The sequence below is a fragment of the Adiantum capillus-veneris genome, chromosome 6, assembly GCF_014529385.1.
Source record: "Adiantum capillus-veneris isolate H3 chromosome 6, ASM1452938v2, whole genome shotgun sequence".
Taxonomy (NCBI): Eukaryota; Viridiplantae; Streptophyta; class Polypodiopsida; order Polypodiales; family Pteridaceae; genus Adiantum; species Adiantum capillus-veneris.
Genome location: NC_140936.1, coordinates 64040770 through 64112858, shown reverse-complemented (window position 1 = coordinate 64112858; position 72089 = coordinate 64040770). Strand labels below are relative to the sequence as shown.

Genomic DNA, 72089 nt, shown 5'->3' with positions numbered 1-72089 from the left:
AGAACGACGCCTACCTCGTCTTGAAAATGAACCACCCATTGGTGTAGGGGGCACGCTCGACTGAGGTGTGGGGCGGATCGGTGTAGGAGGCACATTAGTCCTAGGCGTAAGGGAGGCCGTAGTAGGTCTAGAGGAAACAGCTACCCAAAGGTTCCATGCGTAACTAATCTGCTCTGGTGTGAACTGTGTCAAAAAGGAGCTCATCTTCTCGGGTGACATGCCGACCAGAGTGACAGAAAAACTAAAACTAGGAGAGTATGTATCATCGTCATCATCCATGGCTACAGATACACAAATAAAACAGATAAAATGTGTTTGTTTATGAGAGAAACGCTTAAGCAATACAAATAACAAAAATAATGAAGCTACAACACAACTCAATGAATCTATCCAGTATTGTAGACTAATAAAAAGAGTTTTACAAAAGAGTTCCTAGCAAAAATCAATAGTTAATCTCTCATCTTCTATGAGATCTGATGCACCAAAGATGTCTATCTCAATCTGTACTTCTGCATCTTCGTCATCAAACTCCACCTCTTTGTCGCTCTCCGCATCAACTTCAGTATTTGAAAGCTCATCTCTAGGTTCAAGCATATGCTCACCACTGACCTCCAGCTCAAAATCCAAACTTATATCATCCGTCGTCCCTACACTTTGTTCATGAATTAGCCCTTTGACCTCAACTTCCAATCCTTCACACACTTGCTTGCTCCATGGAGCAACTTGAACAACATAGAGCCAACGCGGTTTAGACAGATATTTGTCATCATTTTCTCTCCATAGTGGATCTAGTGAGAGCACAAATTGTTCACAATGGTGCGGAAGTACGAATGTATCCCGCGCATATGTCCGCACCCGCTTAGAGTTCACTTGAATCAATCCACTCTTGTCTTTGCATACAGTTGCATTAGGGCCACTGGTGATAACGTTGAACCACTTGACATATCAAACTTTCTAAAGCTAATCTTCAAGATGTCTTGGATGTAGCCAAAGTATTCACGCTGGCTAGTCTCTGTGTTCTCATCCATGGCTGCTCCTACTTTCTTGGACGAAGCTTTTCCTAGCACCACTGTCGAAGGTGACCCTTTGTTCGTTTATCCATTGCACTCTAAAGTGTTTCCCATGCGACCACAAAGCTCCATATTTGTGATACTACAACCACAAAATTGAAAAAAAGTTAAAGTTATCAAAGTAATGTTATCATGTGGAGCTTGAAAAGGAAGTTGTGAAAATTTTCATGCCAATCTCAACCCCTTGACATCTCCTCTTCCTCTTCAGTAATCAACACTCCATTCCTCTTTGCCTCTGAGATTGTCGCATCTAACCACCGCCCAGTTGGAAAGTCACGCAATTTTTGAACATGATCTGGAAAAGGAAGATTTCTAGTGGCACGATTGCGCTTGAATTGCAGGCAATTTGTCAAGCGTTGTTGCTTTTTCCCTTCTTACCTCTCTAGCCACTTTTGCATGATGTGTGAGTTGAGAAGGAAAAATCTCATAACCTTTTCTCGCATTGTGATGTCCATCTTCCTAATGATGCCTTGTCCCTGCGGCTCATCCCCTGTCACCTTGACGTTAACCTCAGTAGTCAACATTCGGGGCATCTTTGGATCAATTGAGCCCAAAAATTAACTGATGAGGACAAGAGACTCTTGTACAAGCCATCCTTCGGCCTTGCTACCCTCAAGGCGAGCCCTTTGACGAACGAACTCCTTTAAAGTCTTCATAAATCTCTCCAACAAGAACATCCACTTGCTATGAACTACCCCAGCAACTGCAACTTCATCGACCACATACATAAGTACATGCATTTAGATGGTAAGAATGTTTGTTGGAAAGTACTTCTCCACCATACACACTACTTCAATAGCATTTAAGCGTGCTGCATTGATGTTGTCTTCTTTTATCTCTTTTGAACTGATCCAACGTACCAACTCACTGATTTTGTAGATTGTTCTTCTAATGTCATGTATTAAACAATCCTTTATGGCAATTGGTAAGATAAACTGTAAAAATTTGTGCCAATCGTGTGACTTAAGACCACTAAGATTTTCATCTCTTGTAAAAGCCGTTTTCAAACATTGCATGTACCCAGTGGGAGTCTTGAATGAAGATATAGTCTTCTTCACTTGTTGCTCTTTTGCACGACTCAAAACCCATGGAACTTTTTGGTATAGCAAACTTTCCATTGGGTTTAAGTCAAGGCCACATATCTGGCATTCAACCCACAAATTGCAGGTCATATCTTTGGGCCTTGCTCTCCCTTTTTCCAGTGATGGTTTTCCATATGATCTCCCCCATATTCTTGAAGATGTGAATTGGGTCAAGCAGATGATTAATCAACAGGTCACTCCAATACGGGAGTTCATGGAAGTCTTTTCATTCCAGGTGGCATGAAATCTCCCCTCTCTAGACACACGTTTTTCCAATCGCTTGCTTTCAGTGGATGCATATCATGTTTGCATATGTTTGGTCCATGTAGCTCATGTCCTTTAGGCAAAAATCTACCATGCTCCTCGTAAATTGTCTTACTCAAATGATCAGAGCGACGGAAGCCAAGTCGAGGACCACATTTCGGACATGCATGATGCCCGAGTAACTCAAGCCTGAAAAATCAAAAAATTAAAATATAAAAGCGTTGGCATAGCCAGGAATAACATGTATGTGAGGGTTTCAAAGGCATTTACATGAACACTCACCGAAGCCTGACCAATCGTACGTGGTCCACATGAGAACGCCTTGCACATGTACATTTCATCATCCGATTGGTTGGGACATATCAACCACATCGATCCCTGTCCACAAGATTTGGAGATCTTCTATAAGTGGTGCCAAATAGATGTCCATGTTCTTTGCTTTGTACTTTCCTAGGACGATCAGTGACAAAACAGATAGCCCTTCTTGATAGCTAGCCATGGTAGAAGATTATAAGTAACCAAGCAAATAGGCCACGTGCTCCATGACAAACTTCATAATCCAATTGGGTTTACTCCGTCCATTGCCAGACCAAAGTGGATACATCGAGGCTCATTCTTAAATGTAGCTAACTTTCCTCTATGTGCTTCCATGCACAAGAGTCAGCAGGTATCCACATCACATCATCTGTCGATCTAGTATTTTAGTGCCATGTCATCAAAGAGGCTATAGACTTGCACTTGCTCTTTATTCTTGGATTGATAGGTAAGTGTCAAAGGACCTTTGCAGGGATAAATATTCCTTGTGTGTCCTCTCTATACCTGTTTGATCCACAATTGGGACACTATTCAAAATTTGCATACTCATTGCAAAAAAGTATACAATCACTAGGACATGCATGTATTTTGTGATAATTCAAGCCCAAATTAGTAAGAATCTTTTTAGCGGCTAGACGAGTAGGGGGCATGTGATTTCCTTCCGGCAAGATTTGCTCGTTGAGCAACCTGTCATTACATAAACAACTCAACCCCTTTATCACATTATTGAACTATAATTTGTACTTTGGCATGCTTAAGATACAATGTATTTACCTGAAAAACTCAGTGACGGAGGTGTCAGACCACCCGTAGACAGACCACAAATTAATCATCACCAAAGCGGTACGAAGAACTGAGATTTTTGCACCATTGTAAAGTGGCATACGTGCAAGAGTTTGCATCATCTCGCCCTCTTTATTATTGCTATCATGCCGTCGATATGGACGGGATGACTAAGGTTGGTTGGTAGTATTGCCTTGAATGTTGTCATCTTCTGATGGGATCCATGTCAAAGAACACGTCTAACATCTACTCCATCTCTACTTCTTGAAATGCCATATCAGGTATTAATTGGGTGGACTCAGTCAATGGCTGTTCGTTTGAAAATCGTCTTCTCTGGGATGAAGTTGGAGAAATATCTACTTGCGAAGGTTGATCTACTGTCTCCAGACCATGAAATCGATAACGCAGGTCTTGTAGTTGCTCTATGGGAAAGAGACCGTTATTGCGTATGTGCTGATCGCAGATTTTTTGTTTTTGAAAGATCTGATGCTTGCAATGCGCACAATGACATGCCATCCTATCATCCATACTTTATCTACCAATGATGCAACAAATAATTAAATCACTCTTGTTATAACTACGCACTACTAAATACATGATAATACATAACAACCTCACATTCTCTAGCCATGCTTGATCCCTGCACACCTCGGTCTAGAGGTGCACGAAGATTAGGACCATAGGGTAATAATCTCGTCTTTATTGGTCAATGACTATATATTAGGGTTTTTGAAGTCTGTGTGCACTTTTGAAGTCCAATTGCATTGTTTTACTTTGTTTATCAAAGTTCGTTTGCATTTTTTCTACTATTTACCGCTAGCTCTAACAACCTCACATTCTCTAGCCATGTCCGATCCTCGCACACCTCAGTCTAGAGGTGCACAAGATTAGGACCACAGGGTAATAATCTTGTCTTTATTGGTCAAGGACTATATATTAGGGTTTTTGAAGTTCGATTGCGTTATTTTACTTCATCTATCAAAGTCCGTTTGGGTTTTTGAAGTACACAAGTCATTTATGAAGCCCATTTGCATTTTTTCTACTATTTTCCGCCAGCTCTAGCAACCTCACATTCTCTAGCCATGGTCGATCCCCGCACACCTCGGTCTAGAGGTGCACGAAGATTAGGACCACATGGTAATAATCTCGTCTTTATTGTTTAATGACTATATATTAGGGTTTTTGAAGTTTGTGTGCGTTATTGAAGTCCAAATGCGTTATTTTACTTTGTTTATCAAAGTTCGTTCGCGTTTTTGAAGTACACAAGTCATTTTCGAAGTCTATTTGTGTTTTTTCTACTATTTTCCGCTAGCTCTAACAACCTCACATTCTCTAGCCCTACCCGATCCCCGCACACTTCGGTCGTGAGGCAAAGATTAGGACCACAGGGTAATAATCTCGTCTCTATATTCATGGATGCAACACACACACACACACACACACACACACACACACACACTACACACACACACACACATACACACACGTCTACATAACAATGCATGTAGAGGGTTTCAAGAGCCACCTAAACCTAAGCTGCTAACCCTAAGAATGCATATGGATTGCACACGGCTTGCCATATTTTCTTGTTACTTTGAGTATGGCCTGCCCATTTGCCTATTGATGGTTTGGGCAATCCATATGCGTTCGTGTTAGCAGAAACAATAAACGAACGAGCCATTTTTGAAGTCCGTTTGCACTTTTCTATAAAAAAATGCATACGAACTTCAAGAATGGCTTTCTATCTTTCTATTTGTGCTAACAAGGCGTTTCTGAAGTTCGTTTGCATTTTTCTCTAAAAAAGGCAACCGAACTTCAAAAATGGCTTGTACACTTGCCATTTTTATTACCACTTTGCACACTACTTGCCCTTGCACCAGATGGATGGTTAAGACAAGTGCACATGCCATTTTTGAAGCCCGTTTGCATTTTAATAAGAATGCAAATGGACTTCAGAAAAGACTTGTGCACCTATAATTTTTGCTTCGTTGTTCTGTACACGGCTTTCCATATTTGCTTGCTACTTTGCATATGGATTTTTCATTTTCCTATTGATGGTTTGGGCAAGCCATATGCGTTCTTGTTAGCACAAACGACAAGAGAGCAATTCGTTTTTAAAGTCCATTTGCATTTTTCCTTAAAAACGTCTTTCTATCTTTTCGTTTGCATATAGACTTCAAGAACGTCTTTCTATCTTTTCGTTTTTGCTAACAAGAACACATACGGCTTGCCCAAACCAAAAACAAGCAAATGGGCAAGCCATATGCAAAGTAGCAAGAAAATATGGCAAGTGTGCAAGGCATTTATGAAGTCCGCTTGTGCTTTTTCTCTAAAAAACGTAGCCGAAATTCAAAAATGGCTTGCACACTTGCCATTTCTTCTAGCCACTTTGCCTATTGCTTGCCCCAAGTGCACAAGCGGTTTTTGAAGTTTGTTTGTGTTCTTTTTGAAGTTTGAAATAGCCGAACAATTAACCCTAAGTGGGTTGAAATAGCCCAACTGCTTATCCTAAGGGAGTTGAAATAGCTCAATCGCTTACCCTACAACCAAATTGCAAACAATTAAAACCTAAGTTTCAAACCGTAACCGGACTAAAATAGCAAACGTCGCTTTACATAAGTAGCTAACCCTAAGCGGATTACTGAAACTAATACAACAATAAGCGGATTTAAAGTGCCCAAATCAAAAACCGCTAACCTATAACCTATAACCTAAACCTAAACCACTAAACCGCTAAACTTAAAACGGCCAAACATATGAAAATAATCAAATGTAATAAAAAATAATCAACACTAAAACCATCTTTATAACTTCAACATTTTTATGTACATTAACATTCATAACACCTACAATACGCCACAATTTTAAGTACAACATAAGTTTAAAATAAAATTGCATAAAAATTTAGAGCACTCACATGCGGCTTATTTGAGCAAGAAAGAGTCTTAAAAACGTCCTCAAACTTGCAAAAATGCACACACACACACACACACACACACACACACACGCTATGTTACACACACATACACTAAATTGCACAAACATACAAGGAAACTTGAAAAGAATCTCACCTTGATGATGGGGAGTAGTCCACGAGTGAGAATCTCACCTCCAGCAAGTCGTAAGGCAGCAGATCTGCAGCAAGTGAGGAGGAGGAGGACAAAAGAAGAAGCAAAGAAAAAAGGAAAATACGCAGGAAAGATCTATTGTTTTGTTTTTTGCAGGGTCCACCGATACAGGTACTGGTATACGTATCGGTATGAGCACTGCTATACGCACCAATACAAACATCTATATAGGCACCGGTATGGCCGTCGGTATGAGTGCCGAAAATTCAAATTTTGAATTTTTTTAAAACTTGGTCTCCCTCTAGACTTACCTACACATATACCAACGCTCGCCATTGACGCCGGTAATTTGACGTCAAAATTCATATGTGAAATCAATGCAACATAATAGTAACATATAATGACCTTACAAAAACCAAAATTCCAAAGAACAATTCTCTTGCGTTTACCATTCCGCACCCCATAAAGCTTTCCTTTCTTCATATAGCATATATAGATGGAATGGATATAATGTCACCCTACACATCACTTGCATAAAGTTAAAACATAAGTCTAGAAAAAACATTCAAGAATAAAAAACATAGGTTCCCATACTTACAATTTTGATATTACAAACACGTTGTTGCTTTGACTCGAAAGTAGCAAGCATGAAAAGAAGGGGTTCTCCTTTTGCAAATCAACTACTTCAACTTCCCATAGGTCAAATGATGGTGTTGAGAAAACTTTTAGATAGGTTCCAATGCCAAAAAGTGTGAAGTCTTCATATAGATTAGGACTTTCAACCATATTGGAATCTCATTCTACAACTTGTGAAAGAACTTCATGGATGCTTCCATACAACTCCACATGTGATGGATAATGTCTTTGTCGATTTGCATCTAAAGATATGTTACCCTTCATGAACGCACCATGAAAAGAAGACCTTTCAACATGCAAATGGGAATTATATTTTGGATTCCTTTGTGCATGGCGCCATTCCAAGACCTTTTCATAAACATCTTTTGCCTCCCATGCCAAATCTCCATATTCCCCAAATTTCAAGGGAAGTAATAATTTCACATTTTTTTTCGATTTGTTCAAGCAAAGCTTTTGCATCTTTGAGACTTTTACAAAGATTGATTTGGGCAAATTAACCCTCTTAAGCTCTCCAAACCCATCTTCAAACCATTTCCTAATCTCATGCAGGCTATCATTACATGATTTGTATTGCTCCTCCCAAAAGATCTTTAACACTAGAATGGTAACCTAACAGGACATAAAAGTGTCCTTTCAGGGTTTTGGGAAAAAATTTCAAAACCATAGTAGATCCACTCATTTTGAAAAATCCTTTCATGAGCTTATAGTTCAATAACTACTACATATGGAAAAAATGAGAAACTTGTAATTTTTCTCATCCCTTGGTCACTACAAGCCTCCAAAGTTGATGGACCAGTGCATTTTGCCCAAAACAGCAATTTCTTACGGTTGATTGCATATAAATAAGAGTGGAGATTTTTGTAAAACATGAGATAAACTTCCCCGTTAACTTCAATGGGTTGGTGACCAAAACATATGGTTGCTTTTACCTCACTTTTTTTTTTTGGGGCAAAAAAAATAGGTACAAAAACGTTGCATTTTTGCCATTCTGCGGACCTATCATCAAAGTTTCTATAGTCACGCTCAATACAGATACTATATACATGTTTTCTTAGTTCCCTTTGGGCCTCTGGATTCAAAAGGAGCCATGGAGCATCAAAAGGATAATGGATCTCTTACAATTGGAACCTTGGGGGCAATGATAAAGTGCTAAATACAGCAAACGTGAAAAAATTGGGTTTAGCATTATGACCTCTAGAAACCCATAGAAACTACTCAATATCTAGCCAAGTTTGTAGTCATGATTAGATATGGTCACTACCTACAAAATACACACAATTGGCCTAAGAAACTAGCAATATTGAGAAAGTTATACTTGCTACTCTAAAATGTATCGTATTCTTCAGCAATCAAAAAACTCAACCATCATCATATACTATGCTATATAGCATATTAGGTCCCCCAAAACTCAAGGAAGATTAGCTTTATGTTATACATTACACTTACACAATCAAAATTGAATTTGGATATCAAGAAAGCCACCAAAAAATTTATAAAAGTGCTAATTTTGGCCAAAAAAACAAGATAATGCAATTCTTGTAAATTGGTCATAACTTTCAATTTTAACACTTAGCTCTCTCTAGAAGCATCAAAACATGTTGAGAACTATGAAGGCCTAACCTCTAGCCATCTAAACCTCACAAACATGAAGTTTAGAGTGGTATAGTTGCCAAAAATTGAAAAAAAAACCAAAAACAGGACCCGTTTTTTCACACAGTTTAGGTTCAAAAATATTGTGCAAGAGTAAGGTTATTGGTGAGATCGATACTCAAAAAAAAATGCTAAGTTTTTTTCAGCTCATGATAAGGCAACTTTGTGGATATATAGCACCTAGAAATTCATTTTCATACTCTTCAAATAATTCAAGCAAAATGGTCACTTAACAGGACACAAAAGTGTCCAAGGACTTAAAAGTGTCCTGTTACCATTCTAGTGTTAAGAAATCTTTTCCTCTAATTGAAAATAAATGCTTTACACTTGATGGATGAAAAATGGGTTCATAGGTTACCGGAATGGGATCTGGATGTACTTGTTTGGAATATGCCTTGTTGCTTGTTGAATGTGCATTGCTTTTTTTATGTCCTCTTCTCACCATTGGTCCAATTATTGGTTGTGAAGGAGTCTTTTCAAGTTTCAAATGTATTTTCTCCACCCCAAAAGGATATTTTGATATGAGAAAGACATTATGCCAAGCTCTTTCCAACCTTCAAAAGAAGCCATATACAAAAGTGCTTTTACCATTGATGCCACTAGAAGAAATCATTTTAGAGTAACGGTTCATGTGCAAAACTCCTCTACAAATTGCACTACTTTTGAGTTTTCCCATACCATGATTGCATGGCATCCTCAACATTTTCCAACTTGCAAACATAGGAACAATAAAAATAATTTAATTGTCCCCCCCCCCCCCCTCTCTCCCTCTCTCTCTCTCTCTTTTGCATTAACCTGTTTAATTTTTAATGAGCTCATGCAATGGTTGATTTACTATAATCACCTCTCTGCCATAACAATCTCTAGTGAAGTCACCTAGGGACTGTGTGTGGCTGGAAGATGAATCCAATTCTCCAGGAGCTTCATTAAGGGTGGTCCACCACAACTATGGAGAATGGATAGCCGAGAATAAGTTATTGTGTGCCACCCTCATTTTGTTGGAAAAGGTGATCATGATCGATCAACACAATTGAAGGAGGTTGGCATTTAATACTCAAAGGGTCAGTGCCATTCAGTTGCTACGCTTGGGACATAGCACGACAACCTGTCTGAGCTAGGCGCTTGGTGGGCAGGGCCTGTATTGCAGCAATTGGTGGCGGTGGACAATGGTGCATGCAGGGGGCTGTGGACTAGTAGAGGTGACTCCACATGCACATGACCTGACCATTGAGAAGCTAACAACATCGTGCAACACGGCCAATAATTAATCCCACAATGGATGATCAACACCTGGCTTGATAACTAGTTAGTCACCCAAACTTTGTGTGCAGTGGCACGCGCAGGAGAACCAGGGAGATGATGGTCAAAAAAATATATATATATATATAGAGAGAGAGAGAGAGAGGCCAGTGGTGATAGGCACCACATGCACGTGGATTTGTGGCGATATTGTGGGAAAAGATAGGGGAGAGAAGATCGGTGCATCATGGACGAGAGTAATCTTTAATTTCAACATCATCTTCAATGAAAGTCTTGTAAGAGTTGTTTTGTACCCACCCATAGCCCAATGTTTGAAAAAGGTATGCCTCAGCTTAGCCCCGTGCTGGTTGAACCCGAGACAAGCTTGTTGTTGCAAACCATGGAAAACCGATAAAATATTGAACCAATACAAACACAACAGCAATGACAAAGAGCCTTCCAAGACTTTCTTTGGGAATGAGAGGACCAACAAGGCGTGAGATGTAGTGGTGGTGATGGTACTAGATGACAGGTGATGTGAGGCTCAACATTGACGTTAGCCGAATTTACAGATGTAAATCTAGTGAGAGCTCCACTAAGTACTTTTATATTTCTTTGGGAGGAGTGACCTCTAGTAGAGGACTTGTTACCATGAGTGCTAGAAGTTGAGTGATCCACGTGTCACCAGGGGTTACATAGTTAATAATAGAGAGATTTGGTGCGTTACTGCAATGCAACCCTAGTGCTTTTCAGTGCAAGCGTAACTCAGGGATAGCGTTCCGAGAGAGGAGCACCACACATTTTACTATTTGTAATTAATAACGTTGGAATTCTACTAAAAAGGATCATAGAGCGGAAGAAGAATCACTCAAACAAGAGAGAAGCTAGAGAATTTCCTTGGTTGACATGTATACCAAGTTGTGGAGTGCCTTATGTAGTCTTGTGGAAGCAATATACAATCAATGAGCATGAGAAGGTGTTAAATAAGCAGTGACAATCAATGAGTTTGAACAATTATTAAGTTGAAAAGCATCGACACTCAAAAAGTGACTCGATGTACACAAGATGAAGCATCTACTGCTAACGGTTGAGAAGAAAAGTTGCCATTGGATTTGATAAGAAAATGCTAAAGAAGATTGCGGAGAAACTAAGATCCACTAAGCAAGGATTCCTTTATGAGGCTTGATAATTGTAGAGAAGAAGTGTGGACTTCATGTAAGCATTCAAGTGTTATGGGAACTTAAGGTTGGGTGGGTTGCCGACAAAGAGACTCTAGGCTATTTTTATCGGATGTGCAATGACGACCTCTCTCAAGTGTCTTCGCCTATGCTTGCATCTTGAAATCTTTGAGGAAGTTTTCATCTCGGTTGTTGTATCTTGAACTTGATTGCATGATATGCCATGTTGGGTAGGGCCATGAGGATTGAGGTGATATGCCAGGTTGGGTAGGGACAAAAGGATTTAAGGTAGTCATATGCATTTGGCCATTGAGAAAGATCTCAAAAAATATGATTCGCTTAGGGATGGAACACAATCAAGGTGTGATGGTCATATGCATGCCAAGTGTAGTGATCTTGGATTAGCTTAATTGTAGAATATGCTGGGTTGATGACATTTTTAAATGGGATTGATAATTGTTTGGAGATAAAGTTGAAGTGTCTTCTTAAACATAAATTAAAGGTTGTACTTTGTAATATTTCCTAATTAGATAAAGGAAAATACTTTCAAATGACTACAACTCTAGCTTTTGAAATTTGTAATCAAAAATTGCAGACTACATATTGTTTTTCTTGGCTAAGAATTTTATAAAAGAAATCTCGATAAGTTTAAAAATAGGTTATTTGTTTGACAACAACCATGTTGAGCATATTTTAGCTCGAGGGATGCACTTAGTTCAAAGGAAGGGTATTTTTACTCCCTTTGCTTAAGTTTTCCAAAGACAGAAGGGGTGTATGTATACCTAAGTTGTGACTTATGGGTATATTTATTCAAAATTCTCAAAAACACACATCGTTATCTAGTTATTGCAATCCCATTATGGAGCTTAACCTAGTGGATTCACTTCACATATCCTTCCTTGTACCTTGTTTGTAGTCCTACTCTTAGGGGAAAGAATAGTATGAATATTGCTGGTGAGTTAATTTGTGACAAAGTAGTCAAAAGTTAGGAAGCTCAATGCCATTCCACGTGGTTAGTAGCTTTTAAAATGGTAGGATTTGTTTAATATAGCTCACATGCACTTTGTACTCAAAGCACTCATGATGGTGCTAAGCAGCTCTCTCTCTCTCTCTCTCTCTCTCTCTCTCTCTCTCTCTCTCTCTCTCTCTCTCTCTCTCTCTCTCTCTCTCTTCGTGTACAACTTATATTGTATACAATATACGGAGCGCACATAGTTCTTGGTCTCCATTTCCATGGCTTGCTGAATATCTTGTAAGCAACACCTATTTTATATCCACAAATCAAGGATAGGAAATCTATTGGCAAATCCAGGAAAGATGCAATATTTGGTACACAAGTCAAGCATAGGCATGAAGGGTATGATGAGGAGTCAAAGCAAGGAGTTTTTCTTTTCTATCTGGACTAAAAGCATGTGATGAGAAGAAGGATTTGTACCAGGTCAGAGCTCCACAATAGTTGGATGGAATACAATGGCTGGATACCTTTTGTTGGATTCAATATGAGGGCACCTCCCCAACTGCAATCATGATACTACCAACATGGGAGTGGCAAGGAAGCTCTGGGCTATTTTAACAAGATGCAAAGGGAAGGCCTTCTTCCAAATGCATTTATCCATGCTTGCACCTTGAAAGTTGGTTTCCTTATGCAACACGATGGGTTTGAGAATTCATGATGAAATTGCTAGTCATGGGATGTTGGAAGGGAATGCCATGCTTAACGATGTTTTGACTAGATGAAGTCTCTTAGAGTGCTTTTATATGTAGATATGCCAAGCAAGGGCATGCTAGGAAGCTCTAAAAATGTTTTTCTTAGATGCAATACGACTTGGGCATGTTCCTGATGACCATTTTTCTCAAACTGTTGCATGTCAGATGCATTGAATGGGAATAACATGTCTTGGAATGCATTGGTCGTGAAATACGCACCACAGGAGCAAGGCCAGAAAGCTCTAGGCCATGTTTAGCTTCCTATCCGGGGTGTGGACTCTTGGAATGCACCGTTTGCAAGATTTTCCGCATAGGGGCAAGCCAGAAAGCTCTAGTATGTTTTCAGTAGATGTGAAGCGAGGGCCTCTCTCCAGATGCAATCACCTACGCATGTATCTTGAAGGCATGTGACTCTACACAAGATGCCATATGGGCACAAAAATTCACAAAGATGCTAATGTTGAAAAAAGATGTCGGTCTTCGCATTGTCTTGGTCAATATGTATGCCAAATATGGTGCACTTGAGAAAGCACAAAAAGTTATTGAGGAGCTTCCTCTTTGGAATATGTTTCTTCTTGGAATGCGTTAATTGCGTGATGTGCGCGACAAGAGTAGGTCAAGAAAGCTCTAGGCCGTCTTCATGGCTGTTCGTTAGGGGCTGTTGAAACAAAACATCGTGCTTGATATTGCCTTGGTTGACATGTATGCCAAATGTGGTATACAAAGCACAAAAAGTTCTTTAGGAGCTACCTGTCCAGAATGTTATCCCTTGGATTGCACCGAATGTGGGATATGTCGAACACGCCCGGAGCCAAGAAGTTATGGGCTGTTTTCAGCCTCGGGGGGTGCACTATGTAATCATGTTAATGTATAACGTGAGTTCGAAAGAGGGGTTTTAAAATGCAAAATATTTACACAATTTAACAGAGATACATTAAAATAAGGAGTTTTTATATTCAATTTTGGAAAAAAATCCAAAAATAAGGGGTCATTTTGTTCATTCAGACATATTAAGAGAGGGGCTTTTTTAACTCACAACGAACGCACATTGTATAGGGGGGTGTTGAACGATGAACCCCGTGAGTTTTCAGCTGATGCAAAGTGAGTGCATATCTCCAAATGTGCAATCACCTATGCTTTCATCTTGAAGGCACATGGCAATTTGGAAGATGCTAGGATGGACAAAAGAACTCGCTCGTTAGTCAGGGGCTGTTGAAAAAAAATGTTAATATTGGCATTGTCTTGGTCGACATGTATGACAAATGTGGTAGGGCCAAGAAGCCTTTAGCAGATGCGAAGCGAAGACACATGGAACCTTTATGCTACAAAACCTTCAAATTTAGGGCACTTTTGCACGAGCAGGGGTTGACTCCAGCCTAGCGGGGGTGAGTGGGATTCGCACGCGGCGTAGTTAATAGGCATCGTTGAACAAAGAAGTGGCAATCTCAATTCTGCCGAAAACGGCAGAGTTGGCCATCCTCAGCATAGTTAACTAGCGGCGCATTCATTTGAGCACGTGGGCGTCAACAGGGACAACTCAAATTTGGCTTAGGTGCCGATTCTCATCTCTCTCTCTCTCTCTCTCTCTCTCTCTCTCTCTCTCTCACACACACACACACACACACACACACACACACACACATACACACGGCATGAGCCTATCCATAAAAAGAATAGACGGAACAAACAGCTCCCATCTCTCTCTCTCACTCTACAGCAGTATCCTAATTCGCCATGTCCCTCTGTAGTTCAACCTATTGAGCTCTCCATCAGATCAACTCTCTCTTAAGGACCTCTCTCCATCACTCCCGCAGGCCTCGACCTTCTTTGCAGAGATTCTCTCTCTCGCACCTCCTCCTAATGGCTCAAGGATTTGACCTTAACTCACTAGCCTTCGATTCCCAGGAAGATGATTTTGATGGAATGAGTTGGAACAGCATGTCACAAATGTTGTCAACCCAGTTTCCAATTAGTGGTTCCTATGCAGTGGCCGCGAGCCCCATCCGTGTGCCGTCCATGCCATCCGGTAATGCGGCTCCGTTCGTCATGTCCTCTATATCCGCCTTAGGTGGATAGCAGCCTCCAATGCCATGTCTCGCAAGAGCTCCGCCTACTTTGGTCGGCGTGGCTCCAGCGGGATACCTTCCAGTGCAAGTCCCAAGCTCTACACCCGCTACCAATAGAGCTTCCATCGAGCCTCTTGAACCGGCTCAAAAGCGCCAACGAAAGCAAGCTTCGGAGAGAGCACGTCGGGCGAAAATGGCAGCACAAGAACCTTCTACAATGCGGGACAATTGGTCCTTAGAGGAGTTTCGAACTCTCACTGAGTCAAAGCGTCGTTTGGACGAGGAGATGGCCGTGGCAAAGGGTAGGAATAAAATCCGAAGTTTGGATGAGAGGTGGCGTCGTGTTTCGACTTGGGTGCGAGAGAAGGGGGTGATCTGTACCGCCCTGCAATGTCGAGACAAGTGGGAAAATCACTTCCCCAAGTACAAGAAGGTGGCTGATTGGGATAGAGAACCACCAAGTGGGGTGACTCCTACTGGCAAATGGATTTGCAAGAGCGGAAAACACATAGCTTGCCACCATCATTTGACAAGACTATGTTCGACATTCTCGAAGCCAACTTTGGACGTGACATTCTAGTCAATCCAGGCGATGTCTTGTGCGATAGCTCGGCACAAGAAGCAGGTTGTTGTTAATCCTACTCGTCTCACTATCCTTTTGCCGGTTTTCATTTAGTGAACACTGATTACCTTTGTCTACAGGCAACTCCATTGCTCGCAAAGGAGGCAATGAAGCTAGCGGAACTCAAGGAGAAGGAGACGGACCCATAGAGCAAGACGGTAGCTCCACTGGCAAGAAACGTCGAGGCAAAGAAGCTCGTCAGTCAGCTCTTAGGTGAGATTTTACTGACATCAGTCGCAATTTAATGGACCAAATGAGCAAAACTGCAATGGAGCGAACCAAAGCACATGCGGAACAAGTTCGGGCTATGCTAATGATTCAAGAGAGGCAGATGAAAGCGGCCGAAGAGCAAGTGTAGGGCTTGCAGACGTCGATGAATAGGTTTGACGACCTCTTCGCAGCCTACTTGGCTCGCCAAGGATGAGATCTCATCTCTCATAGTAGTTGATTCTCTGTGTTTGCCTTATGCATGTTCATTTCATTAAGGCTCATTTGGTCTGCCTATGTCATTCTACTATGCTTGTAGTTGAAGATACAAAATTATTAAAAATTGGGTCCCCCCCCCCCCCCCCCCCCCGCCCCCCCACCCACTCAATACTCAGTTAGTTAACTGGTGGCTCTATTGTCAATTGCCTTTTTGGATTTCCAATTTGCAATACTACAATTGTTAGCTCATTGATGTAACATCACATTTCTTCAAGATGCTAAAGGCAGACAGTCCTGGAAAGTGAGCAATTCTAAATATTTCAAAACAAATAACATGTTTCCAATTACATAAATCTAAGAACCATGAGAATCTAAGATAGATGGAGAATTCAATAGATTTAAGAGAGTACAGTGCCATGGAGTTCATCCAAGCACATAGCCACACTTTCCATATTAATATCATTTGCTTCCGCAACACCATCTTCATTGTCGACATGATAAGCTTGTAGTGCCTTGTCCACAACATCAACTGCCAGTAGCCCATGTTCCATAGCCATGTTGTGAAAAATGCAGCACGCGGAGATAATCCTAGGTACTTTATTGATGTCAGGTTGTCGAATTGTGCCATGCAAGATTCTCCATGTGGTCTTCATGCGCCCAAATGCACGTTCCACCACAGAGCGAGTAGGTGCGTGTCAAGTATTGTACCTTGCTTGGGAGGGAGATAGTGGGGCTTGGAAGGGTATAAGTAACCAAGGAAGTTGGTAGTACCCTCCATCTCCTATAATATACTCCCTAATGCTGTATCCCAATCCCTTCATTGTTTGCATATCAAGTGGAGTGGATGGCCACCGCACGAACTCATGCAGTCGTCGATATAATGAATCCACAAATGCATCCACAATTTCTGAAACTGTTGACACACCGCATCCAAATTGCTCTGAAACAATACGCAATGAGGCCCCCGTAGCTAGCCACATGAGTGCTATCGCAACCTTCCTCTCCACCGAGAAGTACCGACCTTTAACCATGAGTAGCGACGGCGGGATTTCTCCTTGCACTAGGTCATCGTGCAAAAGCTCAGCTAGCTGGTTAAAGAGTGTTTGCGGAAAACGAATATATGACTGAAAACGCTCGTTGTCGAGCAGACACCACCGATTGTAATTAGAAAACCAGTGCAAAGACCGCGGTTTCACATACCACATGCAAGGGGAAATATCACCCCATGGAAGACGGGTTGCTTGCAAGAATAGGTTGCCGGCCACTCCAAGGAAAGTTGTGATGACTGCAACATGCATGTCTTCGTCTTCCCCTTCATCCAAATGTAACAGTAGTGAATGCAATAGTTGGGTGGATTGTTGCGAGCTTTGCAGATGAGCCTGCAACTGAATACGGCAGTGTTGAATGCTTGCCAACATGGCTGCAAGAGCTACTACTATTTCATCATGAGTGGCCATGGCCTGTAAACGAAAGAGAGAGAGAGAGAGAGAGAGAAAGAGAGAGAAAGAGGGTGAATAGTTGACTGTTTGGGGCTGCTGTGTGTTTGTGTGAGAGAGTGAGAGAGCGAGAGAGATGAATTGCAGGTTTGAGGGGCTGCTGTGAACTTATGGCCATCTAATTTTATGGACGCGGGATGGCGGGGCAGTTCAAAATCAAATTTGATTTTTCTGTTGTGGAGCGCCACTGGCTGGACCCGGTCAGCCGAGCGTCAACAGCGTCCACGTGGCGGTTTGCTAACGAGCGTGCGAACGCTGTGCAAAAGTCAGGCAGCGGGGGTGATGGGGGTTGGACTGGAGTTGAGCCGGTGGGGGTTCTACCCCAGCGTGCGGACGCGCTCTTAAATGTACTTTTGAGGAGGACCGTGGTGTTATAAAATGACTGGCAGTCTGCAATTCCTGCAGTCAGCGAGATGATTTCCGCTTGGTGTGGTGGTGAGTTGCAACGTTGATCTTGGCGTACGCAAGTTGTAGCCTCTGCGTGGCCATAAAGGAGACTCCTACGATTTTGATGGAATAGGCTAAAATGTCACTTATTATTATTAATTCTTAAGAGGCGCTTCACCATGCATAATTTGAGTAGATAAGTGACTTGGGGGTCATCGCTTAAGGAAGGAGAAGCAGAAAAGAAGTCAGGACCACAACACCAAGTACCAAAGAATCCGCAAGACTCAGCATTTTGTAGCCTCTCCCTCCATGGTTTTTCAGCCTAGATCACAAGCTTTTCTTAGCCTCATCGCCAGCGTTTTTCAGCCCTAAGCACCATCAATTTCAGCCTTCAGCATCACAGATCAGCATTTACAAATTTTAGCCCCATTATCGCCGTCAGTAGAGCAGATCACCAACACAGGATTGTTAGTGTTTTCAGTACTCAGCCTTAGCCTTGCAGTATCAGGCATCCCTAGCAAGTACCCACCAACATTCTAGCAGTACCAAGCACCTGCATCAAGTTCCCATCAGCATTGTGCAAGTACTTGCTTTTGGAAATTGAGCAAGGGGGCCCTTGAGGGTGGTGGGGACCCGACATGCTCTCTCTCTCTCTCTCTCTCTCTCTCTCTCTCTCTCTCTCTCTCTCTCTCTCTCTCTCTCTCTCTCTCTCTCTCTCTCTCACACACACACACACACACACACACACACATTGTGTTTAGTTCAGTTTCTCTTTCAAGTGAAGTGAAGTAACCTTGTGTTTGTGCAGAGTACTAGATCCGATCTAAATCCTTAAAACTCTTCCGTTGCACCCGACAACGGCACTTGCCCCAAAGACTGGCGCCCCTTTTGGTATTTCTTTATTATTGATTCGCAATGTTACAAAGCTTTGGTCTCTCCTATGCTTCTCCACGCAGTAGAATGCTAGAGAGAGACTTCTACTTACATATTTAAAGGCCCTTAGCCAAAATCAAAAGCTAAATATGAAAAGCACTTAAGCCTAAAAGCATCTGCTTTATTTATGTTTTAGGCACCTCGGTAAAGGTTCTGTAAGTTGGTTGGGGGTTAGGATTATCAATCCTATCCACTCGGTAAGACTTCATAAGTTGGGAATTCTTGTGTTTCTTCTTCTTCTTGGCTTTAGGCCATCGGCAAGGTTCTATTCCCTTGGTCGGAACTTGATGGTGCCACGCCAGTGACTTGTCTCAACTACGGTGGCTGCTTAAGGTTTATAGAGCTCTACTTGGCTTCTTTCACTGGATGTCTTCTGTCTTGGTTAAAGACCTTTATCCCGCAACGCATGCTCATGTTTGCTGTCAAACATGAGCATTAGGTTGCGTCGTAGGCCTCCCCCCTCCTCCCCGGTCCTGCTTTAGCTAAGCTTGCAGCGAACTTTGCAAGTGCAAGACCCTACATCGAGTGGTATCCGTGGAGAAATGGAAGTTTCTTGCCATATGGCAAAAGCTACAAGGCTTGTCTGGTTTCTTTGTTTGCCTTTTGTTTTGTTTTGCTGTTTAGTTTTCTTTGAGCTTGGAATTCTTGCTTTGCTATATGTGTGTGCGCGAATAGTCTTGTCATGAAACATTGCGGGTGAAGATGAAAGGTGAGGTGCTTGGAGGTATTTCCAATGGTTCCTTGTCGACAGAAGTAGATGCATGCTACATGCGAATGCGAATGCGAATGCTGAAGAGGGTTAGGGGTATCCTTTCTCCAACTCCTTCCATATCTGCATAGGAGGCAAGTAGATCTTGGTACTCAAAATCTGGATTTTCGTGGATCGATGTCGATCCTCGTTCAAAGACATAGCGATGAAGACAGGAGCGCGCTCGATGCGCGATCGACCAAGGGAGGGCTAATAAGTTCGGGGTAGGGATACAAAGATTCTTTGGGCAGAAAAAAGCTGAGAGGTTCTTGGATTCTTGGTTCTGTTGAAGTTCTTGATGGTTCTTTCCTTGAGTTCGCGAAGACGAAGCACACACAGAGCTCTGATACCAATATACCGCAGGTGCAGTAGAAGAGTTTAAGGATTTAGCTCGGATCTAGTATTATGCACAAACACAAGGTTACATCACGTCACTTGAAAGAGAAACTGAACTGAACACAATGAACGAGAGAGGCGCACAGAGAGAGAAAAGAGAGACGACACGGCATGTCGGGTCCCAACCAACCTGAAGGACCTCCTTACTCTGTTGCCAGAGCAAGTACTTTCTTTTATTACTTGCACAATGTTGATACAATGGCTAAATGTTGGAATGCTGACGGGAACTTGATGCAGGTGCTTGGTACTGCTAGGATGCTAGTGGGTACTTGCTAGGGATGCTTGATATTGCAAGGCTGAGGCTGAGTACTGAAAATGGTAATAATCTTGTGTTGGTGATCTGCTACTAATAGCGATAATGGGGCTGAAATCTGTAGATGCTGAAGGCTGAGATTGATGGTGCTCAGGGCTGAAAAACGTTGGTGATGAGACTGAGGGCGATCTAGGCTGAAGAACGCTGGAGGGAGAGGCTACAAAACGCTGAGTCCTACGGGTCCTTTGGTACTTGGTGCTGCGGTCCTGACTTCTGCTTCTCCTTCCTTAAGCGATGACCCCAGGTCACTTATGTGTTCAAATAATGCTAGGTCGAGCAGCCACTAAGGAGACTCCACGATTTTGATAGAATAGGCTGAAATGGTACTTATTTTTATTAATGGTTAAGAGACAGTTCACATGCTCACATGCCTATATGTCGAAATGACTGTACTGTGCAAGAGAGGGTATGCAACTATGACCTGCCTAGGCATGCACGTCCTGTTAGAGACTCACAAAGTGCCAGGCTAGGTCCTAAGCTAGTCTACGATTGATGCTAGACTGTAGCAGTAGCTTGTCCACCTGGCACAGGTGTAGTGCACATGTGGCAGCCGTCTAGAGATGGAACTCTGTCTCTCTCTCTCTCTCTCTCTCTCTCTCTCTCTCTCTCTCTCTCTCTCTCTCTCTCTCTCTCTCTCTCTCTCTCACACACACACACACACACACACACACACACACAAAAATAAAAAATAAAAAAATTATTCAAGTTGTTTCGAAGTGATAAAGTGCTACAAAGTTTTGCAAATTGTAGTTATCTTTTTGTTTCCATCCGATCACTCGCCAGAAGTGATTGCAGTAGTATCAGAGCTCAACTTGCTTGCTTGGCCTTTTGCAAATCAAAGCACGATCCTAACAATATGGATTGGGAACATGGAGATTGTACATAATTTTCTTTTTTAAAGGAGAGAAACCGGTTCTTTAGCAACCTACAGATGAAAGCTATAGAGCTGGATGAAGAAGAAACAATAATAGGAGGAGGAGAAGAAACATAAGTTCGTTTTTGCCCTAAAAAGCTCTTAAAAAATGTCTCTTCAGGTTTTTCAGTGTTGCAAAGGCCTCTAAAACTCTCTTCAATGGTTAAAAATTTGAATATGCAATAGAAGTAAAAGTTGATCCTCTCTATGAGCCCTACACATTGACACAAACGGATTTTGATTCCGATAACTTTGAAAAATTAGGGTTTTCAGCAGTAAATATGGGCTTCTGTAGAAAATTTTAACATGTGTCAAATTACTATGTTTGGAAGCTCTTGTTATTTGTGTACAGATAAATGGTAATAGGAGCGAGGAACATGCATGTGAAAGCAATTGGGAGCGACGACGGCCTAGCAATGAACCCGATAATGTTTTGATTGATGATAAGAACCATGAATTGTGTTTTGTTTTCTGAAATTTGATCGAATGTATGATGATGAGGAATGATGAATGATAAAATGAGATTCTAGTGCGGCAAGATTCCTATCTGGATGAGATCACCGGATAATGTTGTGAGCGCATCAAAAGTTCCTGAAGGATGAGATGGCTACACAGGGATCTAGGTGCATCAAGAGTTCTCGATGGATGAGATGACTAGATTGAATGATTGAAACACAATGAGTGTATGAGTTGTGAACTGCATGTTCTCTGAATGTACTATCTCTAGTACATGGGTACATAGAGTCAGTGTCTATTGAAGAATTTTTTTGTCCTTTAGCTGTTTTGCAGATGTAATAGAGAACAATTATTTTTCTCTAAGAGAGATTACGAGGTTTCTACATCAGGTTTTCAAAGCTGTTGTCCTCGAGCCTCCTTCACTGTCTTCCTTAAGTTCCCTTTAGCTCTCACTTTCAGGAGCCACCTTCAATGAGTGGGCTGGTTTCTACCTTGGGTGATAGCTCTTTGTTGGCTCCAGTGCAGTGATTTGTTACACATGCTCCAATGCAGTGCTTTGTTGCACATTTTGTGGCATCCTCTTGCAGTTTCTTGGTGATGTCGGATATCTCCTCTCATCTTCATCACCGACAACTCTCTTGCCATTGCAGATGTTCCTTGTCCTTTTCACTGCTGCTACCTTTTGATGGTTCCGATTTTTGATTTGCATTGGAGGAATTTGCATGGAAGTGCCTATCTTTTAGAGGCTGCTGTCATCCTCACTCCATTGAGCTTGCGGGGACACTTTTTACTCTTTTTAGGAGAGGTTTTTACCTTGGTTTTCGGTTTTTACAGTTGCCATGTGGCTAGTTATTTCCAGTATTTACAATTTCTAGATTATTGCCTTTGGGACTGCTTTGTAATCAATGTACTTTCTCTCGGAATCGGCACCATTTGAGGGAGAGAGAGAGAGAGAGAGAGAGAGGAGCTTGAAAAATCTAGTATTTATATCTCCATATTGTTTTGGGTTATGAATGTGAATTTTTTATTTTTTGTAGCCAATGGAGAGTGCAACGCCCAATGAGATTGCCGGCTTTTGTGTGGGTGCTGTCATCGTTCCGGCAGCTCCTGCGGCTCCACGGGTGGACCTATATATTGCTCAAAGTCAACGGAGGTAAGTTTCGACCTGTGTATCCCTCCACTTCCCTCCCTCCAAGCTTCCCCCTTTCTCTTTTTTTTGACATTTCAAAACACAACACATGTTGATGTGCTCACATCCTCGTACACACACACACACACACACACACACATGAGAGAGAGAGAGAGAGAGAGAGAGAGAGAGAGAGAGAGGGGTTATATTAATGTCCTTTAGAGGCCAAAGGGGGCCTGCTGGAGAGATCAAGTACATTTGGGTTTACATTCCACTCTGGGTATGCCTTGGAAGGCATAAAAACAAGGGAGGAAAAAACGTACAACTAGCTTCTCACAACTCTTATGACTCATAAGAGGAATGTGGTTACAACAAAATGGCTATATCTTTAAGAAAGGCTATATATTTAAGAAAAAAGGAAGGAAGGAGAGAGAGAGAGAGAGAGAGAGAGAGAGAGAGAGAGAGTCACGTGCACATCGAACCCTATGTGCATGTGGACAAACTATACCTCCTATTTCTAGGGTTTAGGACAATGTAGGAAGTGTTTTAACTTTTGGCACCCTTGTAAGCCTGTACGCAGGATGTGCATGTCGAGGCACTTTAGAGTAACTGCAGATCCTCTGATTGCACATTCCATATAGCACCACTAGTACCAAGCCTAGGCAAGAACCGCATATGAAGCACCTCTTATTAATAGTTCACCAACTTATTAATAAGTGACATTTTTGCATCATTTTTAGAATTGTGGGATTTTTAAGTTGGATTGCCTGACCAGCTTTTACCCCAAATATAGGGTCACTTCTCAAGCATAAGTCAGTACCCTCAGTACCAGCACCAAGTACCCGCAATACCTCAGCCTCTCTAGCGTTTTTGCACCATATCAGCCCATCAGCATCAGCGTTTTCAGTTTTCAGCCATATCCTTGTCGCATCGTCGCAGATCCATCCATTAACATTAGCGTTTTCAGATTTCCGCATCAGATCAGCCAGCATTTTCAGATTTAGCCCTTAGATCAGCCAGTGTTTTTTAGTTTTGAGCCCATGCCGCCATTGGCGATGGCAGATCAGCCCATAGCCTCATCGCCATTGCAGATCCCAGTCAGAAACCCTAGCGTTTTTGCATTCCGATCTTTAGCCTCGCAGATGCAAGCATCTTTCCACTAGCATCTTAGCATCTAGTACCATTGTATCAACATTTGTGCAATCTAAAGCAAATACCTCTCTAGTGATAGAGAGGGAGGCCCTTGGAGGGGGGTTTGGGACCTCATCTGGTGTCAGTCTTCTCTCTCTCTCTCTCCCTCTATCACTTACAACACCTTCTCTCACAGTATCATTCTCTTTTTCTTTCTAGTCTATTGCACAACTCAAAGGAAGTCTTTCAATCATTAAAAGGAACCTTCAGTACGTATTGAGTACTCATCTTGAGCACACACCATATATCACTTCCACTGCACATAACATTGGTATCAGAGCTCGTTGGCAGTGTTCGGTATCATCACTCAAGAAAAGAAGCTAAAGAGTCTCTCTCATATTTTATCTCAAAGAATCTTCGTGTCCCGACCTCGGACTTATTAGCCACTCCCACCCTTAGTTCATCGCACATTGGGCGCTCTCCCGCCTTCATCGCTCTATCTTAAGGGACCTAGGTGTCGCCAAGGGGCCCACATAGAAGGGGTTAGGTTTTTTTTTTTAAAAACCTAACCCAATCAACTTGAAGAGCACCGCCTGAGAGGCCTAAAACCCTGTAAACAGACAAAAGCGTGAGGGCTGACTCTGTTGTCCCAGATTTTTGTAAATTGCGCTGATGTGTTGATGTGGCATGTTCTACGGATTTTTGCATTTTATGTTGGGTTGATTGCATAGTTACCGGGGAACGCATTCTTGGAGACATGGAATGCTGGAACGGCGTTCCGAACATGCAAGGTGACGTGGAACGGTTTGGAACGGCTGGGCGTTCCGGATGCAATGTTGGTACCGGAACGGTTGGGGAACGGGCAGAATTAGCAATTTTTATCAAGTTCAAAGTTTGAAATATGGGAGCCTTAGAGGGGAGCAAAGCTTATAAAATGCACCCCTCCTCACTCCTTTCCTTCACTCAAGTCTCATGCTCTTACGCTCAACCAAAGCTCTAGCCTTTCAAGTTTCAAGCTCTCTCTCTCCATTGCTCTATGGTCTACCCTCAAGGCTCAAGCTCTCAAGCTCTCTCTCCCTTGCTCTCAAGGAGTGAAGCTTCTCTCTCAAGCTCTCAAGGAGTCAAGACTCTATTGTGAAGCCTCTCTCTCAAGCTCTCTATCTCGATTCTCAAGCTCTCAAGGAGTCAAGACTCTATTGCGTATGTACTAAGACCGCAGTGCCGCGCATCACCACACGACGCGATCAAATCATAATAAGGTCGAATGGTCTTCAAATCGTGTTTTTTGTGAGTATTAGAGTCAAAGGACTCTTAACACTACTTGTAATTAAACACACAACGCTAAAAATTCATTATTTGGGTGTTTTTATGCCTCCCGTTCCACGCCGTTCTCATTCCGTTCCCATTCCGTGTTCCGGGTAACTATGGTTGATTGTTGCTAGCTTTGACGCATGCTTTATGAAGCAGATTCTTTTGGAACTATCTGCTTCTAGAATTGAAGCTTTTGGAAGATAGCTCTTAGGGCTCTACTTTTGGGCATCCCTTGTAATGCTTATAAGTGCTTGCCCAGAGGGCCAGTCTTTAGAGAGCTTCTGGACGGAGAGTCTTTGAGAGAGTTAGACCCTCGAGGTGTTGTACCTTTGTGAAGCAATAATAAAGAAATACCGGAAGGGGCGCTAGTCTTTGGGGCTAGTGCATCTGGGGACGGAACTTTGTCGTATATATATATATATATATATATATATATATATATATATATATATATATATATATATATATATATATATATATATATATATATATATATATATATATATATATATATATATATATATAGTTCAATTATTTGTTTGTGTGCTGCTATTGATTTCTTACTTGGAGTGTCCAAGCCTACGAGAGTGGTATTAAAGCTCAAACGCTTCTTCTTCTATGAAGAATCCGATCCTTTGTGCAGCACACATGGGTTCTCGCAAAGAATCCAACAAAGACGACACCCCTCGGATTGTTGGTCTACGGGGAGATGAAGAAAAGAAAAATTTCAATAGGGGAACAGTGGAAACCAACGAAGATTTTGGCAAATTTTTCGAGGAGTCAGTAGAGTTTGATAAATTTCCGACGGGGAATCTTGATAGAGCGGAGTACAAGTCAACTGTAGGTTGACACTTGCATGAAAAGATTGATCAAGTCCTCCAAGGACCTAGATTATGTGGATCCACCTCAAGAATTACAAGCTTGACAAGATTCCCTTTAGATGGCGAGAGGCTGTCGATTCTCCTTAAGTCGGTAATGAAGCGAGTGCAGATAAGCAAAAACTGTACTCACAAAAAGAGTTTGACAAAGCTCTTGAAAAGAAGACAAACCAATTGATGAAAAGCTTAAAGCACTCTCAAAAGAAGAGAAAATCAGGTAATGTCCCCGGTTATTTGGGCCGGAAATCGACTTTTGAGGTGGTAAGTATATCCAAGAAGCGAAGAGTGGGAATTGGCTCGTCGCTACTGTGCGTTCCCCCCTTGCTTCGCCCCTACCCTGCAGCGTGCACCTCGCACTTGTCGCCTCCCCCTCCATCCCGCTGCCTCTGCTTGCCCCTGCGCACCAGCCCGCTCCCCCCCCTCCATCCCGCTGCCCTTGTCCTCTGCCCTTGCTGCCCCAGCCTGTCTCTGCCAGCCTGCTTCCTCCCCATCCTGCTGTCGCAGCCCTTCTCCTCCACACACACACACCCCCCTTGCCCGAAGGCCTCACTTGTTCAGCTCTGCAGTAGAGTCTTCTATGGGATTTTACCCGCCGAGCTCTCTGGTGCTTGTCTTCACACCCCCCCTCTCCTGCACAGCAGCAGACACAAATGGAGGCTCATGCTCCGTCCCAGAGGGACTCCTCAGAAGCCCCCTCGCCCGACCCTGCAGAGCCCACCATTAGACTTGCTCTTTCACCGACTGAGTAAGCGAGCCTCGCAGCAGAGGTGGAGCGCCTCCAGGCAACCTCCATTATCTGCAAGATTCTCGGCACCCGACCCAGCAGAGGAGAGCTGCGTGACCTTGGAAAAAAAATTGGGGATCGGATTTCCCGTAGAAGAGAAATCAGCCGTCCTCTGGCTTAGAAGCAACTGAACCGTCGGGCCTCCCCAACTGACTAACCTTAACATGCGTATGCCGAGGTCCCACTGCCTCGAAGAAAGCACCAGTCACTCTCTCACCCACCTGCGTCCACTGAGATGCCTGTCGATGGAAAGCAAACTCATGGCGCCGCTCCTCTGTGCTAACAAGCTCCTGGCGAGCCTGCTATAACTGCTCCTCCAACCAAGGACTGTCTGGATGCTGCTCCTGCATCATCTGCAAGGAAGCAACGCCCTGTCTGAGACGCTGCTGCTCCTCTCTCGCTGCAGCCAGGCGAGCCAAAGACTCCTGGAGAAAGAAACGACTAAGCTGAGCTAGTCCTGATGCCACTCTGTCAGCAGGAGAATCATGCATGTCCAAGCTCTCTAACCAAAGAGCCTCCACTTGCTCTCTGAGTGCAGAGTCCAGCAAGACCCTCTCAGGGATGCGAAGCATCGTGCTCCCCCTACTCTGCCTATCTGCCACTGTGAGGATCATTGGTGCATGGTCCGAGAAGGAAGTCCCTGCCAGAATGCCAATTGTCCCACCCAAGTCACAAAAAAGGTCACTAGTGTAGAAGCAATCTATCTGCGATAGATTCACTCCTCCCACTGTGCGGTCTGAACGAGAGAAGGCCAGGCTGTCTGGGAGCCTCACAAAGCTAGAGTGCTGCCACACATCCAAAACCCTCAGAGTCATACAAAACTTCTCCCAAGCTACCATCTCAACTCCATGCACAATAGTGCAGCTACCACCAATCCTGTCAGAAGGGTCCTCCAACATGTTGAAGTCACCCCCTATGCACCACTGCTCTGCCTGCGGCGGCAGAGACTCAACAATCTATGACCAAAACTCTGCTCGTACACTTGCCACATTGGGCGCATATATGTTCAGGAAGCCCACAAGGCAACCCTGAACCTGCATAGTGATCCATTGAACCCTGCCTGGCACAATAATCCTTCTGTCCACAATGGCCTGATGTAAAGACTCCGCAATAGTCATACATACCCCACCTTGGATGCCTCCAGGTCCAAAAACAACTGACCAAAAAGTATCATATCGTCCACGCAAGAGCTGACCACATCGTCTAATGCGGCTCTCACGCAGATGATGCTCCTGTAGCATAAGGAGATCAATCTCTCCTCCCACAAGGCAACGCTGAAGCTCCTAACGCAATCGGCCCCTCTGACGTTGAAATTGGGGCCCACTTTATCCCTGCACGTTCCATGAGACGATCCTCATGGGGAGCGAGAGAGAACAGATGCTGCCGTAGCAGCTAAACGCGCTATCTTCGAGGCTGGCTTGGATGGGGAGTAATCCGCATCTGAGCGTCCTCTAGATAGGCGTGACTGCAAAGAGTGCCTGGCCCAAGCCCAAGTAGACCGAGCCATGCGTAAAGCAACCTCCTCTGTCCAGGAGTCCTCATGAATGTGTACATAGCATGGCGGGCACTGCGTATCAGCAAAGAAGTGAACCACAACGTGTCTACATCCTGCTGCATCTAGAGGGGTCACAACAAACTTGGCCAATGGCCACAGAGTCTGAAGCATGTCTGGAACTCCTAGGTCTCCCATGTGGTGAGAGAACTCTAGGGCCTGTGTTTGGAGCCACTCCAACACTGAGTCGAGAGTCCACTCACTCTGGTCCCTACCGCAAAGGGGAAAAGAGAAGCCAATCGCTGAGTCCAAGGCCTTTATCCCCCTAGCTGCAAGGAACAGAACATGAACCCTGCAGCAGCAGGCTGCCTCATGGTCTGCTGAGGAGTCGCCAAGAAAGTGTGTAAAGTCGTAGTCAAAGAAGTCCAATCGGCGCCGAATGTCGAAGCTGATCAAACCACGAGGGACTGCTGCAAAGGGAGACGTTTGTACCTGTAGAAAGGGTCGCAAGAAAGGCCGTCCCTCTCTCGCCAAGCGACTCGTGGCAAAGGCGCTGCCAAGAGATCTCCTAGCAGCCGGGGATGGCCCTGCCCCCTGGGTCGACTGTGGAACTGGAGCGGGAGGGGGGTGTAGGAGCAGGGGGAGGGGGAATTGGGGAGAAGAGGAGCGAGGGGGATCGGCAAAGGTAGAGGGGCGAGGAGGAGAGGCGGCGGGAGCAAGAGGCAGGGGGGAGGCTCATGAGGAGGGGGGGAGCTCGGGGGGAGGGGGGGCTGTCGAGGGTGAAGCTGAGGTGGGGGTTGGAGTAGGGACCTCGTCCTGCTCAAGAGGACCGAATCGGTTCCCCGTGGGAACCCACTACTGCTGGGCAGGCGCTTGAGAACCACCCTGAGTGCCAGGCTATCGTTGTGGCCACTGCCGTCGTCGACCACGAACCTGCTGCCATCCCTCCTCCACTGGAGCCCCAGACTCGGAGGGTGGCTCTGCTTGTGTGCTTTGTCTCTGCCTGTGGGGCTGCTGGCCAGCCCTTGCAGGCTGGGCCTGGGCCTGGGCCTATGGTGTAGGTGGAGGCCTCCTCCGTGGACAGGCCTTCGCAAGATGGCCCATCTGTCGACAAATGAAGCATTGATTCGGGAGGCCCGAATAGTCCACACTCTGTCTAAACCAACCCCCACTCACCCGAGGAAGTAGGATGACCTTCGGGAGAGTGTGAGTATCCCTAACCAGAACGCGAACTGAGGGAATGCCGGCCACCTTGGCAGCTACTGAGGCTGCCGTGCGAGGTGTCTCCAGGACAATCCCAATCACTGAGTCTATCCTGGACAAAAGTGGTAGGTACTCCCTCCGTAAACCAGGAAAGCAGACGGAGATGGATGTCTGCCTCCTCTACCAGAATATCTGAAGCAGGGTCAAAACCATGTCTCCACTGTCGAAAGTGGGCTCGAACTGCTCGGATGGTCAAGGGACTCATGGCGATGACCTTGGACGCCATCTCGGAAGTCTCAAACTCGATCTGATAGTAGCCTCGTCCGAGGATCTGAACGTCCAAGATCTTGCCCACCTCTGCGAGATCCGCGGCACCTATGGCTTCACGCAAGGATCAGTCGACTCCCTCTGCATGTGGAGATGCGGGCAGTGATCACAACGAAGATTCCGGTAGAGAGTATGGCCCGCCTCGGCCTACTGAGGCGGAGCAAAGAGAGATGAAGCGTCGTCAATTGATCGGCAATGTAACAAAGATGATGCTCAGTTTTGAGAAGGATCCGAAATTGGCAAAATATATGAGCGAGACTTCTTTTCAGGAAGTGCATGCACAGTGGCAGAAAACCACTACCACCCCTAAAACCCGCTCTCAAGAAACCTTCTGATCAAAAACATTATTCAGAGAAGGAATTACAAGAGGTGGTTGATGCACGGATTGCTCAGCTTTTTGACGCGCAAAAGAAAGCCAAAAAACATGGCAAAAAGCAGAAGAAAAGCACTGACTTCCCGGGATATTTGGGTCGTCAGTCGACTTTTGACAAGGCAAAGAAACAGAAGAAGCGTGTTCGATTTGAAGGAGTACCCAGTTCTTCTGCTTCTTCTTCTTTTGACAGTTCTTCTAGCTCTTCAGATTCGAGCGAAGAAGACAGAAAAGGTAAAAGGCGAAGCAAGAAACGAAGCTTCGGAAAGGGCAAGAAAAAGGCAAAGAAGGCTAAATCTTGCCCCGAGACTGACAGTTCTATTGAGGACTCGTCTACAGACAGTTGAGATTCTGATGATGGAAACTCTTATGCGAACAAGAAGAATTTTTAGAAAGCCAACCAGTATGACTTTCTCGAAGATAAAAGCAAGAAAGTCCGAGAGTTTAAGGAAGGTGGCCACTCGATCAAGTTTGATACTTTTTCATGATACTCAGATGCTTCGAAGGCTTTGTCTTTTATACAGCAGTTTGACATCGCTTTCGCGGGAGGACGCTATTCAGAGCACTCCAAGATTCGGAGAGCTGCCTCTTACCTTAAGGGGAATGCTCGTACTTGGTGGTCCACGCTTCTTTTAAACAAGACTGCGCCAATTAAATGGCTGAAATTTAAAAAGCTTTTTATTTCTTCTTGGTTGACCCAAGAATATGAACGAGATATACGAGCTGCTTGGAACCATCTTCGGATGAACAAGAAAGATACAATCAATGCTTACTGTGAAAGATTCTGGAGCTCTTTTCTACCCGCCTCTTCATTCAAGAAGATCTCGTTCAGAGAACAGATTGAGCGGTTCACCTTGGGTCTACCTACAGAGATCCGAGATCACTGCTTGGAGTAGAAGTCAGCTTCTATTCAGGAGTTGATGAGTCGTGCGAAGCGGGGCTTTGCCATTCACTCTGGCAGTCTCACCTACACCACAGATGAGGCCATGACACAACGAGCCGAACAGACTTCTGGGAATGAAAGTAGAAAGAAAAAGAGAAACCCAGAGAAAAAGGATGCACGACCCAAGCTTACTCCTCAGGAGCGAGCTTGATTCATCAAGGAGGGGAAGTGCTTTGGATGCGGAGAACATGGACACATCTCCGCGAAGTGCCCTAAAAAGGCAAAGAAAGAACAGAATGATAAGGACGACGACAGGCCTGAGAGTTCGACAGCAGCTGAGGAACGTGGATGAAAAGGCAAGATGAAAACAGGACTGCTTCCAGATTGTGTGGGTACCGATCCTGACACCATGGATGAGAGTACAGAACTTTGCCGAGCTTGGGGCAAAGTGAAAGATCAAGAGGCCCTGATTTTCTTTGATGGAGGAGCCAAGGCCAACTTCATTTCACCAGAATTGGCGACGCGGCTCGAGATTACTCCCGATCGGATGGGACCACTTGCGGAGGTAGTTCTAGCAGCACCTGGCAGGGACGTAGCCATTACAACTGTCATTGGCAAACTTCGGTTGCTCAGGGGTATTTGGGGCATGAGGACTTCTTCATAATGCCTTTGGAGGGTTGTGATGTTCTCTTAGGGATTCCTTGATACCACAAGAACATCGCCGTGGTCGACTATTGGGCAAGAAAAGCGACTTTGACTACAGAAAAGGGAAAAACAATTGTACTTGATATCAAACTGAAGGGCGAGTCTGTACCTATTGTATCGGCTTCGGCCATTTCAAAATTAATGAAATCCAGTCTGTTTGCTTACTCGATCTTTATGAAAGAATTGAGCGATAAGGATAGGACAAATATGTCTAAACTTGATAAAGAACGCCAAGATTTTCTCCACTCTCACGCTGATTGCCTCTCAGAGGGCCTACCAGGAGAGTTACCACCTGCTCGTCCTGAAGATCATACCATTGATATGATACCTGGAAGCACACCACCGAACCGGCCACCTTATCGTGTGAGCCAAGCACAGAATGAAGAGATTATGAACCAAGTGAAAGATCTCTTGGAAAAGGGTCTTGTCCAAGTACTTCACCGTATTGCTCTCCAGTGTTGTTGGTTTTGAAGAAAGACAGATCTTGGAGGATGTGCATCGATTATAGAGCTCTCAACAAAATCACCATCAAGAACAGATTTCCGATTCCTAGGATCGATGATATACTCGACAGGTTACAGGGATCCTTTTGCTTTAGCAGGATTGACTTGAAGAGTGGATATCATCAGATTCGAATCGCGCCGGAAGACGTCTACAAGACAGCCTTTCAGACGACTTTTGGGTTATTTGAGCTTTTAGTGATGCCTTTTGGCTTAACCAATGCTCCTGCGACATTTAACCGGATGATGGACATGATTTTTCGAGAGTACAGACTATTTGTTGGCACTTTCTTTGACGACATCATTGTTTTCTCCAAGAATGAGGCAGAGCACAGAGATCATCTGCTTCAGGTCTTTCAGGCATTTACGAGATCACAAGTTAGTGATAAATGCAAAGAAAAGTGATTTTTCCTACCAGAGATACACTTTTTGGGACACATTGTCTCAGCAACTGGAGTGCAAATGGACCCGGCCAAGATAGAGACTATACGTGATTGGCCCGATTTGAAGAATGTCCATGAAGTGAGAAGCTTCTTGGGACTGTGTTTGTACTACAAGCGGTTCATACGAAAGTTTGCAGAGGTTGCTTCCCCTTTGCATGCCTTGACACAGAAAGGAGTCCCTTTCTTGTGGGGATCCACAAAGGTGACTGCCTTTTAGACATTGAAAGAGAAATTGACTACGGGACCAGTTTTGACTTTGCTGGACTTGCAGAAGTCATTCGAAGTATATTGTGATACTTGTGGTTGTAGTCTGGGTGTGGTCTTGATGCAAGAAGGCCATGTCATTGCTTACGAGAGCCGATTGTTCTCTAGGCCGGAGATGACAGCACAAATATATGAGAAAGAGCTTTTGGCGGTTATCCATGCTTTTACTCAGTGGCGACATTACCTTCTCGGAGTGGATTTTCCTATCTTCACAGACCATCAGAGTTTGCGCTACGACCACAGTTTCATTTCCAGATTGTCCATGTTCAGGGACAGAAGAATGTGGTGGCAGATGATTTGTCTCGGAAGCCGTTGGTTCTGGCTATTTCCACGATACATCATAGGAACTTCGAGGATATGGTCGATCAGTATGCCACAGATACAGATTTTGCAGATATTTCACACGGATACGGGATGGGGAGACAGTAGCTGGATACTCTCTTCGGGAAGGCTACTTGATGAGAAAGACTATGTTGTGCGTTACACAGCCGTTGAGGGAAAAGGTTATGACTGAATGCCACTGTCCACCTTTTACGGGTCACCGCAACATTGCTACCACCATGAAGGGGGTAGAGAGATACTTCTTTTGGCCGAGACTCAAAAAGGATGTGGAAGAGTTTGTGCGCAGTTGCGTAGTATGACAGAAGGTCAATTTTGACAGGCATAAGGCACAGGGATTGTTACAGCCTTTACCCATACCCACCCGCCCCTGGGAAAGTATTGCAATGGATTTCATTTTTGATCTCCCGAGAACACAGAGTGGTCACGATGGTATCTGGACTGTTATTGACAGATTTAGCAAACAGGCTCATTTCATTCCAGTGAAGAAAACAGTCAAGCCGGATCACTTAGTGAGACTGTTTGTGGCCCAGATCTTCAGATTACATGGCATGCCTGAGACGATTGTCTCCGACAGAGACCCCAGATTCACGAGTTGGTTTTGGAAGGCAATTTGGGAGAACATTGGCACGCGGTTGCAGTTCTCGTCATCGTTCCACCCGCAGATTGATGGGCAATGTGAGATTGCAAATTCAGTGGTTCTAGATTTATTGAAGTCTTATATCTCTGATCAGAAGACTCAATGGGAAAAGTACTTACCTTTGGTGGAATTTGCCTACAATAACACGATACACTCTTCGACGGGGAAGGCGCCATTTGAGATTGTTGAAGATGCTGCAAAGGTTCCACCCTTCCTAAGCACGAAAGATAAGATCTTTGAAGCGGATGAATATACGCGAGATTTGGATACGGCTTTTGCCAAGGTTCACGAGACTTTGCAGAAGTCTCAAGAACGACAGAAAAAGGCAGCGGATCGCCATCATCGCGACATGAAATTGAAGGAGGATGATTGGGTGCTCTTACGTTTTGAGAAGGCACGCCTACGAAAGAAAAAAGAAAGGAGAGACTTTTTCCAAAGCTTAGTATGCGATACTATGGACCTTTCCAGATCACTGAAAAGATCAATGATGTCTCCTTTCGATTGAAACTGCTAGATACTTGGAGGATTCACAATGGATTCCATGTGAGTCTCTTGAAACCTTTTAAGGGTAATGTGCCTGATGATGGGGAGCTTGATGAGCAACCCGAAGTGGAAGAAAACGAGGAGATCCTTGTTCCTGAACAGATTTTGGCACATAAGGATACGAAGAATAAAGGTAAAGTCCGAAGGCGGTCCTTGGTTAAGTTCAAGAACTATCCTGCATTGGATGCGAAGTGGATGGAGGAGGAGGACCTAGCAGATACTCTCAGATTGTGAAAATTTACCTCGATGCTTTTGGTTTAGCATAGTCTATTCCAAACGGAACCCAGAATTCAGCTTGGCCGGAGATCTGGTGCAGTGGGATGCACAAGAGAGGAGTCGCTCCGCTCCTTTGTCAACAGATGCCTTGATTTAGATACTAGAGTCACTGATGTCTCTTTGAGCTTCAGGGATACTGAAAGCTGACAGTATTCTGTTGTATGACTTTAATGAAATGGAATTCCTGATTATGATACTGATTTGTTCTTGACTTCTCTTAAGTGCAGGAATTGATAGACGAAATGACTGTAGCATTTTGGTCTGATTGATCTCGAATAGACATGGTTGCAATAGGGGTTAGTCAATCGGACATCGATGAGGTTCCGATTGGACCTAGATGTGATTGCTAGCTACATTGCCGATAAATCATGCTCTAAGATCCGAATGAATGTTGATTGTCATGTGATGTCCTACGATGTCTAGTGATGTCGTGTGATGTGATTGTCGATTTAGTACATGTGCTAGATGTGTGTTCCTAGTACCTAGGTACTAACAGTCAATGTCTGCTAAGACGGTTTATGGCTTTTGTCGGTTTTGCAGGCGTAATTGCGGTCGATTACAATGCTTTCAAGAGGGGGGTATGTCACAAAGTGATGACGTGGCTACCGATAAAACCTGCCTGTACAACGTAGAGGGCGGTACTATTTCAATTACCTGTTAACTTTACACAGAGCACTGAAAAGGGAAGAGAACACAATTGCGTCCAGCGACTAGAATGTCACTGCGCACACGAGACCGACACCCTGTAGGCCCCAAAGACTGGCGCCCCTTTCGGTATTTCTTTATTCAAATTAAGGTAGACGATCCGACCACTTAGCACAAGCTTTCACAAAGCTGTCCAAACCTGGCGAGGGCTGAAAACGCAGGTTTTCGACCTGATTTTGGCAGCATAACGGCGCAAAAACCCCTGTAGGTCAAAAGCACTTGTCTAGGACGGATTCCCTCGCTATCTGGAAGCTTTCTGGTGAGCTGTCACAGAAATTCAGCGGGCTGTAATTCCCTGTTTTTCACTGCCGGGTGCCCAAAAGCCTGTACACGCATCCCAAGGCTCTCACGAGGCTCCCCCGGGGTTCCCTTGTAGTTTAGGTGCGAAACCCTAAACCTGCAGAAAAACACAGCAGGCTGTAATTCGCTGTTTCGGATCGTTTTTAGCAGAGTGAACACGCCTACGTGTGTCCCAAGGGCTCCCACACGCAATGGGACAGTTCCCCTGTGAATTGGACGAGTTTTCACGTGAGAAAACACTCCGAACTCGCAATCTTTCGCGATGGAACTGTGCGTACCTGTGGGGGATTAGCAATTAGCTAATCCGGTTCCTGTTCAGAAGGCTCTTGCCTTGGCAAACGCGCATAAACCCCTAGAACTGTACATGTTCATCTGAGTAGCCCAACTAGTGGGGCATTACCATATGTGCCAAAGGGTAGAGAGAGATGCACGAGAGCAAGTCATCGCGCTACATGAGACAGAGGAGAAGGCAAGCTTTCCATTAAAGCTGTAGACCTGCACCCACTACTCACACACACACTGTAGGTCACTTGTGTTCAAAAATCAGCCTCCTCTCTCAAATTGGGCGCCCACTCTTCATGCTAGAAGTGGCAAAACTGCCTGGAGCCGCCATATGTCCAGTTTGCCCCTTTTGAGTTAATTCTCTAGTTCCCACTGACTTATAAAGTTATAAGTGACTTTCCGAGTGGCCCAGACTTCATTTGGCGCACACAGGCTTCCATACTCATCAGAATTCAGTGCTAACTGGCCCGACCAGTCCTAGACTGACCAACACAGACTCCCGTTGTGAGAAACCTATTCGGCCGCAACCGTTTCACACTGGCCATGCAATGTCCACTTGCACCTTTTCAAGGGTTCCGGGGAAAACAAGTAAAAATAAAACTAAATAAAAATATCTAGTACTTATTTACGGAAGGCAACAGGAAAAATACACCTCCTGGTGACACACCCCACCCTTGAAATACTGCAAGCGACCTCGCTTGCATGCCAATAATACATGCGGTATCTGTTGATATCACACATATTCTATGATGGGAATCCAAGATATACATGCTTCCGAAAATGTAGCGTTGGATGATTAAACAATCCCACCAACCTAGCTACGACACATATATCAAGCATAGAAGCCTTCTAGTGTACTCTAAAGCACAAACTTCTCTAGCTAAATTCTGTATGGAAAGAGTAGATACAATTGCTTAACTACTCTCTTGAGCATCATGAACCATGCTCTTGCCTTGCTCCAAAAAGGCTACATCAAGTCACTGTGGGTTCCATCTGAAAGGCTTCAAGATACAATTGCAATAGCTGAGGTGAATCAAGCAATTCAGACTCTTCCATTCATTTGGTATCCAACGATGGATAGTTCTCGAACTTCACCAAATAGCGTCTTGCAACCTTTCCTCTAACCTTTCTTTCTTTATGTGGCAATATTTGTTCAGGAACAAGGGTTTCATCCAATTCTTCCACTTCGGGTTGTTCCTCATCAAGCATATTCTCTGGCACATCACCAACAAAGGGTCTTAGAAGGCTGACATAAAAAGCATTATGTATTTTCCAGCCTTCTGGTAGCTTTAACCTGTAAGCTACATCGCTTATCTTTTCTGAAATCTGAAAAGGACCATAATATCGCATACTGAGCTTAGGAAACAAGCGTTCCTTGCCTTTCCTTTTCCTTAACCTGGCCTTTTCAAAGCGCAAAAGCACCCAATCACCAAGTGAAAATACAAGTTCATGACGGTGACGATTAGCAGCTTTCTTTGGCTTAGCCTGAGTCTTCTCAAGAGCAATCTTTATCTTCCTGTATGTTTCATCCATATCTTGCACATACTTGTCTGCCTCAAAAATCTTGTCCTTAGTCTGCAAAATGGGCGGGACTTTCTTCCCTCCTTCCACTATCTCAAATGGTGCCTTACCTGTTGATGTATGCACAGTGTTATTGTAAGCATATTCAACCAATGGAAGATGGTGTTCCCAGGTTGCCTTGTGCTTTGACACATAACATTTGAGCAGGTCTAGAACAGTAGAATTTGCCTCTTCTGACTGTCCATCAGTTTGCGGATGAAACGAAGAAGAGAACTTTAGCGTAGTGCCCATGTTCTCAAACAATGCCTTCCAGAAAAGACTCGTCATACGTGGATCCCTGTCCCTGACAATTGACTGAGGAATCCCGTGATATTTAAAGATATTGCTCATGAATATCTTGACCATGTGTTCTGGCTTTATCTTCTTCCTCACAGGAATGAAATGGGCCTGCTTACTGAACCTACAAATGATAGTCCAAATCCCATCATTGCCTGTTTGCGTCCTTGGAAGATCAAAGATAAAGTCCATTGCTATGCTTTCCCATGGCCTATCTGGGATCGGCAATGGCTGCAACAATCCCGGTTGCTTTTGTCTGTCAAATTTGACTTTTTGGCATACTAAGCATGATCTTACAAATGTGTCAACATCTTGACGCAAAGCTGGCCAATAGAAGAATGCCTCAACCCCTTTCACTGTTGCATCAATTCCACGATGCCCAGCATAAGGTGGAGCATGACTTTCCATCAAAATCTTTGGCCGTAACTGTTTAGTAATGCATAACTTTCCATGCATCATGAGAAAGTCATTCTTAAGCATATAGTGCTCATGATGTTGCCCATCAACAAGCTGGTCATAGATCCTTGCAAAATCTGAATCTTCAGCATATTGTGTCTTCATTTCGTCTAGTTCACAATGGTATGGAATTGACACTGCTGAAATTTGGGGCTTTCGTGACAACGCATCAGCCACCACGTTCTTTTTCCCTTGCACATGCACAATCTGAAAATGGAACATTGACAAGATGTTTGCCCATCGCATGTGCTTCTCAGACAACTTCGTCTGTGTGAGAAAATATCGCAAGGTTTGATGATCCGTTTGGACAACAAAATCAGCCCCTAGCAGATAGTGTTTCCAACTAGTGAGAGCATGAATTACTGCCAGCAATTCTTTCTCATAGACTTGCAAGTTCCTTTCAGTCTTCAAAAGAATTTTGCTCTCATACGCGACTACTCGGCCATTCTGCATTAGAAGTGCACCAAGACTATGGACACACACATCACACTAAACCACAAAAGGTTTCGAAAGATATGGCAAAATGATTATCGGATCTGAAGTCAGCTTCTCTTTCAAGTGTTTGAACGCTAAAATTTCCTTGGCTGTCCACTTGAAAGTAACTCCTTTTCCTTGTAGTGCATGGAGTGGAGAAGCAATCTCAGCAAAATTTCGGATGAACCTCCTATAGTAGGAACATAAGCCTAGAAAGCTTCGAATGTCATGTACGGACTTCAAGTCTGGCCATGACCTAATTGCTTCCACTTTAGCGAGATCCATGCGTACCCCATCCTTTGAAACAATGTGCCCAAGGAAGTGAATCTCTTGCAAAAAGAATTCACTCTTCTTCGCATTAATGAGTAGCCTGTTCGTACGTAACTCATTGAAAACTGCAGTCAAGTGATCCCTATGCTCCTCTTCAAACTTCGAATAGACAATCATGTCATCAAAGAAGGTACCCACGAAGTTTCTATGTGGTCTAAAAATTCTGTCCATCTTTCTATTAAACGTGGCAGGAGCATTTGTGAGACCAAATGGCATAACAAGAAACTCATAGAGACCAAATGTTGTCCTGAACGCAGCCTTATGGACATCTTCTGGCCTAATGTGTACCTGATGATACCCACTCTTTAGGTCTATTCTTGTAAACAATGACGCTCCCTCAAGCCTATCAAGAATGTCATCTATCCTCGGTATGGGGAACCTGTTCTTGATGGTATTCTTATTCAAGGGCCATCCTTCTTCTGCACTAAAAGGGGATGAACTGGGCTGAATCAGCCCCTTCTCTAAAAGCTCGTTGACCTGACTCATAATCTCTTTCTGTTGGGCTGCACTAACCCTGTATGGTGGTCTATTCGGTGGACTAGAACCTGGCACAAGATCTATGGTATGATCCTCAGGTCTCTCAGGAGGTGACTCCCCCGGCAAAGAGTCCAAAAAACAATCACTGAAACCACTCAAAAAAGTTGACCTGTCTTTATCTAAGGTAGACAAATTAGATACAACTTGAGGTACTTCTTTTGCAAAGATCAAGTACGCAGAAAGATGATTCTTTATTACAGATGAAATAGCAGAAGCAGAAACAACTGGAACAGACTCGCCTTTAAGCTTTACATCAAGGACATGAGTCTTTCCTCTATGTACAAGGGTAATCTTTTTGTTGTAAGTATCCACCGTAGCATGCAACCTGTAACACCATGGGATACCCAGTAACACATCACAGTCCTCAAGTGGCATAGTATGAAACTCTTCCGCATCCACATATCCCTGAATGTGCAGACGAAGCTTCCCCAAAATGGGAGTAACGGGCTTTGAATGACCTGGGCATGCCAAACCTGCTTCCCTGGCAGCATAACGGCGCAAAAACTCCTGTAGGTCAAAAGCACCTGTCTAGGACGGATTCCCTCACTATCTGGTGAGCTGTCACAGAAATTCAGCGGGCTGTAATTCCGTGTTTTTCACTGCCGGGTGCCCAAAAGCCTGTACATGCATCCCAAGGCTCTCACAAGGCTCCCCCGGGATTCCCTTGCAGTTTAGGTGCGAAACCCTAAACCTGCAGAAAAACACAGCAGGCTGTAATTCGCTGTTTCGGATCGTTTTTAGCGGAGCGAACACGCCTACGCGTGTCCCAAGGGCTCCCGCACGCAATGGGACAGTTCCCCTGTGAATTGGACGAGTTTTCACGCAAGAAAACTCTCCGAACTCGCAATCTTTCGCGATGGAACTGTCCGTACCTTTGGGAGATTAGCAATTAGCTACTCCGGTTCTTGTTCAAAAGGCTCTTGCCTTGGCAAACGCGCATAAACCCCCAGAACTGTACATGTTCATCTGAGTAGCCCAACTAGTGGGGCATTACCATATGTGCCAAAGGGGAGAGAGAGATGCACGAGAGCAAGTCATCGCGCTACATGAGACAGAGGAGAAGGCAAGCTTTCCATTAAAGCTGTAGACCTGCATCCACTACTCACACACACACTGTAGGTCACTTGTGTTCAAAAATCAGCCTCCTCTCTCAAATTGGGCGCCCCCTCTTCATGCTGGAAGTGGCAAAACTGCCTGGAGCCACCATGTGTCCAGTTTGCCCCTTTTGAGTTAATTCTCTAGTTCCCACTGACTTATAAAGTTATAAGTGACTTTCCGAGTGGCCAGACTTCATTTGGCGCACACAGGCTTCCATACTTATCAGAATTCAGTGCTAACTGGCCCGACCAGTCCCAGACTGACCGACCCAGACTCCCGCTGTGAGAAACCTATTCGGCCGCAGCCGTTGCACACTGGCCATGCAATGTCCACTTGCACCTTTTCAAGGGTTCCGGGGAAAACAAGTAAAAATAAAAATAAATAAAAATAAATAAAAATATATAGTACTTATTTACGGAAGGCAACAGGAAAAAAACATCTCCTGGTGATAACCGACAGCAGAGACCCTAATTTCTGCCAGAAACCCTAAAAAATCCTGCAGACCCTAATTTCTGCTAGAGACCCTAATTTTACAGAAACCCTAATTTCTGAAAACCCTAACCCTAACTGCTGGCTGAAACCCTAAGTGGCTGGAAACCCTAATTTTTGGCGCCAGTGCCACATGGCAGCAGTGTACCGCTTTTTCCGGAAATTACGGAAGCTGGGGAAAAGCAACTAGCGACGCAATTTTGCTGGCTTTTTGCCCCGCAAGGATTTGGAGAGAGAGAGAGAGAGAGAGTTGAATTGCTTTATTTTGCCCTCTCTTGAGATAGAGAGAGAGAAATTGCTTTTGACTGAAAGCTTTTGGGGCTCTGCTTTTGGGCATCCCTTGTAATCTTTTTATACGCGGTGAGGGCCTCACTTCTCAGAGCATCTGGACGCAGAGTCTGAGAGTGAAACCCTAACCGCTCTTTGTACTTTGACAATTGATTTAATACATAAAGAAATACCGAAAGGGGCGCCAGTCTTTGGGGCCAATATCTCTAGGCACGGAACTCCGCCGGGCCAGTGCAAATCTATTGTGATCTGTGAATTGTTTGAAGTGGTTATTTGGTGCCGTCGCGATTGATTCTTGACTTGGAGTGTCCAAGTCTGTTACACTAATCTACCTCATTCCCAAGGAGGGTGGCTCCTTGGATGAGATTCAACAGTGGCGCCCCATCACCATCCTCAACTCAGCCTACAAAATTCTTGCCAAGGCTCTGAGTTTGAGGATCCAGCCACTTCTAGAGAGCCTTATACATGGGACTTAGATCGGTTTTGTCAAGGAGCGTAGAATCCTTGACAACATCTTTACTTTTTGGGAGGCTTCTACCCTAGCGAGGCTCGGTGGTGAGGATCTGGTGATTTTTCTTCTCGATTTTGAGAAGGCCTACGACAGAGTTGACTGGGACTTTCTGGAGGGCACTCTACGCCGGATGGGCTTCTCATATGCTTGGATCAGAGGGGTGTCAGCTTTGTACAGACGGGCACACAATCAGGTACTTTTGTCAGGAGGTAGAGGTGATCGTTTCATGCTCACACATTCGGTCAAACAGGGCTGCCCTCTTGCCCCCTTCCTCTTTCTGTTCTATGCTAAGGCAAGTAGGTTTTTGGTATTGTAGCAGGTTGGTTTGCGGGGCTTAGCACTTCCTATTCGGGGAGATGAGCTACTGGACGCTGAGTTTGCTGACGATTCAGCTTGTACTTGGATGGCCAGGAGGCCAACCTTCACAGGTGTGCGCAAGTTCTTGAGACCTTCTGTTGTGCATCTGGCGCACTGATCAAGACTGTGGCTTTCTCGGTTGGTAGTGCTCCTTTGCCCGATTGGATGCCAGGTGAGGGTTTTAGGTGGATTTCCCCAGGGACTGCAGTTCGGTACTTGGGCTGTTATGTTGGTCTGGACTTGTCTCGCGAGCAGCAGATTGCTCCCCTCCTCCTGTCTATCAGGAGGAAGTTGTTACATTGGAGCTCCGCACGACTTTCTTTCGCTGGCAGAGTTGTAGTGGCCAACCAAGTGTTGTTGGCGACTATGTGGTACATCACTTCTTGCTGGATCTTCTCGAGTTCTTGTATCAGCCAGGTAGAGAGGCTGAACAGGAACTTCCTTTGGTCAGGACGTGACACTCAGATAGCCTGGGCCAAAGTGGCTTGGCAGGTCATCACTCTTCCTTGTTCACAGGGAGGGCTTGGGATCATAGACCCAGCACAGCAGAGCAGAGCTCTTCTTGGGAAGTTCATAGTCAGAGGACTTCTTCCAGGTGAGGAGCCCTAGAAGGAGTTCTTGCTACAACAGCTTTCGTGCTAGGGTGCCTCATGCAGGAGGCCCCTGGCGACCTTCGACCAGATGGATCTTCACAGAGATGCGTAGAGTTGGTTTGAGCAGGAGACTGGAGGACCGCTTTGCTGTGAGTTTGCTTCGATCTTGGGAGCATTTGCGGCGAGGCTTGAAGCAGCGTCAGCCTACTTGCACGGAGGAGCGCCTACGACAGCCCCTTGTTTGGAACCCCATTGTTAGCACTCAGAGAGGCCACTTGGTTGGTAGTTGGCCTCATGTTTCCTGGGGTCCCATGGCAGCGGATCCAGCACGCTCTTTAGGTGACTGGTTAGAGTTTTCAGGCTTGTCAGAGGAGCTGCAGGGTTTCCAGCCTACAGGGCATGAGAGGGGTGCAGAGCATGTGCCAGGACATCTCAGAGGCAGTACTAGATGAGTGGCTCACACCTCTCGAGCCAGTAGCACCCAGATGGATGGGAGCCTTCATGCGACTGGAGGTTCTCATCTCAGTTCGGGCCTGCTTAGAGACTGTTCCCTCCCTGCTTTTCGAGTTACAGGGCGAGGGACGCTTACAGCGAGTTGCAGTAGAGGCCCCGCAGGTGGCAGAGTGCTGTTTTCTGAGGATCCGAGTGGTGGGCATTTGTGGGAGGACTTGTGTCATCGATCCTGACCCATCAGCTCTTGAGACTGGACATTGGAGATTGTGGGCTTGGGAGTGCTGTTCACTGGCACGAGTACAATGGGATCCTGGAGAGTGGCTTTGGAGGGACCCTTTCTCTTCTGGAGACCACCCAGGTGTCCCTTTCTTTCAATACACTGTTCAATTGGGACATCGCATACTGGTAGCACAGAGAGAGGCTCGCCTTGCTGCAGCACCTCATTGGCAGGAGGAGGGTCTCACAGCTGAGTTCTTGGCAGCTTTTTGGGAGAGGTTGTGGGACTCCAGACTGCCGAGGCGAGTCACCTTGTTTCAGTGGCTGGTCGCACACAGAGCTACAGCAGTTGGGAGCTGGCTTGTGCATAGTGGAATTTTTCTGTCTTCAGAGATTCGTTGTCCTCTAGCTCTAGTGAAGATGAGAAAAAGTGGAAGCGGATAAAAAGCAAGAAAGCAAATTCTTGAAAAAGTCTAGAAAGCACAAGAAACAGTATAGTAGTTCAGAGTAGGAGATCTCGTCCTCTTCTCACAGTTCAGACAGTGAGAAAGAGAGAAAGAAGACTAAGGAGTTCAAGGATGGGGGTGAAGCAGTCAAGTTTGACACGTTTTCAGGCTATCAGGACACCCATCGAGCCCTTGAATTCATAGAACGATTGACATCTCCTTCTCGGGAGGTTGTTGCTTGGAACGCTCCAAGGTACAGAGGGTAGCATTCTACTTGAAAGGAAACGCACAAACATGGTGGTCTACGCACAGAGAAGCACCTAAGAACTGGGTAAAATTCAAGAGAGTTTTCACTTCTGCCTGGATAACGGAAGAATATGAAGAAGATGTCATCACGGCTTGGCATTATCTGAGAATGAAGAAGGAAGACACTTTGGATGACTATTGCCAAAGGTTTTGGGATACCTTTTTTTCAGTGTCCTTGTTTCGAAGGATCACTTTTAAGAACCAGATTGAGCAGTTTTATTGTGGATTGCCAAAAGAGATTCAACGGTATTGTTTGCAGATAAGGTATGACTCCATTCAGAGGGCTGCAAAGTTACTCCTCTGGCAGTTTTACTATGTGATTATCAATACAATAATAAATATTGAAAGGGGCGCAGACTTAGGGGCCAGCGCATTTGGAAGCGGAACTCCGCTGCTTCATGTCATCTTCTCTCATCTTCTTTAGTTCACGTGGTAAAGTTGTTTCAGTTTTGCTCATGCGTTGGTGAAGATTCCTGACTTGGATGTCCTAGCTGGTTATTTTGAGGCACACCCTTACAAGATCATTTTCATTGTTTCAATCACTTTGTAGATGATTTGGAAGGTCTGATGCCTTAGTTGGATTCTTCTGGAAGTCAAGGAGCATTGTCACGATTTCTTCAGATGGTGGGCACACACTTCTACGTTCCTTACAATACCAGAGGGCAGGATTACCTAGCACTATTCGTCACCATCTTGGTTCATTTCGTATGGCTCCTACAGGCCACCATGATCTAGTAGTAATTGTACATTTGTGATGAGTTGTACGGCTTCTTGAGGACAAGCTGGTCCGAGTATCTTGAATTACCTACAGCTCTCAATAATAAAGCCCTGACTTTTCCCAAAGAGAAAAATAAAGAAATCCTGTTAAGATCCTTTGGAGGTGACCTATAGGGCCAATGAGAGGCATCCCAGATTTACATTCCACTTCGGGTATCATTTGAAAATCAAATGACAGAAACTAAAAAAAGGCAACTTCAAAAGCTTTTATGACTCATAAGAGCTCATTCTTATGGGTAATCCATAGGACTAAAAAGAGAAGAGGTAGGTTTAAGATATCCCCTTTGGGCATAGGGTCCGTGAACTCTCGGATGATCACCTTTCATTCTCTGCATATTGTCCACTTCCTTTCTTTCTTTCCTTGCGAGAGAGAGAGAGAGAGAGAGAGCAGCGCGAGTCCTAACAATGGCTGAATCTGCTACCCCTCGCGAAGGCTGCTCCCGGAGACCTTGTCGCCATCTACCCCTGCCCCTCCCATGCGGCCTGGTCCCCTCTCCTCCGCCGTGACCTTGCTACCCTCTACTCCCTTGCAGGCAGGTTCCCTTTCCCTCTGCCGCAGCAACTCTCCTTCACAGATCCAGGCTTTGCGAGCTCTTCAACCAGCAGCGCTGCCCCTACCGGCTATCATCGTTTTGCCATTGGCCTTTGCAATGATTTGCTTCGTGGCCTCTTCCTCAGCTTCTCCGTCTTCTCAAAGCTACCACCCCACCTTCCTCAACACGGAGCTTGTCAAGACAAATGTCTCTGCCTGGAGAAGGTTACCTCTACGGCTTTGTGTAACGGGAACGGGCACCAGTTGCCAATGGAAAAGAACAGACTGAACAACTTTAAGCACTTCAAATAACAACTGAAGTGAAAGAGATGCACGACATACGAGACGGGGACTCTTGGAGTGGCGGAGTTCCACCCCAAGAGAGCACCGGCCCCAAATCCTGGCGCCCCTTTCGGTATTTCTTTATATTGCTTGAACTCAATACATCACCGGTACTCTATCCTTTGCACTCCCACGCGGAGACGTGCCAAAGAATGAGCCCTTGGCTCATATTTAAAGGCTTTTGGCCATTAAAAGTACTTACATGAAAAGCTTCAAGTTCTAAAAGCATCTGGGCCAAAAACTGGCACCCAAAAGCAATCAGCGCGATTTGCGGAAATCCGTACAGCTTGTCAGCTCGAAATTTGAGATTGTGCGTACAACTGCTACGTCAGCATGTCAGCGCAAATTGCGAGTTGTTCGTATAGCTGCTGCCATGTCATCAGTTCTCCATGCAAGAGTTTCGGTATGTGTGTGCTGGTCCTGCTTTCTCCATGCAAGAGTTTTGGGGTGTGTGTGTGTTGGTCTTGCTTTAGGTCACTTGGGCCCATCAGACGGGGTCCTATACATCGGTGGGAACTTTTCTTTAAGATTAGGCCACTCGGCAAGACTTTGCAAGCTGGTAAAATTTCTTCTGTTGCTTCTTAGAATTTAGGCCCCTAGGCCGGGATCTGCAGGTTGGCTCCGTTCTTCAGTGGCTTGACATGTTAGCAGTCTGTGACATCCCCCCTTTTTGAAAAAAAGTAATCATCTGTGGTTACAGCATATCTGCAAAACAACTCAAGTTAGCTCAAAAATTTCCGAGGGTCATTTCGAGGGACAATCAATTTTCTCACTCCAAATTGGAACTCTTGATATCTTGGGTTGTTGGCTTCCGAGAAAAATCTCATCCAATAAGGAGTATATGCCATCACACCCAGACCGCGCTGATCTGTAACGGGTGTCTTGATGCACTAAAATTACATACCTAGGCAATCTCACCCAATTAGGAATATTCAGTGGTTGGCACATCACAATGCAACAGAAATGCTCACATATGCATGTTACAAGACGCAACGAACAACGCCGCTAAGCACTCCCTTGAGACAGACGGTCTGCGGTATGAAGCTACTCAATGACTACCTCGTTCGCTCCCTCCGCAAATAACCTGAAAAGGTCCGGGTCATGAGCTCAGAGAACTGATACAACCAAACGCTCCCAAGACCACAGCCTGCGTCGCTTGGAGGTTTCAAGCATACAACAAAATGCTCCCCAGACATCTTGTCTACGTCGTTTACAAGCACGCAACGAAACGATCCCCAGATCTCATCTGTGTCGTTCCGAGGTTCAGACAATACAAAAACAAGATTTCTCACTACACCACCCGGGAGTAAATCACCAAGCGTTGAAAGCGGTATTAAAACCTGATTCAAATTGGCACCAAGAGAGGTTTAAAACAATTACCATCTATTTCAAACAAATTCCAAACCATAGCAGCCACGATACGGGACGTGACATTTAATACGCGGTGTACAATACACGTACTAGACGTATGTTTGAGAATCAAAAATAAAATACATCAACTTTTTTAGATATGATATTTTAATAAGGACAAATGAAGCGGGTCATGCACCTCCTCAATGAGTCTTCAATGTTTAATCATAGCATACATAAATAAGCCCCATGAAGCTCTAAAACACACTTTATCAACTAGCAAAAAGCAATAGAATAGAATACATTTTGAGAAAAAAAAATGCTAGAATAGAAAACATTACGAGACGTACTGTACGTTTCAATACGGGATGTCCCGTATTCTAAATAAAATACGCGTTGTGAGCGGGATGGAAACACACAGAACGCCTCTATAACGACCCGACACACACTCTTGGGAAGATACACACACACACTATGGGGCACCACTTGGCTTACACAACACACCTGGCCGAGACAGGGAACACACCGATGGAGTGCGAGGAGAGAGACTATCCACTTGCCCACTCCACACAGAGACACACACACACACACACACCCAGAAAACTCAGCTCAAAAGGGGAGAACTTCTGATAATTAGATACAAATGAGCTTGGGCCAACACCAATGGGGCAAACAGCTCACACAATATGGGTAAAATGTACCAGATACAATCACAAACTCGAGCAGCAGCTTCACTCATAAGAGAAACTTACACAGCCAAAACAACAGAAAAAGAGTGAGGAATTTGGCAAAATGGATAGCGCCATCGCGTCCGGAACGGCCCAAAACCCCAGTCTACAATGTCAAAGTGCTCAAATCCAACCTTAGATGAGCAGTTTACGGCCAAAACAGGCTCCAAAAACCCCAAAAACACAGTTGCGGCTAATCCTCCTCTTCTCTCCACGTTTTTTCTGGTCTTCTCTCAGTTTTTTCAGTTCCCACACTTAGCTTTATTACTTGGGCACCCTTGGCCTTTTAGATGACCTCAAACGGACCCTGAACAGGCCAAAAACTGACCTCGCAGTGCATAGTTGTCACCTTTTTGCATCATCCGCACACCTGGCACTCATTTCTTTTCAATAATGCATCCCGCAACCACGTGAAGTGGCCCCAAAAGATGGTCCTCATGATGACCTTTCTGCATAATTATCACAAGAAAACATCCACGGTGTGTCCGTACTTCTCCACGTGCAAGTATTGACCCCATTCGCCGTCCTGACGCCACTTGATGCCATATGACGCACCTGCTTACCTCATGTCATCGGCCCGCAGATAGCTTCCTCGAGAAGTTTTACGTGCTACCAACTCCTCATTATTATAGAAAAAACACACTGGTACTAGTAATAGTGAAAATCGATGCACTATGTACATGCTGCCCTACCTGTAGACATGTGGGCCCCACGTAACCACCTGGCTCTGAAAAATGGGCAATTCTTTCTTTGATACACCATGTATATGTACATATGCGCAATCCCTTGCTCCAAAAAACTCACCAAACAAGTTCTCAAACAAAATTCATAAAACTGCTAAATTAAACTGAAAAAGCATTCCCGACATCAATCGAGCTTGAAAAAAAACAACTAGCTTTCCATCTTGAAAATTGCACCAAAATTAGGGTTAGATTTCTTCCATAAGGTCATAGCCGACCGTAGCATGGTCCATAAGCTCTTGAATAGTCGAAACAGGCCTTGATAGCTAGTGTTCCTGTGGCGGTGATGGTAGCCCCAAGATATAGCAATCACGCTGGGCCTCCAAGATTATTTGCTAGGGTTTTGACACGAAGATTCTTTGATAAAATTCCTTGTGCAACTTGGAAGCGCCATCTTGCTCTGTCCGCTCTTTTGTAGGACTGGTACGCTTTCAGAAAAGAACACATGTGAAGCTCTGATACCACTTTAATGGGAACAGAAACCACTTGCCAGCGAAAAAGAACAGACTGAACAACGGGTGAACAACTTTAAGCACTTTAAATAACAATTGAACTCAGAGATGCACGACACACGAGACGAGTGACGTGGAGCTCCACCCTAAGAGAGCACTGGCCCCAATCCCTTGTGGTGCCCCTTTTGGTATTTCTTTATATTGCTTGAACTCAGTACATCGCCGTTACTCTATCCTCTGCACTCCCACACGGAGACGTGCCAGAGAATGAGCCCTTAGCTCATATTTAAAGGCCCTTGCCGATGAAAAGCAGTTACATGAAAAGATTCAAGTTCTAAAAGCATCTGGCCCAAAAACTGGTGCCCAAAAGCTGTTAGCACGGATTTGGAAAAATCCGTACAGCCTGTGAACGCGAAATCCAAGACTGTCCGTACAGCTGCCACGTCATCATGTCAGTGCAAATTGCGGGCTGTCCGTACTGTTGCTGCAGTTCTCCACGCAAGAGTTTCTGGTGTGTGTGTGTGTGTGTGTGTGTGCACGCGCCTGCTGGTCCTACATTATTTAATCTCTTTAGGTCACTTGGGGCCCCATCGGACGGGGTCCCACTCGGCAAGACTCTGTGAGTGGGTAAAACTTCTTATGCTGCTTTTTCTTCTTAGGGTTTAGGCTGGATTTGCAGTTGGCTCCGTTCTTCAGTGGCTTGAGAGGTCAGCAGTTTGTTACACTTTGCTCCCCCACCAGCTTCCTCACCTTGTGTTGCAGACTCCCTGCCACTTGTTCGGGCATTTCTCCCTATGTTGATCCTACCGGTTTGTTGGTGCTCTCCAGGTTCCGGTTTGGTCTTTCCTCTTTGGTTCTTGTTTTGTTTTTGCTTTTGCTTTTTGTGTTGGTCGGTGTGTTTCTCTCTTCGCTTGCTTCTGTGTCGTGGGTGCATGCGTACGTGTGTGTGGAAGCTTGCACTTAGTCTTTGTGTATGTGTGTTACTTGTTGGCCTCTCAGGCTTGCTTTCGTGCGTGCGTGAATGCTTGTCCTTCTGGTCTGTTTTGTCTGCTTTTCTGTTGTTTTTGTTTGTCTTGTTTTCCTTCCTCTTATTTTGGTGGGCTTGGGTTGTTGTTTTTGGGGTTTTGGTTTTTGTTGTTGCTTGTTGGTAATTGGTTTGTTTAGGGTCGGCTAGCTGCTTTCATCTCTGCTCTCTCTACCAAGCTTCTTCGGCATATTTTCTCCTGGATGCTGTGTTTAAGCCTCCTACACTCGTCTCCCGGAAGTTCCATCTCCAGCAATGGTCTTGGGAGCCAACTTTAGCAAGTGGACTGCTTGATCTTCTGGAAGAAAGTTCCTTGTCAGCTCTAGTGAAGTGGTTTGTTACCCACCTTGTGACATCCTCCTGAAGTATCTTTGGTGATGTCAGTTGCCTCTTCACCCCCATCTTCATCACCAACTGCTCTTTCCCTTTTGTTCCTCCGTTACGCCTTGTTGTCAGATTTTACCAGTTGACGGACATCGGTCCAACACTCAGCTTCTCGTAGCTGCTACTATCATCTTCACCGCTCGTGGCTTTTGGTGGCTCGGTCCTTGATTTACAGTTGCTTAATGGGCTTTTGGTTGAAGTGCATATCTTTCATAGGCTACTGACATCCCCTCTCCACTTAGCTTGCCAAGGCACTTTTTACTCTCTTTAGGAGAGGTGTTTTACCCTAGCCCTCAAGTCTTTTCTGTTGGGCCATGTGCCTAGTTGTATCTCATTTTTACAGTTTTCTGTTTGATACCTACGGGCCTGCTATGTAAACGTTGATGTACTTGCTTTCAGAATAGGCACCATTGGGGCATTCTGGGAGATTTTCAAGTAATAGGATCAGCCTCCTTGCCTTGCAGAGAGAGAGAGAGAGAGAGAGAGAGAGAGAGAGAGAGTTCTTGTCAATTTGACTTTAATTTGTTTAATATTTGCATGCAGAAGCCTCAAATTGTGCCTGGTGTGTGGTGGTTTGAGGAGGGTGCACTGTGTCAAATGCAAAGGCCGAGGGCGAGAGCTCCCAGATTGGACCTCTAGTTTAATAGCAGCATGGAATAGAAAAACAATTGCAGAGTCACCATCCTCCCCTTGCATCTTTTGTGAAGGCAAAGGGCACTTTCCGTGCTCCTCATGCTCATTATGCAAAAGTCCCAGCAAGCGAAGGTCATTTTGAAGGAAATTGGCTAAATTTTACACATTTTAGTGTAAAAAACAGACGGTCTGGTAAGGTCAGGGGAGAACAAATTCTACGGTGATTGGTCGGAGTTTTTATCAAGTAATGCCATCTGCTAGCAGACACAATTTTGTTGCTGATAGCTGATTGGTTTGATTGTTGGTCAGGATTTGCCAAGATGTCGTGTGTAAGGTATGAAGCCCATCAAGCTATCCATGTTCATTGTTAAAACTATGTATAAACAGACAATGTTCAAACAATGTATTTAAATAGACTGAACAACCTTTGCCAGTGGATTATGTGAATGATATGTGGCATGCACGAGAGCTCGCAAGTGGACGATGTCCTCTTCCACTATACCAGTATATGGAAGAAGGAGACTAGTGTCATAGCAATGCATGGAAGTGACTCGGTTCTCGCTGATGTGACAAATTAGGTATTGTGGGACTCTTTTGTAGGTCATGGATTCAAAGGAAAAAATGTTTTCTGGGGGGTTAAAAAATAATCACATGGCTCACAGAAATTGATAATTTTTCAACCACTCTCTCCACCTCAAGCCTTGATCTCTTCACTTTACATGTCATATACACGCCACGTGAAGGTTGCACACCTTAAGAAAATCTTGTTTACTTGAAATGTGCCTGTGGAAAAGTTTGACTTTTAGCTAAATAGAATCGATGGAGAGTCCCATATCCTACATATTCAAGGATTGCCTAAGCACCTACTTATAAATGCACCAAATTGGAGCCTTTAGCACATAAAATGGGTACTATATCATGATAGGATTATAACATAAGCATGACAATGAGTTACAAGGACCCATGAATATCCAAGCACTGGCATACATTGGTAGCTTTACAACAAATTTTTCATAAATTAATAGATTGCTTGGTGTCCTGTGTTTAAAATTGTTCTTGTATAGTCTGAAATGCAAAAAAATCCACAACTATACATGGCTTTAGATTAAATGAGATGAACAAGCACAATTTACACAAACACTTTCTTTGAAAAAAAACATGCTCAAACAAGGTGTTGCCAAAACTTACGGCCCTTGCACGTCCATGATGATGGCTTTTCTCCATGAAGCCTTGTAAGTGCTCTCTCTCTCTCTCTCTCTCTCTCTCTCTCTCTCATAGCCAAGATTACATACTCAGGGGCAAACCCTTGTGAGTGCCTCACTTCGTTCCCCACACACACACACACACACACACACAGGCAAGCCCTTGTGAGTGCCTCACTTTGTTCCATTCAAGGTACTCTCATAAACTCCTAGTTCTTGCTATGAGAGAGAGAGAGAGAGAGAGAGAGAGAGAGTTTAGCATCACATAAACAGTAGAAGAGGCCTCATATCTATCTAACAAGACTTGACACACACACACACACACACACTTCTCTTGTTTCATAAATATATATATAGTGTTTTTCCTATGATGTTAAAATCTCTCTCTCTCTCTCTCTCTCTCTCTCTCTTTCACACACACACACACACACACACACACACACCAAAGAGAGGATAAGTTGGGAGAGAGAGAGAGTTCTTCTCAAACATAGGGAGCACACTGAATAGTCTATATTGCATTATACATTAGCCCCCCCTCAAAGGCCACACTAGAGATTGTATTGAAATTTTCAATGTTGAGTGGAAGCATACACAATTAATTTGGACGGGAAAGGAAAATATTCAAATCTTCAAGGCAAACAACAAAACCTTGGTAGCCTCTTTATCCTTTTGAAAGCCCCCAATGCTTTAATTGAGTTCTAGTAATGGGAATTTTAGCTCAAATTAATGATCATAGTCAACCACTAAACTAGCCATAAAAGTAATCCTAAACTACCCCATAACACAGACCATAAACACGACTATGTCTTGCAAGTAAACTACCAAGGTTGTAATGGCCAATTGAAATGGCTCCTTCATCCCCAATACTTGGGAGGGTTTATTAAGCCTTATCCTTGCCCATGTCCTCTAAAGATGTTGTTTGAAATTTGACGTGGATGCTTATGATCCTATCAAGAAAATGATAAATGTTTAAGTTGTTGAAAGAGTCGTTCTTGAAAACTGAAGCATAATAATGGGGATTCAAATCCCTCTCCAAACTACCGTGCATTTCTTGGGCATGAGCATGGTCCTATTTTTTTTAGTGAAATTGTGTTGCTCTAAAGAGGTGACACATATGGGCTAAGGTAGTATATCCAAGAGATGAGGGTATGGTCCTATAGGGACAAAGGAAGACCCCCCAAAATAACAATTCATTTGTTGAATTGCGTGTTTTTCTTGAGGAATAAGGGGCCCTTCAACAAAAACAACTTCTTTCTAGACATTAGAAATGACATTGAAGGGTAGATTCATACTCATTCCATTATTTGGATATGACCGTTTATGGGAATTCCATGGCTTTTTTTCTGAAAATATAGTTCAATTTTTGTTGTCATGTACCAAGGAGATAGATATGAGCTCACAAAATGTATATGATATGTTGTTGCCTCTATTCAGTGATGTAGATATGAATGCAAGTCCTCATGCGCAACCTTTGTAGGTTTGAACGAAATTCCAGATCAACCATTTTTTTGATGCACATTTACAAGATGTAATTGATGAGGATAGGGTTGAAAACAAACATGCTAGATATATGCCAAGATGGTTGGCGCAAACTTTGCATAACAGTAAATTGGGTGAATCTTTGTCTAGTAATACTTATTCAAGTTTTTAGCATGCCTCTTATCCATGAGATTGTTATGTTTTGGCTTGATGAGGAAGAGCCTCTATTATCTAATGAAGCACAAAACTTAGAACTTTGGCTGGATGCAATGCAATGTATGTATGATTCTATTGCAAAGAATGGCATACGGTCTTTGTGTGACTTTCCTCTTGGCCATCGATACAAAATGGGTTTTCAAGTCGAAATATAATCTTGATGATAGTGTCAATTACTAATATAAGTATAAACTTGTGGCAAAAGGGTATGCTCACAAAAGGGCATTGATTTTGACGAGGCTTTACCATTCGTATAGCATTTGTGCAATGGTAGCTCTTAATGACTAGAATGTACATCAATTGGATATAAAGACTGCGTTTTTGAGTGGCGATTTGCATGAGGAAGTTTATGAATTGTAGCTCATGGTTGTGTCAAAAAAAGGGTAGGAAAATAGGGTGTGCATGCTTAAAGAGGCATTGTTTGGTTTAGAGTAAGCTCCACGTGCTTGGTCTGAGAAAATTCATGCTAATTTGCATACAAATAGTTTTGAAAAAGGTTCAAGTGGGAGCACTTTGTATGTCAAGCATGTGAATTACATATTTTTTTATCCTTTTGCTGTATGTTCATGACATGTTGCTCATTGGACCAAATGAGGGACATATTGCTAATTTTAGGACTGATTTGAATGTCTCTTTTAAAATGTTAGATTTGGGCATTTTTCATCATTATTTGGGCATACAATTTATCCAAGTTAATGGAGGTATTGCTTTGTATCAAACAAGTATATTGAGACATTGTTTGTAAATTCCAATCTTGCAGATTTCAAGTTTATTGCTAATTATATGGAGACGGGTTTGAAGCTTAGTCTTCATGACTCTAGAGGTTACTTTGATGTCACACTCTATCAACAAACTAGAAGCTACCTCATTTATGTTTGCATTACTAGGCCAAATGTTCAATATGCAATCTCACATGTAAATATATGCATAGCTCCTTAGGGTCTATACATTGGATGACAGTTAAGAGAATCTTTTGCTACTTGAGTGGCAAGGTACACCTTGGGTTGTTTTATCCCAAGGGGAAACCATTGCCACAAGATTTACATGCTTTCTCATAATTGGATTGGGAAGTGTATTTTATTTGTGAGCTTTTGTTTTTGAGCTTTTGCAATTGAAACTATTTTTTCGAGCTTTTTTCCACTTGTTTCATTGCATCAAGGCTACACATTGATTGATGGCCTACTTACACAATTATTTAAAAATGGACAATGTCCATGTGGTGACATATGAAAAAATTAGTACTAGCAAATTGCAAAAAGAATTGCATCTCACTAAAGTGTGGAAAACCCATCAAAAACTAATACAATATCCAAAAAAAATTATCTACAGGGCATTGACCAAAGAGCCATCCTTTGAACAAAATTTCCATGCTCTCGTTTTGGTTCGATGCTAATTGCCATATCCATGACTACATAGACAACGCTAAAAAATAGCAAATGTTCAAGATTGTGTTACTTCCATTCATAGAGCATCTTTCACCTTACATGGTTGACCCAACGAAAAGTTAAGATCTGTGGATGTTAGTGTCAACTGATGTATGACCATGTGTTTCTTGAGATGAAGACCAAGAATATGCATGTACATGTAATACATGTGTTTACATGCAACAAATGCTTTTTGAGAAATTTCTCATTTTGAAAATCAAGACATGTGCATCTAAGCTCTTCGTTGATGTGAACATCATAAGGGTTCTCCGTGAGTAGTCAAAACACAACACGTAGCCTTTGTGTTATTGTAACCTCCTCCATGAAGGTCAAAATCATGCTACTAGTAGCTGCCTCCAATCCTTTTTGTGCTTTTTTTGAAATCCCATGCCTCCACTTTCACCTTCTACTACTGGATCCTTCCTCTCCAAATGCATGAGGTTTCATGTTTGCGGCTAGTACACGTGTGGTCAAATGTGCAATCTAGAATCTAGCCTCTTTTAGCATGGAAAACTCTTCCATCAAGATGTTAGTTCCCTTTATTACGGGCCACAATTCTAGTACAACAAACATTCTCCAAAGCACAAAGGGTTAGTCTTTATATAGGAAGGATGGTGTGCCATGTTAGAGGTTACTTGATTGATTTTTGCAGATTTTTCTACGGCTTACTTGTGGATGCATTATGTTTAAATTCATTGGGTAAGCTATATTTATTTTTGTATGATTATAGGTTGACTTAAATGTTCCCTTTTTGAATGAAATGTACACTTCAAAGGGCTAATAGTCCTGAAGTAACACAAGCTCTCTACAAGTTGTTAGGGTTCATACAAGTTGTTAGTGTTGGGTTAAAGGGCCGTGTGCCCGGCTGCCCGTTGTTCAGCCGCCCATGTACAGCCATTCATTTACTCATTCATAATAACTATACTCATAACTACACATTGTAGTGTGAGTACCGCCCCGCCACACACTGTGTCTATCTCCTTCTTCGTGTTGGCTCTCTGTGTGTGTGCTCTCCGATCCCTACAAGTGGTATCAAAGCTTGGTAGTGAGAGCATTGAGAGCTTCATCATCATTGTTGAGTGTGTTGAAACTTGCTGCTGTTTCATTGCCGTTTTTCGGTTTCGCGCACGCGCGCATTTCTAAAGAGCAGAAGGTTTTTCTGAGCTTGGCATTGGAAGGTTCAGCACTCCGCGAGTATTTTCAGTAGGCGTCCTGGGGTTTAACCCCCCTTTCGGAGCCATTCGTGCCATCAGAAATCCCATCCGAGCTACAGACTAGGAGCTGCGTTTTTCAGCTCTCTTTGGTAGTTTTCTGCTGCCAGAGCTTCCATAGCCATTACAGGTGCCATTGTTATAGTGTCTTCCACTTACGTGAGCCCACAGCTCATTTGAGAGTGTGTAGCCTCTTCTTGGAGTGGCCTCATACACACAGAAAGAGTGGGAGTTTTGGCGACATTGTCTTCTTCGACTACAGGTACAGGTACAGGTACAGGTACGGGTACAGGTTACAGGTTACAGGGAGCTTTGGATACAGGTCTCTTCTGTGGTTACAAAACATGTATTTTGACTGTGGGACAGCCATGTATATGGTTGTGGTTTGAGTGGGAGCTTCTACTCTTCTCGGCAGTCTGTTTATGCGTGTTCTTGAGCTACAGGTTTACATCATCTATGTATGTTGATGGATGTGGATATGGCAGTTTGACAGACACTCTTTATGCATGATATTGTGGAGATTTGGTTCACTTATATATAGAGCGGGTTTGCTCTTGCTTGCAGTGTTGCGGTTTGAGTACGGATAGGTACTTGGTTGACAGTAGAGATTGGACTTCGTTGAGCTTGTGCATTGGTTATATGCTCACTTGGATCCATTTATGCTCATGGATTTCTGTAAGCTTGGTCAGCTTATGTCTCTATTGTGGTTATTCAGACATGGAGTATGTTTATGCCTCTATGACAGCTCATTGTTGATGCATTTTGTGGCACAGTTTGCCTAGGCCGGTTGAGTTACAGGTGTCACGGGTTTATGCATTTGTTTGTGGATTTCTACGTACGTTTTTTGACCATATTATGGGCTGATTTATACTCTATGCGTTTGCTCTTTGATTGAGCAGCAGGTGTTGTCAGATTTGCAACACTACTTTGTTGTGGCAGTTTGTTGGTTGGTTACAGGTTTCTCATTGTTGCATTCTTGTTGTAATGGGCACTAAAGAGGACACAGTTTTCAATATTGAGAAGTTGGATGGTGCTAACTTCTCATATTGGAAAGATCAGATTTGGGATGTCTTGGTGCAGAAGAAACAGATTCGACCTCTAAAGTTGCAGGGAGTTAAGCCAGAGAACATGGAGAGGGATGATTGGGAGGAGTTGGATGAGATGTGCAGGTCTACCATTAGGCTTTCCCTTTCAAAGTCTGTTTATTACAATGTGAAAGATGCACAGGGTGGAGCTTATGAGCTATGGCAGCGGATTTGCGATATGTATGATAAGCATTCGGCTGCTTCTATGGTGTATTGGATTAAAAAGCTTATTGATTTGCGAATGGAGGAAGGTGCTTCCATGAATGCGCATTTGAATGAGTTCAATACAATTTTCAGCCAACTTGCTACGCAGGAAATTACGTTTGAGGAAAATGTAAAAGCTATGTTTTTACTTGTCACGTTGCCTAAGTCATGGGACACATTTAGGACAGCCATAAGTAACTCAGTTCCTGCGAATGAGTTGACAAGTACTAATGTGGAGTCTAGTCTTCTCACGGAAGAGATTAATCGAAAGAATAATGCAGGTAGTAAGTCTTCTAGTGCAATGGTTGTCAGAGGCAGGACTATGGACAAGTATAAGTCCAACAGGGGTAAATCTAGAAGCAAGTCCCGTGCAGGCATAAGTAAAAAGGATGTGGAATGTTTTCATTGTGGTAGAAAAGGCCATTTCAAAAAGGATTGTTACAAGTGGAAAAGGGAAAATGGAGATGGTAAGAAGAAAGACCATGATGCTAAGGACAAGCCTAAATCCAATGTCAAGATTGAGGAGTTAAATGCAACACAGGGAGAGTGTAGCTCTCAAGATGACCATGTATGTGCTCCGACTAGTGCTACTAGTGAAGAGCTTGGTGATGTGTTGCTTGCATCCTATTTTGATGATGCTTTTCTTCTCACTCATGAGCGTAGTATGCCTATGGATTGGGTCATTGACAGTGGTGCTTCTTTTCACGTTACGCCTCATAGGTCGTGGTTTCATGACTACGATGCTTTGAGCACAGGTACTGTCAGGATTGCCGATGGGCGTTCTATGCAGATTCATGGCATTGGGGATATTCATTTGGCTATGCCAAACTCTACTACGTTTGTCTTGCAGCGTGTGCGTCATGTGCCGGCTCTTGCAAAAAGCTTGATTAGTGTGGGTCAGTTGGATTCACTTGGTTTCAATGTATCTTTTGGTGATGGAGGTTGGAAGATCACTAAGGGCAGCCTTGTTTTGGTTAAAGGTGCTAAGAGGAATACGTTGTATTCCCTTTGTGTAGCTAGTGTGGCTGATCACATTGTGGGGATCACTGAGCAACCTCGTGCTTCTTTATGGCATCAGCGTTTGGGGCATATGTCACTAAAAGGTTTGAAGTTGTTGGCACGTGCGGATTACATTCCCGTTTCAGATTTTGGTGGTTTTGAGTTTTGTGAGCATTGCCTTTATGGTCGACATGCTCGGTCTTCTCATAAGAAAAGTGTTCCACACAGATCTTTGGAAAAGCTAGCTTTGGTGCATAGTGATGTATGTGGTCCGATGCCCAATGCTTCTCTTGGAGGTGCTATGTACTTTGTTACGTTCATTGATGATGCTAGCAGGAAGGTATGGGCATACCCCATTCGTAAGAAGGATATGGTGTTTGATATATTTAAGCAATGGTTGGCTCTTGTTGAGAACCAATCAGGTTGTAAGTTGAAGTGCTTACGTACGGACAATGGGGGTGAATTTATGTCTCATGCTTTCACAACATTATGTGTTGAGAAGGGTATACGGCGCGAGCTTAGTGCTCCCTATACACCTCCTCAAAATGGTGTGGCAGAGCGCATGAACAGGACTATACAGGAAAAAGTCCGTAGTATGCTTTCTATGGCTGGTTTGTCAAATGGATTTTGGGCTGAAGCTGTTGCCACTTCTGTGCATTTGATAAATCGTTCACCTAGTGTTCCTTTGGGCTTCAAAGTGCCTGAAGAGGTATGGACAGGTTTGCCACCTTCGTATGGTCACCTTCGTGTTTTTGGCTGTGAAGCTTATGTACATGTACCTAAGGCAAAACGCAGCAAATTGGATCCAAAGAGCAAGAGATGTATCTTCTTGGGTTATGGTAGCTCTGGTGAGATGGGTTATCGATTGTGGGATCCTATTGACAGGAAGATTGTGCGCAGCCATGATGTTGTTTTTCATGAGGACTCTATGTATAGAGCATCACCGCGAACGGTTGAGGTTCGGCGTGTGATATTTGAGGAGGATGGTCATCGGTATGATGGTCCCATGGCTGCTCGTGGGCAGCCCATTGACCCTCAAGTGGGAGATCAGCCCTTGTTGGGAGATCATGTAGATGTGGGACAGCCAGATCAGCCCTTGTTGGGAGATCATGTAGATGTGGGACAGCCAGATGCACCTCCTGCACAGTCTTTGAGGCGTTCAGAGCGGCGTGCAAGACAGCCTCAGCGTTTTGTGCCTTCTATGGATTATGTATTGTTGACTGATTGCGGGGAGCCATCATGTTATGATGAGGCCATGTCTAGTGTTGACAAGCTCAAGTGGGAGCAGGCTATGCAGTCAGAGATGGATTCGTTGATCCAAAATAAAACGTGGGAGCTTACTCCTTTGCCAAAGGGTAAGAAGGCACTACCATGCAAGTGGGTTTACAAGATAAAATTGTGTTCAATGGATGCAAAGCCTAGGTACAAAGCAAGGCTTGTGGCTAAAGGATTCAAGCAACAGAAGGGCATTGATTTTGACGAGATCTTCTCCCCAGTGGTGAAGATGTCTACTTTGCGTATGTTGTTTGCCTTAGTAGCTACAGAAGACATGGAGTTGAAGCAAATGGATGTAAAGACAGCTTTCTTACATCCGGACTTGCACGAGGATTTGTACATGGAGCAACCAAGTGGGTTTGTTATTCATGGTTCAAAGAAGATGGTATGCCGGCTTCTCAAGACCTTGTATGGGCTGAAGCAATCATCTCGTGAATGGTATCGTAAGTTTGATGCATTCATGAGTTCATTGGGTTATGTACGCAGTTATGAGGACCCATACCTCTATACTCGCAAGGCTGCAGATGGTAGTCTTATTGTTTTGGTTTTGTATGTGGATGACATGCTAATCGCAGGGAAGTGTATTTCTGATGTGGATGCCTTGAAACATAGGCTACATGAGACCTTTTCCATGAAGGATCTTGGGGATGCCAGTCATATTTTGGGTATGCGGATCACTCGTGATCGTTCTCGCAAGATGCTCTTTCTTAGTCAGAAAGAGTACATTGACAGGGTGCTTGAGCGTTTTCATATGGAAGGGGGGAAGGCCATTAGTACCCCGTTGCCTCCATATGTAAAACTCAGCCATGATGACTGCCCTCAGACAGATTTGGAGACTACAGAGATGTCTCAGATTCCCTATGCGTCAGCTGTTGGTTCCTTGATGTATGCCATGGTGGCTACGCGTCCAGATCTTGCTCATGCAGTTGGTGTGGTTAGCAGGTACATGTCTAACCCGGGCAAGCGTCATTGGGATGCAGTGAGAGGTATTCTCAGATACTTGAGAGGGACTTCAGAGTTGTCCCTATGTTATGGTGAGAAGGATATGTCTGTTTGCGGATATACAGATTCAGACTATGCAGGGTCAGTGGACTCGAGGAAGTCTACTAGCGGCTATGTGTTCACAGTTGCAGGTGGACCGGTTTCGTGGGCATCACGTTTACAGCCATGCGTTGCTTTGAGCACTACAGAGGCTGAATATATGGCTGCCACTGAGGCTGCCAAGGAGGCCGTATGGCTCTCACGACTAGTGGGAGATCTTGGTATGGCTTGTGATGCTCCGATTCTACATTGTGATAGCCAGAGTGCCATAGCGTTGGCACGGAATCCTGTCTTCCATGCGAAGACAAAGCACATTGAGGTGAGGTATCACTTCATACGAGAGGTGCTAGAGGACAAGCGTATAGAGCTTGTCAAGGTACACACTGACGATAACCCTGCTGATCTACTCACGAAGTCGTTAGCCTCACAGCGGTTTGCACACTGTAGATCGCTGATGGGTATGGCTTGACTTCTTTTGCTGTACTTTGGCCACTTTAAAGGCACACTGCCTTTAAGTGGGAGATTGTTGGGTTAAAGGCCCGTGTGCCCGGCTGCCCGTTGTTCAGCCGCCCATGTACAGCCATTCATTTACTCATTCATAATAACTATACTCATAACTACACATTGTAGTGTGAGTACCGCCCCGCCACACACTGTGTCTATCTCCTTCTTCGTGTTGGCTCTCTGTGTGTGTGCTCTCCGATCCCTACAATTAGGGTTCAAGCCAAGTGGCCACCCGCCCATCACTAACCACCACTGACTTTTTCTTTTGGACATATAGAACAATAAGGAGCAATGAGTATTATCTTCTCATCAATGGGAGCTCCACCACATCGTGTCTCTCTTGCACTCACACACACGCACTTCTGTGCACACTCACAAGTGGTACCAGAGCTTTGGCTTCATGAAGGATGGAGTACTACAAAGAAGTGAGATTTTGGCTATGGTCAACTTGCTTTCGGCGAGCAACAACAAAATATGTGCTCATGAAAGCTTAAGGGATATTCCCAAGCTTGAGAGGAGAGGTATTGCAGGAGTGTATGCTTTTTTGCAGTTGTATTTGCAGAAAAAATGTAGATTTGATTTCTTGCAGATCATTTTTTGGGATTCAAAACAATGTTTTTTGCATATGGAATGTGGTTTATGCAAGGTCACGGTGTAACCTAGGGCTTGCAATGGTGATTCCCATTTGGGCTGATTTTGACCTCTGAAATTTATGCAGCAGCAAGGAAGAGAAGCGAAAGTAGAGAGAAGAAGCTCTCAACCTATTTTTCTCTCAGTGTCGGCATTGAAAAGAGAGAAGAGGTGCTGATTTCGGCACGAATACAAATCAGCCCAATGCTCTTCTCACACACACTTGGCATCTTTTTTGACATCGACATCAGCATCGATTTCGATGTCTTTGACATCAACATCGACATTGATTTTCAACTTTCGACACTTTTTTGGCATTGACGAGTAGGTTTTTTCACATACACAGGAGTACACAATGATGTATGTATTATGTGGTTCAGAGACCTATTTTCTCTGAGTGTTTTGCCATAGCCGCATCAGCTTCCAAATACAGGTTCGCATGAGTTTGTTTGCTACAGATCTACTTTCTTCTCTGTAGTTTTTAGAGAGATCTGTTTTTGATACACCACTTCTGACACATGTATGACATATGTGGTAGCATACAATTGTACAGTACGTTTGAGATTTTGGTCGAGAGGTACTCCCAGATTGTTTCTCATTATGGCTGGTCTTTTGGTTTTGTGAGCCATTTTTATGCCGTTATGTTCTCAAAATTCTGCCAAAATTTGCATCTATTGTCTACCTCTTTATGCCATTGACAAATTCGTCTTGGATTGGCAGATTCTTGCTCTAGTGGAGTTTTATGAAAAAATGCTAATGAGCTCTATTGAGAACGGTTTTTTTCTCTTGCAGGGAGAGACATGTGTACAAATTTGCTTGTATCTATTTCAGCACCTGTTTGTGCGCAATTTTGCTACACTACCAGAGACTTTCGTCAAATGTACTTTGAGTTGTGATACTGCCTCTTGGTACAACGTTGTGGAGCCATTTTTTGGCTTGTTCTTGGCAATTATCCGACCGTTTTTGAGACTCGGTCCGAAAGAGCCCAATCTAAGATTGTGGATAGTCTTTGAGTCAACATAGCCTTTTGTGAGGGTTGTTGTGTGGGGTTTTTTGAAGCTGAGCACTGGGGGACTGGGTTACCAAGTGTGAGGTGGATTAGTTGGTGCAAATCCCTTTCACGGCCTCGCCATAGGTTATGTATAAACGGGTATAGGTTCTTCGACCCCGAGTTGGCAATCATTTGACAGTTATTTGAGCAGTTCATGCCATTTTTTTCCACATACAATGCTTTTATGGTGGACCTAAACCTATATATATAGCCTTGAGTTCATATCACAAGCAACTCAAAGGGGCTCCCTCCAAAAGGAAGGATCTCCCCTTGCGTGAGCTATGGAGGGTGTCCTCACCTCATGCACGGACGCACATGGTTTCTATGTGGCTTTGTTAGCATTGTTTGTCACTATTGTGGTGGTCCTCTCTAGTGGTGTCGTCTGTCATGGCATTTTAGCATGGTGGTGTTCATACACAGCCCATGTTGGGCACCCTTGTGACCGTGTACAATAAATACAAATATTTTATGTGGGTGTTCCCATGAGCCTCGGGGAACAAGTAAACTTGGGAAAAAACATAAGGTCAAGGATGTGTGCATGAGGTTGTAATTCTAGAAACAAGAAGCTCAAAAAAGAATTGAGTTTTTTTTACAAATATTTTAGAACAAGGGAGAGAGGAGAAGGAGGGAGAGCAAGAATATTTTTTGGGAAGGGAGAACTGCCCCATCATTGTACATCCTTAGTTAATGCAAACAAGCTTGTCATAGCGGTCCATTTTGTTTTTCTTAAGTCATCTCGGTTCCCTTCTCTTTCTTATTTTGTGTAAGGCAACGGGTTGTGTGGGTGTAACCCCCGGCATCGATCTAGTGTGCACAAAAAAGAGAGAGGTTTTGAGACCAAAAGAGTATAGAGATGGAATTGTCATTGCTTGGTGATGTTAGGTTGCATAACTGCTAGTGCTTTTGTATTAGGTGAAAGAAATTGTGTAGTTCAATGTGTGTTTTCAAGTGGGTCAGAGGGTAGTGTACACCCTAAGCTATAGAGAGGCAATTGTGTGTACCATGGCCATGTTTTCTAATCCCTCTTTCCATCTTATGGTGCTCCCGCTACTAAGAAAAATTATTTGATTGCTCACTAGTCAAATAGGAATCATTTTTTAAGCTTGCAGAGATGGCAACAAGAACCTATGGATCTATCTGGATTGGTGAAGAGAATCTAGATGAATGGATGGATGATTTTGAGCTATACATGGTATCCCTATGCATGATGATAAAAGAAAGTTACAAACTAGGCTCTAGTGATGATGGATAAAGCAAGAGCATGGTATGGTACACTCGATGGAGAGCCTAGGCAAGCATGGCTAGCTTTGTGAACGTAGTTTCTTCAAGATTTAGGAAAGAGGTCACGAAATTGATAACAAAACAAATGATCACAACAAGTCAAAGGAAGGAAAGAAAGATGTTGGTCTGGTAGTAGATATGATGGGATTGCAAATAGAAGATGAGTCCTCTGAGCTTTGTAGAGTTTGGGGAAAAGTCAGAGATCAGGAGGCCCTTATCTTTTTCGACAGCGGAGCCAAGGCTAGCTTCATTTTGACGTAGTTGGCAGCTAGATTGGGGTGAAGCCAAAGGAGATGGGTCCCTAGATGGATGCTTCGATGGCAGCACTTGACAAAGAAGTTGTAGTTACCCCTTTGATATGCAAACTTTGGTTGCACGTCCAAGGGTATGTTCCACAAGAGGATTTTTTCATTATGCCCCGTGTAGGATGTGATGTGTAGTAGACTTGGGCACCCCAAGTCAATAATCTGACACAAAACATGAGATAAAACACTTAAAAATACTTCACACATCAATTGAGTCGACACGGCCCGACATAGTTCCATGCCTAGAGACATTGTCCCCAAAGACTAGCACCCCTTTTGGTATTTATTTTTATATCTTGAGCAAAATTTACAATGCCCGCGGGTCTCTCTTCTTTGAAGCTCGTCAAAAATATGAGCTAGAGAGTGGCCTCGGGGTTCAATTTAATGGCCCTGAGGGCTCTCAAAAAGTTGTTACATGAAAAGCTTCAAACTCAAAAGCACTAGTTTTAGAAAGCTGCCAGTGGTTCATGCGGAAATTCCATACAAACCTGTTGTAAAACATGGAGCATCCATACGATTTTCCATGTCAGCAACCAGCGTTATTTGTGGAGGGTCTATACAACTACCACATCAACACGTTTTATGCAATTTCTCTCTCCTCTTATTCTCTAGTTGTCCCTAGGGCCCCATCGGATGTGACCCTATAAGTTGGAAGAACTTATAGCTTTAGGTCTTATCAATTGGTCATGCCACGTCATAATTTTGTGACATGATTTCCTATTGGGAATTCCATGGCACTAAAAGAGTAGCGCAATGATTGTATACTATCAAAGCTACACGTGCTAGAATCAATGGATTTATCTTTCAATAAACTACAAGGTCAAATTCCCAAAAAAATCTCTGAATTGACGAGTCTTGCATTTTTTGATGCATCATTCAACAAAGATCTACAAGGGCCCATTCCAATTGGGCCTGCATTTCAGTCCAACATAAGCTACAAAGGTGATCCTCGTCTTTGTGGGCATCCCATTCTTAAACCATATGACAACATCATCAAGGAGAATCCTAGTCCTAGAAGTAGTGCTTATAACAGTAAAGAAGGTAATGTGCAAGATGATATGCATTTTCTATTTATAAGAATTTCAAATTGGGTTGAATTACGTGGTCTATGCTTGGGTATTGTGATTGGCTTTGTAGGCACATTATGGGCTCTTCATTCAAAATCAAGTCCTTTCAATGACTGCTTTGGGACTCGCAAAAAGAGATATTTTAAGTGATTAGTGTGCCATTCAAATCTTCAAAATAAGAAAATTTAGTACCATCTCACAAAATAAGATAGGGAATATACCTAAATATGTGCTAGTATATTCTGGTAAGCTAGTAGCTCTCATGTAGCACCAGTTATTGTTTTATGTATGTTGATTTTTCATGGGTACCACCTTGATGAAAAAGACTATTTAATATTGTACTAGTGTGTGGCCCATCCTATGGGGGGGGGGGGGGGGGGGGGGGGGAGAGAGAGAGAGAGAGAGAGAGAGAGAGAGAGAGAGAGAGAGCGAGAGAGAGAGAGAGAGAGAGAGAGACTTTCCTTGGCACCCAGTCCCCATCATGACCTCTTTCTCTTTGTTTGTTTTCCTTGGCCTCCACTCTAACCTCCAATTACTCTCTTTATGCTACGTGGCAAGGGCCTTGAAGGTGCATTAGATATAGCTTAGATATGTGGGTCGCCACTAATGTAGCATAGATCCAATGGATCTGACCCAAATTATTGTAGTGACCCAAGACTAACTCTAGTGAGTCTTCTCCTATGCATCATAGAAAATTGTCAGGGATTAGCTCAAATCAAATGTGCATTCACATATCCCCAACTACTCACTCCTAATCACTCCTCTCTACCTACTCAATTTCCCTAATGCTAAGTGCAAGAAGCATGAATAAGCTTCAACCATACTTTGAGCAAGGTGGTGTACTTGTGATGTAGCACCTTCATGAGAAAGAAGAGGAATCTTCTCTAATCCTACACTCTAACCACTTAATCTTCAACCAATCATACATATATTACATACACTAGGATAGTTAAGTAACAAGCACTAAGATTGATCATTGCAACAACATACTTAATATATAAATCACTTGATAAATCATCCATTCATTCAAGACAAGCAAATATATTGAGAGCAAAGAGTGAAAATGATGAGATTAAATAATGAAGAGCCACCATGTCTCAAGCATGGAGAATCTTGAAGGAGACATAGATACAATAGACTTCTTGGGAGGGGTGAAAGTGGAGATGGAGCTCTAATCCCTTAGTTCTCTTCTTGCTTTCAAAATTTGCACCTTAGAAAAAAAATGAAGGACTCTAATTCTTTCATGAAAGTCACTTTTATAGATGCATGAAATCCTTTAATGGGGTTCACACTTCGGACATCATATGTTGAAAGTGGCCATCTGAGTAAATGACTACAAAGAGGGAGCAAAAATTTATGGCTTCATCTTAACTATCATCCCTAGGGTTTCTATATCTAAGAGTCGGTAAAAAATTAAAGTGGATATATTCCAAATGCAAATCATATTTAATCTTCTCTTACACTTGCTTGTTGGTGAATCTATATCATGACACGATGAAGACCCGTAGGGATTTTCTTACTTTTGAAAGCTTCTTGTTTAAGTCACATGATCACGATTATGTACTTAGCTTCCACATTTGATGCCTTTGAGAGGTTGGCCAATATTGTAACTACAAAGCAGGTGAAATTGAGCTATTAATTCCTTGATTTGTGAAGTTCTAAGCATTCATAGATTTTGTGATAATTAACAAAGAGCTTGATAGATTAGTATTTCTTATTGTATCTACTTGCAATTCTCATCATAATGGAAAATTTTGTTGGAGGGGGGTTGGCCTCAAAAAATCAGACCCTCTACGTTGTGTCAATGTCTAATGTTTAGTGCAACTGATATGATAGTTAATATTTGCAACTTACAATTTACATGCATCAAGGGGTGTATTTGATATTTGGACTACTACCTATTGTAAAATTCTCTAGGGGAGGCATTTGATTTTATTCCCTATTGATAAATTTTCTTGGGAAGGATATTTGATCTATATGGTTTTGTAAGGTGCTACACATAACGTACAAGGGGAGGTTTGTTGGTGTGTATTCCATATTCCACATTGTAACTTGTCCACCATAGGATTTTCCTCCACCTGCATGCTTAGCTAGGTCTATATAAAATGGGTGATACCCACCTCTATGATTTAATCATTGATGTTTTTAGATTATATGCTCTTTTAGTGCCTATATATTGAGCTCTGTGTACTCTCTTTTTGAGTCGATAAATAAACTATCTTTTGTCTACACCTTGTATTGTCTTGCTCCTTTTTTTAGAATAGTGAGCTAACTAAGCACGACAGTGACGTGAATGCAACTCTCAATTATCCTCCCTAGCCCTTCAAAATGTTTCATTTCCTCTATCACTTGCATACCTAAACTTGCCTTTGACTATTGAGAAAGAAAAAAATTAGATACTTTTTCAACTCACGTCATAGATAAACCCAAGTATGTTTAGTCATATCATGCGCATATCATACTATTAATATACGAGTATGAAATTACTATAAATTTATAATAAGAGTCTTTAAAAAAATGTTAGGAGATACTTTCCACACGGGGATTAACAATCTTGTATACTTTGCATTAGCCTAGTTGCAAGAAAAGGAACCACAAGATGGAGCAACAAAACAAGTAACTCAATCAACTCAATCCGAATGTACAAAGTCTTCTATAGCCTAATGCTAATACAAGTGACCTTACTCACCAGGTCATAGTTAGTAGGAGGTAGTAACTTCATAGCTCAAGTAAAAGTTAGGAAGGTACAATAGGAATAGTTCCCTTGTAACATTCCCCCTTCACCTCATAGGTGGATCTAACCTAGAAGATAACAATATGCTAAAAAAGGATTCAATAAATAGAATGGAAGCTAATATGGACTCTAAAAAAGGTTCAAAGATGAACTACATCAACATCACCCTAGTTAAATTAATCATGCATGTCTCAAAGGTTAAACAAAAGCTAGCTTAGCTCAGAGGCATGCATCCTAAGGTCAGAGACACACATAACCTTTAGATGACTCAGAGGCCAAGCATTCCTTCCTTTAAGGGTAGTACTATCCAAAAAGAGTGCAAAGTTGTCTTAGGTTAAATATTTCATGCAAATGCTAAGGAAAATGCAATGGTTGTCCTTATCACATTCTCTAAGAGCATGGATAGTGTCTAGACCTAAGACACATGCTTAATTCTACTGTAAAGGAAAAATGCAATGGTTGTCCTTATCACATTCTCTAAGAGCATGGCTAGTGTATAGACCTAAGATACATGCTTAATTAAAGGAAAAACCACATTGGGAAAAACCCTTTGAATTTTATTCATGCTATTAAAAGCTTAATGAAAGACCTAGAAAGCGCAAGAATTCTCAGTATCAAGTGAGTCTTCTATGACTACATGGATTTTTTGCAAAGGGGTCCCCATTTTCTCCTTGAAGTTGGGTAGAATCAACTTGAAAATGATTTTGATCTTGTTGCTTTTTGAGATTTTTGAAGTAGTAATCAGCTATATGACCAAGTCTCATTCAATATGTACACTTTTTAACTTTGCCTTTGATAAGGAAAGCCTTTGTGGAATAGTCAAAATTTGACGCTTTTCTCCTGTCTTCATCCATGAGGATAGCACTCATTTCTTTGCCTACCTTGAGTGTAGTTACCATCTTTATGAAATTGTCTTCTTTCACAAGAATGTTCAAGAGCACAACCTTCTTCTCATTATCATCTTGAGAATCCTTTAGAGTAGCAAGGTGTTGAAACAATAGACTAACATTCTTCAAATGCCTCTTGAGAATCACCTAACTAAAATTATGAATTGTATAGCTACATCTTGAGATACATCATACAACTATTGATGTTACCTCCAAAAGTAGTCTCTAAACTGTACAGACTTCTTTAGCTATCTTTGTGAGATCAAGATGATTAAGAAGATCGTTTGTGTAATGAGTTAATGGACATACTCTAGTTCATCATGACTGAAGTCTCTTCTTGCATAATACAAAGTTGTATCTTTGTTTTGAAAAGTGAAAAATGAGTGTTGAAAAGCTTCTCAATTTTGTTAGGACGAATCAATATCGGTCATTTTGAGATATGAAAGTGGCGTGTGTGAACAAGCCCTTAATAAGCTAATTGAAAAAAGGAAAATTTAAATAATTTCTTACAAAAATAATATTTTTAATCAACACACAAAGCAGAGAGTGATCAAATGAGAGCTATGAGCGGGTGCCAAGGGAGGCTATTGTTGTAAGCACCCACAACACAAAGAGTGTGATGCATACCTATGGCCTTTGGCACCATAATAGCTACCATGAGAATGTCAAGAAAAGGCAATAGTAGCTAGCTAGGAGCTGCTTGATGGTAGGTGAGAGGAGTTGCTTGAGACTAGTGAAAGAAGCTGCTTGAGGGCCCCGCCTTAGGGCATATAAAGTTATAGCTTCAAGGACTCAAGTGATTAATAGTGCATGGATATGATAGTACTACTCTCCAAAAATCCTATCGAACATTTCATTTTGAATCTCTTTGAACATGACATCGTTTACCAATGATGACTATTCAAAAAAATCACTTCATATCAGCTTTTGGAATTCTTGGTGAAAAAGTAGTAAGGAAAGTTCTTGGAAGCCCAAAATAAATCCACTAAAGCATAAGGTTTACCTAATTCTATTGAATATTAGGATTAAAACTAACTAGAATATTAAGAAAATACTAATTATTTACTAATCTTGCTTGATATCATGTTGGAAATGGAATAAGAATGTACAAGCAAAGAATTAAAACTATTAGGATTAAAACTAACTAGAATATTAAGAAAATACTAATTATTTACTAATCTTGCTTGATATCATGTTGGAAATGGAATAAGAATGTACAAGCAAAGAATTATATAGCATGATGATAATCCAAATTACCTTAGTAATTGTATCATAAGTAGGAGATAGTGACCTCAGAGCTTAGGTCGAATGTAGGGAGCCAACATAGGCATAGTTCCCACATAATACAAACCACCTTTTATGTTTGTACTAACACAAAAGTTGGGTATTATTCTCTCTATACTAGCAACATAACATAAGGTTAAAGCTTGATTTCTGATAGAAAATTTCGCGCTTTCTCTCCCACCCTCACATAAGATCTAGGTTTTAGCTCTATTTCTTTCTCCTTTCTTTCCAATTCTTTGTTTGCAACAATGTATTTCATAAACTATTGACTCCATTATCAAGTAATCCAACAAAAACACCTCATAGTAGGCAGTTGCCTTTTAGAGTTTTAGAACATCAAGAAACATCCAAGTACAAGTCTTGTCTTCTTTTTGTTTACCAATGAAGTTTTCAAGTTGATTATCCAATGATGCTATGCATTTTTTATGTACTTGTTAGAAATTTTGTATGCCAAGAGAAATTCAATATGAATCAAGGTACATGATATTTGATGTGAGAATATTCTCTTTCTCTCTCTCTCTCTCTCTCTCTCTCTCTCTCTCTCTCTCTCTCTCTCTCTCTCTCTCTCTCTCTCAAGACTGGGG

General features: G+C 43.3%; 1 protein-coding gene across 1 annotated transcript; it reads left to right on the top strand.

Moving 5' to 3' along the window:
- Positions 1-20177: 20177 nt before the first annotated feature.
- Positions 20178-52267, top strand: LOC147455620 (uncharacterized). Its single transcript, XM_086515291.1, has 6 exons — positions 20178-20331; positions 22549-22553; positions 22786-22901; positions 51537-51758; positions 51936-51960; positions 52042-52267. The coding sequence occupies exons 1-6, from the start codon at positions 20178-20180 to the stop codon at positions 52150-52152; spliced, it is 633 nt and encodes a 210-aa protein (XP_086371417.1). The 3' UTR covers positions 52153-52267.
- Positions 52268-72089: the final 19822 nt, after the last annotated feature.

Bases quoted from the DNA above. Each gene is read 5' to 3' on its own strand.
- LOC147455620 (XM_086515291.1), top strand. From the start codon at position 20,178: ATGTCGGGTCCCAACCAACCTGAAGGACCTCCTTACTCTGTTGCCAGA. The intron at 22,902-51,536 runs GTAAGTTTCGAC...ATTTGCATGCAG, and splicing joins ATTGCTCAAAGTCAACGGAG to AAGCCTCAAATTGTGCCTGG. The intron at 51,759-51,935 runs GTCATTTTGAAG...ATTGTTGGTCAG, and splicing joins AAAAGTCCCAGCAAGCGAAG to GATTTGCCAAGATGTCGTGT.